Source organism: Lycium barbarum, chromosome 9 (assembly GCF_019175385.1).
Source record: "Lycium barbarum isolate Lr01 chromosome 9, ASM1917538v2, whole genome shotgun sequence".
Classification (NCBI taxonomy): Eukaryota; Viridiplantae; Streptophyta; class Magnoliopsida; order Solanales; family Solanaceae; genus Lycium; species Lycium barbarum.
This window is the reverse complement of record NC_083345.1, coordinates 104,159,891-104,221,767: the sequence shown is the minus strand read 5'-3', so window position 1 is coordinate 104,221,767 and position 61,877 is coordinate 104,159,891. Positions and strand designations below refer to the sequence as shown.

The following is a 61,877-nucleotide window of genomic DNA, read 5'->3' as shown; positions in this document are numbered from 1 at the left end:
TGTCTGGTAGGTTAGCAAAATGGGCAGCCGAGATCAGTGGTTATGACATCGATTATAAACCTAGAACAACTGTAAAGTCTTAAATCTTAACAAACTTAGTGGCTGACTTTACACTCGCGATGGTTCCCGAGGTAGAAAAAGAGCTTTTCTTAACCTCAGAAAAAACGTCGGGATTTTGACCCTACACATGGACGGAGCATCGAACGCGAAAGGGTCAGGACCTGGAATAGTGCTTAAAACCCCTGCGGGCGATATTATCCGACAATCCATAAGAACTTTAAAATTGACTAACAATGAAGCCAAACATGAGGTTATAATTGCGGGTTTAGAGCTGGCTAGGAACTTTGAAGCTACAATCATCGAAGGAAAATGCGACTCACTCTCGTTCGACAATCAAGTGAACGGGGTCTTCGAAGTAAAAAGCGAAAGAATGCAGAGGTACTTGGAAAAAATCCAAATCGTTGTCACCATGCAAATTGTTGCATCCGGTATTGTCACCATGTCCATTCATGAAATGAGGGATGGACATTGTCGGCCCATTACCATGGGCACCAGGTAAGGTTCATTTCATACTGTTTATGACTGACTATTTTCCTAAATGGGTTGAAGCGCACGCCTTCGAAAAGGTCAGAGAAAAGGAAGTCATTAACTTTATATGGGACCATATCATCTGTTGGTTCGGTATTCCAACCGAAATCACATGCGACAGTGGCCGGCAGTTCATCGGCAATAAAGTCAATAGTTTCCTCGAAGGTTTGAAAATAAAAAAGATAATGACAACTCCGTATCATCCAAGCGCGATCGGGCAAGTAGATTCAACAAAAAAAACATTCATTCATAACCTAAGGAATTGGTTAGATGAATCCCAGGACAGGTGGAAAGAACTATTACCGGAAGTACTCTGGGCTTACAGAACGACGTCGAGGTCGCGCGCCGGTGAAACACCGTTCTCATTAGTTTATATTGTCGAGGCTTTAATTTCTGTCGAAGATGGGAAGCAAAGTTTGAGATTCCAATACACCATGGAAGAATCAAACAACGAGGCTATGGTCATGAAGCTCAACTTAATGGATGAACTTCGTGAAACGACATTGGTCCGCTTGGCAGCATACAAGCAAAGGATGGGAAGGTACTACAATCAAAGGGAAAATCTTCGACACTTCCAAGTCGGGGACTTGGTCCTCCGGAAGGTTACTCTGCACACCAAAAACCCTTACGAGGGGAAGGTAGGTCCGAATCGGGAAGGACCGTACAGAGTAACTGAAATTACCGGTAAAGGTTCATACAAGCTCGAATGAGAAGATGGCCAACAGTTGCTAAATAATTGGAATGTGGCACACTTGAAAAGATATTATTGTTGAGGTATGATTGATAACCCTTTGTGAATTTCTTTAAGTTGTTTGCCAACTAACCCTTGCAGGTACAGACCAAAACGGAGCTAAAAAGATTAGAATTAGGCCTGAAAACACGTGTTGTACTCTTTTTCCCTTAGCTCGGTTTTGTCCCAAAGTGGGTTTTCTGGCAAGGTTTTTAATGAGGCAACAATGTACAACGTGTTACCATTCATATCGAAGAACGACTAAATGTCAATGGCTGGGGACTGCCCAGCGTCAATTCACAGTGTTCGACTTCTCATACTTTGAACACAAACATTGAAGGACTACCATGCCCTCAACACGTTCGAGGTCGCTCAAAGAAGCTGGAAATCTTTTGTTGAATTTTTCGCTCTATGCACTATGATTTGTTGTAAGGGCCAAACGATCGAATGAATCGTGCCCGACTAGTTTTACTTGCTACGGCAAAGGCAGAAAAAAGATCAAGCGAATCGTCCCAGTTGTTTGTACGAGGTAAATGTTTTAAATAAGGATACTTCGGGTAAAATTTTTATCAACTATACCTTTGCATGAGTATCCATTTAACATCTCCGAACAATTAATCTTCAAAGCCCACGGGGTACCCTCGGCTAAGAAACTGTCGTCACGGGACGGACGAATAAAACAAAGGCATCAAAGTCTCGAGTTAACAAAAGCCTAAAGTTTCGAAGTGATTCGGAGATGTCCGAACTCACAAAATATGAAAAATGAGGCCCTTGCATAGAAACACAGGCAGGAAAAATGCTTGGTATATTGCAAACTTATTTTAACTCAAAATTGGTTCCGTTAAAATAGAGCTTCTTATCGAGGTAAAAACTTATTAAAAGTTTATTCAAGACCAAGCCCAATTCATACTCGGCCCAAACATCAGTCCAAGTTGATTCACTTCCTTTTGATAAAATATTGACAGTTAAAATATGGATTCAATTACTGAACGCAAGCAAATGCTCGAGAAGGGGAATACCAGCAAAAATAAAGTCGGATCAAAGCCTTCATTTTATAAACACAAGCCCAAAATCCGACCTTTGGTTAATTTACAAAAAAAAAAATAAAAAAAAATACTAAGGCTTCTTAACAAGCCTATCTAGTCCACCGGAGAGGATTCAGAACCTATGGAACCAGAACCCTCGGGATCATCCTCCGAGCTATCCCCAAGAAGCACCCTCAGCGTGCCATCTTAAATAGACTTTCCCTTTTCAATTTTGGCAGCAATACCGTCGAGTCCGGCCTAAGCTTCTTCCAGAGTAAGCCTCCGAGAATTCCATTTAACATGCTCGGCCTTTAACACGGACCGGGTCATTGCTCTGTCGACATCTGCACGGGCTTGATCTTGTTCACCAAAATCTACTGAAGCTGGGCCGATAATCGGGAAGTGTTTCGTCTGAGGGTCTCGAGGGTGTTAGTAGCAGTTTTGACCTTAACCCTCAGCTCCTCGTTGACCTTGGCTCGGTTTTTTGCTTTGTCTTGAGCCACCCTCAGAAGTTCTTATTCGGAGACCCTTTCAGCTTCGACTTGGGCAAGCCTCTGCCCGCGTTAGTAGCTTCGGCCTTAAGAGACTCAATATCTTACCTTAACCCAGTAATTATGGCCCCTTGCTCCTCGATCTACTTGGCCGAGGCGGTGGTTTCATGAATAAGATAAGCATGGTCCGCCTCAAGGACTCGGTTCTTCTTTCGGTAAGAAGCTCGGGGTCTTTCTTTGACTCGGGGTTTTCCTTTTTAGCCTCCTCGAGCTGGGCACCAAGGACTACCGGGTCCTCATTCCGCTGCAATCGCTCTCTTTCTCTTGCAACAGAAGTTTGAACTTCTCCCCTACCCAGCCCTGGGCATCTAGCTGACCTCGCAAATCGTCCACGTCTCTCATTGCTCGGATAAATCCCTCATTCGCGAGCACGATGGACTACAAAGGGAGAGAAATTAAAAGTTAACAGAATATAAAGAAAAACTGCCCAAAACGAACAAAACTTGAGAAGTGGGAACGCATACCTGATTACCAGCATGCATGCTTTCATTAAAAAGGCATTGCCAAGACACTCTTTCCATTTTTCCATTGTCGGACTCCGACACAAGTGGTCGAAGATAGATGGACACCCCGACAGGCAAGGATAAAAAGCTAGTGTTCTCAGGGACGGTGATGGTAGCAGACCTCGTCCTGGATGGATCGGCCCTAGGGGCAGGAAAAACATCCATGAGCTTCGACCTAAAGCCGTCCTGGTTCCTCCGGAGACCGAGAAGGCCTCATCGGCTTTTAGGGAATGGCAAGGTGGCCAAATCCGGAGTCCGCTGCCATAAAAATGGTCGTTGCTGTAGCCCCATCTCGGGGAACATGTCTTCGAAATCCACCTGCTAAAAGAAACGGGCTAGGGAGGTTCGGTCCGTCTGGTCCTTTTGGCCAGGGGATCCCCTTCCGAAGAAGATTCATCCCTAACAACAACAATTTTTGTCTCGAGCATAATGAATCTCAGCAGAGGGGGATATTATGAAGTTTAAGCGACGGGGACTGAAAGACCCTTGGTGGTGGCAGGTGCAGAGGCAGAGGCAGAGGCAGAGGCAGAGGCATCGGTCAGAGCGTCCATACCTCTCTCCTCCAAAATAGCGCCGGTAGACTGATCCACCTTGGCAGCAGCGGCAGTGGTAACACTAGCAATCATGATGTCATCGTCCTGGAAGTCTCTAATACCCCGGACTTGGAAGGAGCCTCCAGCCCTCGAACTTTTCGTTCCTTTTTTTTGCCCATCGTAGATGACTTCGGAGGCTTGGTAGATTTAGAAGCGGACCTTTTATTTTTCGTCTCTTCAGCAATAACTCGCGCCGAGAACTCGGCGCGAGGGGAGGACCCATTGGAGTGGGCCTTGGTGTGGACTTGCCCTTCAGCAAACCAACAAAGAGCACTATCAAAGTCAAAATCGAGCAAAAAGGTGAAAGGAAGTGTGAAGATGGGCGGATAGAAGGCTTACCATGATTTTTAGGTGAAGGCAGAAAATAAAAGCAGAAAACAAGGTGTGGTTTTATTGAAAAGTAAATAGTGAAAATAGAAGGAAATGGGCTTTTATAGGCGATGGGTAATTATGATGAAACGCCTTGATCAGATAACCAAATAGACGACCAATCAGGGGGTTACACGTTGTCAAAGTTAGACGGACGTGATGTGAAAAGACGTTTTGTCTTCCCGCCAATTTTGAAAGCTTACAAAAGAAGATTCTGCTGGGATCGACATTCCACTTCTCGAACATAAAGGAAAAATTCATGCGCAAAAAAGATCTGGTTCTGTTTGGACTAAACTGAAAAAGAATAAAAGCATTCATAACCCAAAAGGGTCCTATACTGTTTGTTATACCCTATTTTAACCGGAGTCAAAATAGTTTACAACATCCCGGTAATTCCGAGGTTAATTAAAGTTAGGGAGTCGCCACCTAATTTTTTATGGTGAATTAGGACACCTAAAGTTCATTAAAGTTATTTTTTAAAGTTAACTCCATTTAAGGTCTACGAAACTTAAGATTCTAGGTAAGGGTTCAACTAATTCTAAAGGGAAGGTATTAGGTACCCTTTAAAATCCATTAACAATGGTTAACCGACCGGATTTATGTTAATTAATTAAGGCTAAAAATATACAAATACAACATTTTAAATGTTTGAAAAAATAGTTTGTAAGTATTATTAGGATTTAAAAATGGAGAATATAAGGCTACTATTTAAATTAGAATGAAGTAGTAATTTATAGAAAAAGACTTTAGCCATATTTTAAAGAAATATGCCGGATTGGTCAACACGTTAATAGGAATTTAATGACCGATTATTAACTTATTTTTAACTGCTTAGCTTATTAAGTAATAAATAAGATCAAGAAGGTAAGAAACAAATTAACTCCCTACTATTATATGGAAAATAGTCTAAAAATATAACTACCTCTTTTATGAAAGTTGGGCCTTGTTTGGTGAAAATATGGAATAGATTTGGAGAAAGACTTATCACTATTAGAAATGGTCATTTATTGCCTTTAAAGAGAATTAACCATAAAACTAAAAGGGGTTTATAAAATAATGTTAAGTTATAATTTAAAATAGGCGGATAATTTGAAATCGAATTTAATTCTCGATCTCATTACTCAATCCATTTTAGATTTGTAAAAGCAATTTAAAAGAAATTTTGAACTGACGAAATAGGCTAAATTATTAAACTATGAAAGAAAATTTAAACTCTAATTATCTATTATCACTAAACTATCCCACTAATTCTATTAGAGTTCATCTAGGCTAAGAAAGACAAAAAAAAAAAAAAAAAAAAAAAAGATAAGTGTTAGGCAAGTAACCAGATACACAAAGATAGAGTAACAGAAAATACATGTGTTAAATGGGTTTGGCCCATTCAACATGCTGCCATATATTCTGCTATATGGGCTTGGCCCAACATCATTTTTTGCACGGTTGATAGAGTGACTCGAGGAATACGACGTTGGGCTTTTAGCCCAACATAGAATGCGGGAGAGATGTTCGTCAGATTCGTGCAGGGATTTCACATACAAAGACAAAGAGAGAAAAGAATTAGTAAATGAGCCCAACTATAATCAATACCACTCAAATCTAAACTCAATGCATCATATCAAAATAACAGATTTGAATGACTTTAATGAACAATGACATAGTGGTATGTTGACTCCTCAACGAATTAGAGCTAAATTTTAGAGCCACTTGCTAAAAATTTGCGGCAGCAAGGTTAATCTAAAGTGGTGTTATAACCTCAAAATACGATAATAATCAGCTCAGAATGAAGCTGAAATTCAGCTCAAAGCACTGTAGAAATTCAGCTCGAAATGCAGTGGTTCATGACCCGAAAGTATAACAACAAAAGTGACTAACGTTAGAGTAGTTCATGACCGTAAGTAAGGTGGAAAATGGCTAAAATGCAACATTTCACGGCCCAAGATAAGGCAGCAAAAGAAACGAACAAAGTAGGCTCAAAATGAATGGGCAGTTTCAGTTTGGTCATGGGCAGAACAGACCATAACTTACATTCTTTATACAATGGGAAAACTTTCTAGTAATTATTCTGAAAAAGATGACTATAGATCTTCCCCTTTTGTTTTGTTTTTTTTTTTTTAAAAAAAAAGTTCAACCAAGCAGAATAACATAATGACCAAACTGAACAAACAATAAGCAAACAGAGTCGAGACAATCTTAATAACAGAAAAGGGAGACTAAAGTATCTGCTCAAACATTACTAAGACTAAACTAATCTATAGGAAATGTAACAGAGAGGAAGATAAAAAAAAAAAAGAATCCCAAACTTGATGTAATTTTTCTAAAGAAGCTCTGAAACAAGCGAGTTCAAACTTCTCATCCCGCTATATTCTGTTGACATATTGTCATTGTTTAATCTTATGCAGCAAAATTTAGTGAACACTAACACAATTTATATATGAAAAACAATAACATTAGCTCGAACCAAGCATGAAACCAGATTCAAAATTAAAGTTAAGCGTCCTGTTTAAACTAAATCATTTATCAAGGGATTGGGATCAACACTGGGCAACACATAACATTGTTAAAGTCGGCTATCCTATGGACCAATCACTTAATCATATTAGTAACTGAGCTAAACAAACTAAGCATGATAATCCCGGCTAAACAGGACATAGATACCACATTAAACACGATTAATTAAATTAAACTGTATTAAACGTTATAATTAATCTAAACAGAAGATAAACCTTACCCTAAAACATGAGAACTAAACTAGACAGGCAACAACATCATTAACATACCACAGGTCATCTAGCCAAATCTAAACTCATGAAACATTATTAATGGAATATGATCTTATCGTATTCTTCAAAAAAAAAAAAAAAACAGGACACATATTAATCACAAGCAGGTTTGATGCCTAATCTAAACCAACTAACAATCAAACGACACGATTAACACACTAAGCAAGCGTGAAATTCACTGAGTAAGATTAAACTGTGATTGTCCAACTACATAAAACTGACTCCTATGAACATCAAATAGGGAATAAAACGTATTACAAGGAAGAGAGGAGATTGCTGACCTGTTTTGGGTACAATGAACTGGGTGTCGATGGCCTCGAATCTACTCTCCGTTATGAATCGATTCGAAACTCAACTCGAAAATGGGTGGACAAGATCTGCCATGGTTGAAAGAAAACTGAACCTTTGCTAAAAAAGAAAGAGATGAGAGAGAGAGGAAAGGGAAAGGAAAGAGAGAGTAGAGGGACGGCGTATGTTTTGGTTGAAGGGATTAGGTTTAAGTTTCAACTGATTAAATAAATGGGCCAGATCGGGTCGGGTAAAATGTTGGGCTGGATCGGGTGAAAGGCTGGTCGGGAGTTGGGCAGGCCGAACGTGTGGGCTGCTTGTTTAAAGGATAAATGGGCTTGATCGTTTGGGCCCTTAATTGGTTGAAAAATATTGATTCTTCCTCCTTTATTTTAATTATTCTTGGGCTTTTAACTTAATAACTAGTACAAAATATATTATGTGAAGACAAGTAGTAATTAGTATGTAGAAAGTAAAGGATTTAATAAAGTAAAGTTAATTTAACGAGTACAAATCCTAAAATGAAACGATGACGAATCATTTAAAATTTGTGATAAAGTAATACTAGTAATATTGATAGTAGATTAGTGAAAACGAAAGTAATGATATTAGTAGTAGTGGCAATAAAAAATAATAGTGAAAATAAAGCATTTAGCTCGTCAATAAATTTGGAAGCTCAAGGAAATAAAATGGAATAAAGGAGGGACAAAATTGAGTGTCAACACTGTTCAAAATCAAACTTCTATACATTGGTAGGAAAGTTACTACTTCGGTTATTAATAACCATACAAAACATGGCTAAGCATTTGGTCCTAAACAAAAACGGGGAAAAATTAATCCGACGACCTTAAGGTTAAGAACTTCGATTCATATCCTCGGATGCTCTAGCAGGTTCGTACTTTGCCTAAGTGGCTTCAGGTCCACACTTCGGCACAGTCCAGTTGTCGTTGGGACTGATCTATACGGCAGCATTGACTTCGGTTGGCGGCTCATCGTCATCAAGAATGACTACGGGAGCTTAGTCCCCTAGGAATAACTTCCTTTCTAGCCTCCGAAAGCAGAAGATGAGATCTGATCCGGGAGCCAATACTTGTAGAGGCAACCGAGAAGGTCAGAACATTCCTTTATTTCGATTTTTCGCTCGAAGTAACAACACATGTAGTGCCGTCATCTTTAGCACTTTTCTTTGAGTAGAGCCTCTTCGTTCGAAGACCTATAAATAAGAGTCCTAGCGTAAGGCACACAATGATACTTCTCCACGAGCGAGTCAGGTCGCGAGAGGCATCTAGCAAAGCAACAACCCAATCAAAAATTTTAATTATAAGCTCTGGTTCGACTGATACCGGAGTAGGATTCCATACTTCAGGAAAAGACTCGGGTAAAGAACGATGGAGTTGTTTAGTCCGAATCATGACAAATCAGTGTAACTAGCCCCTGTTATAATCGTCCTCCAAATCGATAAGACCTCGAACTCCACGAGGATACAGATATACCAGACCACCTCGAATAAATCGTGGACGGTAGATATGGATCAAATGGTCGAAGGTAAAAGAAACTCTAGCTATGTTGGCCAGAAGGTCGATACAAAACACCAACCTCAAAACTTGTGGAGCAACTTGCCCGACACAAATATGATAACGGCGACAAAAGTCCTCTATTAACTGAGGAATGGGGAAGGAGTAGCCGATTGCGAAAGGGTATGTATACACCAGGGAATAACTTGAGACATGGTGGTTGATTCTTGCCCCACGTCCGATCAGAGCGACGTCAATACTGGCACCCAAGTTGCAGTAACTCCTAACCTTAGGGATGGCGTCAGCATCGACGAACGATTCAAAGCTTTCCACGAATTCAAGATGGTCTGACTTTGCAATTACTTTGATACTTGAAACCAGCAGGGAGAATATCAGCATCAAGAAACTCAAGTTCTTCATGGCTAGAGGCTGCCTTTGGCGATGACAAAGAAGAATAGGATGGTGACGAAGGACTAGCAGAAGTTTGAGTTAACAGAGGAATGAAAGACGTTATTGAAGGGGGGGGGGGGGGGGGTTGAAAGAGGAGTTTCAAAATTTCCTGACATTATTTTCTTCTTTATGGTTTTTTATATGCAAAGGGTATAAGTGCATGGCTAAGTATGAAGAAAACACTTGCCTTTTATAGGGATTGGAATTTGAAAAAGTGTGGAAGCCTTGATGGCACACGGCTTCTAAGGTTGATCACTTCACTAATGTAATAATGAACAATCAGCATCGTGCAGAGTGCATCCATATCGTGCAAAGTGCGGAGCTGGAATTGTCCTTTCAGGCGGTGGAACCGGACCTGTAGTGTTTCTGCCGAAGGACTACTTCAGTTTTTATTCAGATCCATTCCCCGGAGCCAATACTTTCCACCGGAAAATGGAGGGAGTATATGTATATGGTGTAAACTGGAACAAAGTGTTTGTATTTGTCGATGGAAGATCATACCAAAATAAGAAGGTTTAAATAGTCGGACAAAATAAGTCCCGAGGGGTGACAAATCGGAGGGGCATCGATCGACACGAACCCGAGGAATCCGACCTGTAGCGAGATTCCTGTCGGCAGTCGCGCCATCAATGTTGAGGCATCCGAGATTGTCGGGATCATTATCTCTTTTTCAAATTTTAGTTACCTTGTATAACTTTAACTCTAGTACTATATATAGAGAGAGGGAGACCCTTCATTACGGCATCTGATTCTGATCTTTTTCTACATTCACACACTGTAAATCTGCAAGTTCTTAAGATTAAACAAGCCTTGGCTCGGGAAACGGATCAAATTGCTCCAAAACTGTGTTCTACAATAACAGTTACAAGCCATCCTTTTTCTTGTTCTTTACTTATCATAGATTGCAAGTTATGCTTTATTATTTCAACGAATTTAGTCACATATCCTTTAACCGCGTACAAATTCAATTGCTACCTTTTGAAGGGGTAAACAAGTGTCATATTGTAATATAATTTAGGAAAAATTTCAGAGACCTCCCCTCACGTTTCGTTTCGTTTCAGTGACCTCCCCTCATGTTTCCAATCCCTCATGTTTGCAATATTACGGCAACCTCCCCTATTTTAATTTTTTTGTAACAATTATTTTATTCTATTTATTACTAATAAAAATAATAATATATCTGGACTGATTTGTCCTCCCTAACATCATGCTCTTTTATTTTCAAAATCAGGTAAAATAGATCAAAAGGCACTAATTTTGTATAGACATAAAGTGCTGGCATCCGAGAGAAAATGTGAATTTTTAGTTGTGATTACTCGATAAGGAGCACAGTTTGCATAATCTACGTCTGAAGCTATTTCTTGGCACAACTGGTAAATAAAGGAATATTATAGTACTTGTTCTTTGAGGGCACAGGATTCATTCAATGAGAGTAAAGAACAGTAAGCTTAGCATATGGATTTTTCAAGTAAAAAGCTACAATCTTGTTTCCCCTTTTAGTGTCAACCAAAAGCACATTAAGATTTGGGTCATCTGCAGCACCACAAATAGGCATAGATGAAGTAGTTGAAACAGCAACAAGCTTTCCATTATCCCTTTTCTTGACTTGGTATGTAGCTGGTGATGGAGGAAAAAATGCATTTTTTGCTGCCAGTTGAGATATACAACAACCCATTATTGATTAGTATGATTTAGCTCCACCACCTTAGTAGTAGCTGAATAATGATCTCTACAGACCCAACTCAGGAATATTGCATATGGTTGTTCTTGTTTGTATGTAACTGTAGAAGCAAAAACGGCAGAAAAGGGTAAGTGGGGGTTTCTTGAATTTTGTTTGATTATTGTAGGGGAGAAGAGAAGGGGAAAAGGAAAGAAGTTGAGATATACAACAACCCATCACAGTATCACATGATGTGTTGTTGGACAATGGATTTCGCCGGAGAAGATGAAGCACTGATGCAGATTTTGGTAAATTAAGCTAGCGGAAAAAAGCATGATCTTAGGAGGGAAAATCAGTCACGATATATTATTTTTTATTAGTAATAAATAGAATAAAATTGTTACAAAAAAAGTTAAAACAAGGGAGGTAGCCGTAATATTGCAAACGTGAGGGGATGTCACTGAAACGAAGCGAAACATGAGGGGAGGTCTCTGAAATTTTCCCTATAATTTATGTGCATATTATTTCTGTGTTCATTGTGTGTTTTTTTTAACACTTGTTCTAAGCGTTCAAGGGGGCGGGTAGAGGATCTTACTGAGTTATATTTACTTATAACTCACTACTTACCTATAAATCTATCCAAATACAGTTGCTGAGAACGAGCCTAGTGGCTGACGAATCCATTCGAGTAGATTTTATTGTTGAGGTGAGCCGTCACAGTGTTCGTGGAGGATGTTGTTTCAACTCTTCTCGACAGTTAAACTCGTGCAACTCTATTAGATGCTTCATTGTCTTAGTGTGGGATTTATGCGAGAGATTTATTGTTTGATTGATCATTGGATTTTCATAAAATGAGTATGGATTTGGTTGGATAATTAGCATTAATGCATCTGGACTTGCATTTATTTCCTCTCAGAGCTTAATAAGTGATTATGTGTATGAAAATTGATTCGCCTGGCCGGTACTGTTAGTTAGGTGTCAGTCCATGTCTAGGAGATAATTTAGAATGACTTTAAGAGTATGTATAAGTTATTTTAGCCCAACGAAAAGTACAACGAATTAATATTTTTTTTATATGTTAATAATAACAAAAAAGTTAAAATAAAATAATGAACTATTTAACTCCCCAAATAATAATTGTATCATATAAATGAAACATTGTAAATACTAACATACACGAAAAGAACATAGCCCAAAATAATTGATTCTTACTAGATGATAACTAATAACAATTCAAATTTTCATTGAAAAAAAAAAAGAACTAGGACATAAAGATGGTTTTCCAACACTTGCAAAACCATACACATACACTTGTATATACCATGTAATAAGGTAGACACTACAACTATTAAATCTAAACAAAAACAAATGAGATGAGCAATCCAAAGACAAACAACAATCCTACCACCCTAATTTTGCTAGACCCTGACAATTCAACCTTCACATCATCAACAACAGGTCCACAAAGAGAGCTCATATCATCAATTCTTGTGTTATAATAGATACTATAGAAAGCGATACGTGTCCTATCGGCTTTGGCTGTGAAGTTCAGATTGGCAACTTGAAATGTAGAGTTGGCATTGGGAGTATAATGGATATTTTGAGCTTGATCACCAGCAAATGCCATTATTGCTAGTGGTTGCTTGCATGAATCCCCTGCATCGCCTAATAAAAATGTCAATTTGTATGGCTTGTTAGGCTTAGTTTCAACCATTTGGGATATAATGCCTTCTTTCCCAGATAGCAATTCTATTGCTCTTTTCCCCTCCGGGACCGTAAAATGGTACGTATCGATGTATCTAACAGCACGGTTGGATTCGACTATCCAACCAGGCAACGACGAGGTTTCCTCGTCGAGATTCGTTGGGAGCAGAACTCCAAGTGATGCATTTCTGAACATCCATGGACCTTCTTCAAAGTCACCATTGACTACTGCATTATCTGCGCCAATTGCCAAAACCAGAATGAATTTGAGCACCGTCAAAGTAATAAGATACTCCCACCGTCCCAATTTAAGTGACACTTTTCCTGTTTCAGTCAATCCCAAAAGGAATGACATCTTTCTATATTTAGTACTTCCTCCGTCCCAAAATAAGTGTCACTTTAGTTCATTTCATGGCCATTAAAAAACAATAAATGTAAGGTATAGTTTACTAAGTTATCCCTATTTATTAGATGTTTTCTTGAGAATTGAGCACTATTAAGAAGAAGTAATTCTTTAATATCAGGATATAGTTGGAAACAATATTATTTTTGTCTTGAATTCCTAGAGTGACATTTATTTAGGACAATTTTTTTTGCTAAAGCGATACTTATTTTGGTACGGAGGGAGTTACAATTTAACTTTAAACAACTTTTCATTTTATCCTTAACGAGAAGATTTATAGCAACACAAATTTTAAAAATCTTTCTTTTTTTCTTAAATTCTATGCCCAATTAAACACCATCTCTGGGACGGGACGAATGAAGTATATCTTTGAAGGACTTTCTATCTGAAGAGAAGTGTACTTCAAACTTAATATACTCTGTTTCTTGTATATTATTTGAAGCTTTTGTTCCTTTATTACCCTAATAAAAGAACATAACTAATGCTTGGTTATAATTCTTTACATACTAATAAACCATAATTACTAATTCAGTAAAATAGACAAATAATTCTATTCAACGATTAATATTCGTAATTTATTGGTCCTTTCTTCCCAGTCTACTTATCTCAGTTCAAATCCAACATCATGCTTGATTTGTATAATGATTCAAGAATAAAACTTAAACTAGTCATAAACAACTTAAGAAAACAATAATTTTAATGTTTTAGCTTCAACAGTATTTGAGCATAAAAAACAAATTGGTAAACTTTGATGGAACTTGTCCTTTAAGGAGTAAACCAAACTGAAATAATTCAATTTTCCCTTTAAGAAGAAACTGGACTAAAATTTTTTAATTAGATATTGTGGAAGACTGGAGGTATTTACTATGGCGCTTATCTTCTATACACATATAGTGTAGAGAATTTTTATGCTATTAGCGTACTTGAATCAATTGTAACAGCTACCGTATCTTATTTTCTTGATCACTAATCTCCTTTATATGGACAACTAATCTATCTTATTTTCAGATTTTCGCAAACGAGCTTCGTTATGAATGGATGATATCTCAAAAGATCAGGAGCATCAAGAAGAGTTCATATCCAAAATTTGGACTGTTTTAGTGAGATTTGAGGTGCTTCTGGACTGAAATTCAGTCCCAGCTCATCGAAGAAGACGACGACTCTGCAGCTCCAGCTTTCGTAATCGCGAACGTATAATAGTGCATATACAATAATATATACCTAACTTACTTGTCCTTCTACCATTCAATGTTTTAAATGTCAAGGTAGAGGACACATTGCAAGTGAATGTCCTAATAGGAGGTCAATTTTGGCTATGCTTGGTTGAAGATCAAGCGTATAGCCTCCTCCCCGTGAGCAAATGGGCAGGCAGAGTCCACCAACAATCCTGGTCCAAAACATCAAAAGGAAGCTCCCCATTTCGGGATTGGACCTCATTTTCCACCAATATTCCCTCATCAAGTTGATGCGGATCATTGCCTTGGCACGGTGTTGTTTCGTTACCTGATTTTGATCTTTGATGGTGTCTGCTAGACACATCGCATCAAGATTAATTTCAGCTCTTATATATATAACGTTATACATCATCTTATATAGATTTGGAAAATGGAGAAGGAAAAAAAAGAATTTTGCCGTGGCTCAGGGAAGTAAGAAAATAATATAGAACAAATTTGGCTTGCTAAAATTCAATGTAAAAATATGTTGGCTACTAAGTGTAAATAATTATAGAGCTATGCAGAATGTAAACTCTTTGCTTGGGCTGTACATTTGCATAAGAACCCCTTGAATATGAAGGAACGTTTACATTGTATAGTTGACTATCAAAATAATAGCCGGTAAATATATATTTTATTTATATCAAATTGTAGAAACATATAATATATATAATTAATTAGTGCATATTTTTTGCATATATGACTAGCGATTGTAATTATTTTTAGCGGGCGGCTAAATATAATTTGGCAATTCGCAGGAATGCCTTATTTTTGGGGTGGTCTTTAATATTTTTTTTCCTTCGCTAGAACCCCTTGGTTTCGGGTTCGAATCCCTGCTCAGTCAAAAAAAATAAAAAATCGCAAGGTTGTAAATCTCTACCTCAAGCATAATTTTGCTACATTCTGACAGAGTTTTGAGGCAAACTCTACCTTAAGGTAGAGTTTTTTCTTCAGGCATGCCAAAACTCTACCTGAATGCAAAACTTTGCCTTGCAAATCCAAACCTCTGTCTTGCAAAATTCCTTCTCTTTTTTTTTTTTTTACTGAGCTGGGGTTCGAACCCAGAACCTTGGGGTATTAGGCCAAGGGCGAAAATTAAAGATCACCAATTTGAGGGGCAAAAATTAAAGACCAGTGCTTTTGAAGGGCAATCCACACACAAAAAAATGAATATAATTTGGGAGAAAAACATAAGGAAAATAGCCGGCCCATTACTATGACTTACTTTCAGTAGCCTCACTTTAATAGCCGACTTAGCCATAAATTTAATAATCATACACAAACCCAACAAATCTTAGTAAATCTTCCTAGAACCAACGAAAATAACTCCCATATCTCCACCAATGTAACATCTCGTGCCTTTGGGCTATGGTTTAACTCATAAGATGAGGATATAATGGAATCAAGATGGGAAGTGCAGAACGTGTTTTGAAGCCTACAAAATGTATAAGAAGAGTCTTTGGGAAAATTAAATTTGGAAGCTACGCAACGGATCATGTTTTCAAGTGAACCTTCCAAGGCCTCACTTCAAGCAGGAATAACCCCCTTATTCGTTGGAAATTTGAGAAAACTTCCTTAATAAAAGTTGTAGCCCCTTGAAGTATTTTTCTATCCATATAAGGATCGGGCCAAACGAATCTCTGTACAAAAAGTTATGCCCATTTTACTAAAGGCAGTGCAGCATGCGCGGCCACCCCTACATCACGTGGGTGGCGTACGTCAACACCCTCTCATAATCTTTTTTGTTCTTGTGCAACACCCATGAGACGCACGGGTGGCACACGCGTCAGTATTTTCCAGGCTTCGTATTTTATAAGTATCCAAGGTTAGGGTTTATTTCCCCAACTTTCCAAGTTCAAAAAAACATTCTAGAGAGAGGCAGAACTCGTTTAAGGCATCAAGAACCCTCCAAGGTGAGTTTTAATGGTGTTTTTGTAGTTGATTCCAACTCTCCAGTACTCTTATTAGCAAGATTAACCTTGAAATTCATAGATTATTGCTTGAGTCTTTATCTTGGACAAGAAACTCTAGAACCTGAAATTCAAGATTTGAATACCAAAAGGTAAGACCCTCCTCCTACACTCGAATATAGTTATGTATTTAGTATTTAAAGGCTATAAGTTCTTGAATTATAGTTGGTGAATATGATAGAGAATCACGAATAGTTATATGGCTAGAATATTTGGTTAAGGGTTGTTTTGGATGTCATAGGTGATGAGGGGTAATGGTATTTATATCTATATAAGGGTGTAGTATCATCTAATGGCAAGAAGATAGGTTGTTGGATGAAGAAACACCATTAATGAAGGTTGTGGAGGTTCATGTCCACTAGGTGTTTGATAAAATGCATAGATGACCAAACCATGAATGTTCTTACTAATATTGGTTCTCATTTGACGTATATTGTTATAGATTAGAGCTAAAAGGGTGACCAAATGTAGTAGTATGCTTAAAGGAAAGAATTGAGGTATGTAAGGCTAACTCTCTACGTGCGGGGATGTTATTGATCTTCCTCACGCCACGTTCTTTCACGATTACTACGAATTGCTTCAGATATAGAGTTATGCTATAGTCTCATGAAAATCTTTAGAACTTCTATTCTTTAAACGATATAGTTTCGTAGTTCATTCATGTAAGTTATTATGAACAACATGAACTCAGTACGTAATCAGTGTATACTCATGTTTGACATCCTATGAGTCTTGAAAATCCAGAATGCTTATGAACATCTAATGCTCTAAAATAGTATGAATCATTTATAATTCCATGTCTCAGAATAGAGATGGTAGCATTTCATGTAATGAATCACAATATGTTTCTCAGATCCATGATATAAGCATTGTTTTAAAAGGCAGTGTCAAGACTCGCCCCGAAGCTCGCCTCGGGGCAGGGCAGTGACAAAATGCCCTGGAGCTAACGTGCGGGGCTTAGTTCCTATGAGGCTTACGCCCTAAGCGCCCAACCGTACGCCCTAAACACTCCTAACGCCCAACGCCCAGGGCTCGCCTAACAGTTCTTACACAAATTATATTTTAAATTCCTTAATTAAAATCATTCACCCTCATAATTGTTTAACAAAATAATGATACTTAATAGTTTTTCATCTATAGAAATAGAAGATTGGGTGTAACTCATATAACAAGTCGTAGTATTGGATATTTATTATTTGAGAACGTCGTGAAGGTGAATATCACTTAATTTTTTTTTTTAAAACACATAGCGGAATTGTACATTTTCACTTGTCATTGGTCATAAGTCCTATGTATCAGAATTATCATATAATTTTATTTTTTGTTCATGAAGAAGTTATGTTTTAATTGTAATATTGATAAATTTTATTGATTATTTGCTTATAGCTAGATAAAATGAATAGTATGATAGTAATAGTGTTTTAAGAAACTGTGTTTTTTTTCGTGTTTGAAAGTTAAAATGTTAGAATTGTTTTGCATTTCATAATAGCTTTTATTTCATTGTATTGTTTATACTTGTAAAATTATGTTATATATAATTACAAGTTATAAGCGATGTACAATGGATTGCTTTGATCATTTTTTTGTGAGGATGCGCGCGCTCACACACACATATACATACATACATACATATATACATACATACATACATATATACATACATACATATATGTATGTATGTATGTATATATATATATATATTCATTTATTTATAGTTTTCTTTTATTTTTTTTATGTAATTTTACCTATTTAAAAATATTTATTGTAATTATATTATTTTTAGAAATACTAAAAATTAAATACCCATGGGGCTTACGCCCCGTGCCTCGAGGCTTACGCCTCGTCGAGGCGTATGTAAAACGCCCCGCCTTATGCCTCCGCCTTTTAAAACACTAGATATAAGTTGTTAAATGATGAACACATGTATTTGGGGTCGAGGTCACAATTTATGTACACGTATACTTGGTCTCGAGGCCACATAATTATGCATTTATAATTGGTCCAGAGGCCACAGTTGATAAATTTAGGCAAACAGGTGTACTCCCTCATATTCTAAAAAGGGAAACTTATGGTTATGTCACTTAAGATTCAGTTCGGGATCCTCATGTCAGTTTCAGTATTCAGCTATGTATTATGTTATTGATTTGGGCTGCTCCTTTCCTCGGTCACCTCACAGCTATTTATTTCTTCCAATTAATTTTAAATACAAGTACAATTCCAATATACTTACGTCGTTTTTGCCCGGGGCTTGCATTTCACGATACGGGTACTAATTTACAGGATTAGGGATCTGTTCGTTAGAACCTCCTATGTATCAGCTGCTTGGTGAGCCCCAGTCTCTTTCGAAGCGTTTCTTTTACTTTCATTATTCAGTTATGTTAGATAGTCAGGTATTTCGGGAGCCTTGTCTCGATAAACCGTCAGTATTTCGGTATTCTTCAAAGGCTTCATAGACTAGAGTATCAGTCAGTCAGTATTCTAAGATATTGTATTAGCCTTGTTGGCTACATCTTTATATTCTTAGACTTATCTTAGTACTTCATAATTATGATATCTCAATCAGAATTTTTCAGTGGCTCAGTATGATTATAAGTTATATTTTGCACAATTATATTCCAGCAGTTTAGTTCAGTCATGAATGGTTCGCTCGGTCCAACAGCTGGGCATCAGGTGTCGTGTTACGCCCAGGTCATGATTCGGGGCGTGACAATAGACACTAATATTTTCCATGATTCATGAATACCACGTAATTCTTTAAACACACGTGCAAATAATCACACAGCATAAAAGAGCTTTTTGCACAAAATAAATTAGTGATTTTGCTGTTGAAATTTTGAAACTAATATATATATAGTAAATAGAATCTTACAAAGTATTATAAATGAAGATACAATATTTGCCAAAAATCGAAAATTGAAAAGATTAAAGGACGATATAGAAAATAGAACATAGAATAAAATTTAAAAGACAAAATAAAGTGTGGGTGCCATTAGGATAGTATATGAATAGACCGGAATATGACAAACAAATCAGAGAAATAAACATATTAATAAGAAGTGTGAAAATGTAACGACCTGTTAAGTGGTTATGTGAAATTTGACCATTTTACCCCTGTTGATCCATTCCCCAGACTTTAAGTGAGTCTAGTGAAAACCGAAGGATTTAGAATCCTTAAGTGAAAATATTTTACCAATAGTTGACTTTTGGGTAAACGGATCCTTTTTGGGAATTCGATCGACTCCATGAGGTACGGAGGGTCGATTATGCCTTGGTGGGATGGATGGTTCGGTTCCCGAGGCCTTTGGTTGCGTTTTGGGTACTTGGTTGGAACTTAAATTATTTCATTTTGGGGCTAACTTAGTAAATTAGGCGTCCGTTGTAAATTTCAAGGCTAGAGGTGAATTCGTACGTGTTTTCATGTATGTGTGCATATATGGTATGTGTATGTGGGGCCTCAGATTGATGTCGGGATTTCGGGAAAGACTTGTGAAAACCAATTTTTTGTTGGTTTTGGTGTGACAGCCATGGTGGGCTTTGTGCCTTAATAGCGGGGTCTCGACCGCCATAGCGAGAAGCTGGCATTTAATGACTATCCGCCGTGGCAGATGATTTGGTCTCCACGACGGGACCGCCATGGTTATCCTTGCGACTGCTGTGGCGGAATGACGGGAACAGAATCCCATTTGTTCTCCTAAGTTCAAATTCATTAGAAAAACACTCCTAAAACCTATCCGAAGAGCTTAGAGAGGCGATTATTGAAGAACTTGGGGGAATCATCCTTGAAGGTAAGTTCTAAAACATTATCTTGTTCATTCTCATTTCCTTTTTAAATTTCCATGATAGTTCAATTTCTAAAAATGGTGGGTTGAAGACCTGTAATGACCTGCTAGGTCGTTATGGGAGGACTTAGTAAACTAGACCTCCGTTGGGAATTCTGAGACCGCGGGTGAGTCCGTAGCGTGTTTTTATGTATATGTGCATGTTTGATTTGTGTCCGTAGGGCCTCGGATTGGTGTTAGAATTTTTAGGTGAAAAACTAGTGGAAAAACCCAAGCTACTGGTCAAAATAGACTGCTGCAGCGGTTGTGGGACCGCTGTAGCGAGTCCGTCATAGCGGGTAAGGGGCAGACACCGCGGGGCAGGGGAAATTAGTGAGGTCCGCCATAGCGGGACCGCTACAGCGAGAAGTTGACCGCAGCAGCAGTCGATGGTTTCTATGGCTAGTCCTAAAATACTCTTGAAAGATAAGTCTCAACCCTTTAATTTGTTCATTCCATCATTATATTAAGTTCCATAATTAGTGTAAGATTCGCTAATGGTGAATGAAAGGACTAAAGCCCTAAAGCTTAAGAAACCCTTGAATAATGAATAGGTTAGTGATTTTATTGTTGTTTATTGAGACTTAGGATTTCATAAAGATGGTAACTTTGGCATAAAAACTGCTTGTAAAAAGATTGAATTGATTAGAAACCCATGAATTGGAATAGTATGATCATTGGGAGAGAGGTAATGATGAGTTCACCATAAATGATAGTTCAACCAATTGGAAAGAGTAGAAATAAGTGGGTTTCCCTTTTCAAATTGTTGTATTGTTTGAGTAGATGATTCGAATACTTATCTAGCGCTATATTTCTAGACTTTGAACGTTCCGAGGTGTTGCGGAAAGGAAAGGCTCGCGTAGAATAGCTTGCATTGTTCCAATTCTGCATTGAGGTAGGTTACGGTCGACTTGAATTAGACTTTGATTAGTCGATTGTATATGTTATGACATTGATAGGAGAAAGCATGATTAGGGCTTCGGACATAAAGTGTGGTTAGAAATTTCTAAGCTTGATCTTGATTGATTGATTTTGTGATGAACTATTATGAAATGATAAAGAAGAAGTTAATGAATACTCTTCTTGTTGACTTAGAGCAATCTCTTATTCGTGCTATTGATGAATTGATTCTTGAGTTTTGATTGACTTACGACATGGTGACTTATGTTCCTTGATATTGATTTATTGATTGTTCACAATTCCTTATTGATTATTGGAACAGAAATACATTGAGATGAGAAAGAACATATAAATATGAAAAGGTACATTTGACAGGGGTGAGGATGTGGCCTAGTTATAGGCTCGTGATCCGAGTTCAGTTCCGAAGCGAGTGGTACATGGACACCATGGGTCCCCTGCAGGTCATGGCTATCTGGGCAAACAATATCATTTAGCATGTGTGTACGGATATGTGATAGAGTGGAGATAATTCGTGAGTTACGATTGCTCTGGTGATGACATGGGTTGAGTTACTTTTATTGATTGTTGTTTGTGTGGGCTTATCTTATTTCAATGTGGGATAATTCTTGTTGATAATTTCATATGATTATGTGTTGTTATGCCTATCTGTCTATTCTATTGATTTTATAATTTTATGCATGATACTAATCTTAGTCGGCCTATGATATCTACCAATACATAGTGTTTGTACTGATACTATCTTGCTGCATTCTTTTAGGTGCAGATTGCGATCCAGCGACATCTACCAGACCTCATATTTAACGTGAGGGCATTTTCGACATATTTGAAGGTGAGCTCCTATCCATGCCAAGCCGCCTGAAGATCTTTTATTGACGTATATTTCCATTCCAGACATTATTTCTGTTATTTCAGACATTTGTTATTTCCTTAGACAGTTTATGATTTAGAGTCCCTGTACGATGTCTTTCGGATTTTGGGATTGTAATAGGTAGACTTCCGCATTCGTTATTTATTTATGACATGGCTAGACGTTTTGGGTGATTATTATTTTGTTATATCCTTGATTTGTCTAAAAGCGGTTAAGCAATTGGTAATCGATTGGATAGTTGGTTAAGTAGATGGTTCGCCCACTGGGGGATTTGTGTGGGTGCCACTCGCGGATACTTGGGTCGTGACAAAATTAGTATTAGAGCCCTAGGTTCGTCAATCTCGTTGTACAAGAACATGTCTAGTAGAGTCTTGCGGATCGGGATGGAGACGTCTGTACTTTTCTTCGAGAGGCTAATGGACACTAGGAAAATTCAAATTCTTTCTTTCTACTTGATTCCAATTGGTATCTGGATGATTCAAATTGGTATCTAACTTTTCTTTCTACTCTCTCACAGATGGTGAGGACTCGTGCGGCAGCAATAGCAAATTAGGTACCCGCGCCGGCCGCTGGCGCCGCAGCTCGCGGTGGAGGATCTTGAGCATCTTGAAAATCTTAGATTAACTTCATCTTCTTTTGAACTATTTACTGGAGATATCTCTAGATTGGGATTTTTTATTACATGTTTGTCTTGATTCATTACTCTCAAATTGATTATAGGGTCACTTATCTCTTTATATTTTTCTTCTCTATTTACTTTTGTTTCGAATTCTTTTTCTATACACATAATACATCCTTCTAAATAACATATTTTACACTTAGCTCTTTTATCTTTACTAGGGTACCATGTACATATAAAACACTGGTTACTATCTAATCCCTTATTTCTTTCAAATTCATGACTACATTCTTTAGAGATATTTACTAATGTGCTTGCTTGTATTTCTTCTAAATTCAATTTTTCTAATCCTGTCTCATTTATTAATTCTTCTTCGTCTGAATGTGATGAGTCTATTTGGGTTTTTTCTTTTGTATCTACACTTAATATAGAGTATATACTTTCATTACCAGACATATATTCATTTACACTTATTAGAGTTTCTTGAAATTCTTCTATTAACTGTGAATTTCTTGTTTTATTATTGATTCTTTTTGGGCAAGTATTTGCTAGGTGTTCTATATTTCCACAAGTAAAACATTCTAATTTATTTTTATAATTTCTTTCTGTTCTATATTTTCTAACATGTCTATTTCTATTCAAGGAAGGCATTCTAGCTGATGATTTTCTAAGATAATATTTCTTTCTGCAATATCCTTTATTATATTGTGGTTTATACTTTCTATTTTTTTTTTTTTATAATTATCTTTATCATAGCTTTGAGTTGTGCATACTCTATTTTTGCAAAAACTCATTTCATTTTGTTTTAACTGTTTCTGTATTTTTATATGTGTACATTTTCTTGTAATATTTCCATTATGTGTTGTATTTTGTGTCCTATAGACCATCTTGTATTCAAATTTTGTATTACTCCTTCTCTTTTGTACCGTTTATCTTCTATTTCTCTGCCTATAGCTCCTGGTAATTTATTAAATAACTTTTTTTCCCAGTTCTTAATCAAAAGTGTTCCCGCTAAGGGGTCGTTTGGTAGGAGGGATAAGATGGGCTAGATTATTAATCCAACGGGATTGGAATTAATCCTATGTTTGGTTGGTAGGATAACTTTTTAATATCCCATCCAATCCCATGTAGATGGGATAAAAGGTGGGATTAGTAATCCCACCTACATGGGATAACTTATCCTCCTACCAAATGACCCCTAATAGTGCAATAGTAAAAATAATCATTCAAGAATTTCTTGATATGAAACCAACTACTTATACTCAATTGTTCTAATTTTATTAATGTATTTTTTTGTAATATGATTAATTCACTATTTAGGTCTTCTTCTGTTATTAAACTATGAATTTATTTGTAAAGTTATAAGGGTTTGGTCCCATAGCTACTAAAGCTTGAAATTCTTGGGGTAGTTCAGACTTATAAGCTTCCCATAATCCTTTTATTGATTCTCCTAAAAAGGTTTCCATATACTTACACGTAGTTTCTGCATATGCATCTTGATATGTTTTTAAATAGTCTGCTACTACCATTCATTTGCAAAGGTCTATCACTGAGTTCCACATTTGTGGATCATGAGCTGCTATATTTAGTATTTTGCTTTTATTACCTCCTTCTTGTAATCTAATGGGTTCTTCAATTGGCATCCTTTTTCCTGCCAGTTTTATACTTTTTGATGCTATTTCTTGACCTATTCTATATACTCTTCTTCTAGGTATATTTCCTGTACTAATATCTACCTTATTTTGTTGGGTCGTTCTCTTAAATGGGCTAGAACTAGTTGACTTCATTACTTTCTGTTGGCTTATTATTGAATCCAATTCTGTTTTTTCCTCACTCTCTTGGATTTCTCCTTGAATTTTATCAAGACTTTCTAACTTCTTTTGTGAAATACTCTCTGCTCTATATTCCCAATTGTCTGTTCTTAGTTCACATTTTTTACAATGTTCTTCTGTCTCTCTTAATGTTGATCTTCGTAATTTACATCCTTTACAGTTGAAGGTCATATTTTATATTTTTAATGGTTTTGTAACAACCTGTTAGATCATTTTTGGGGGCTTTGACCATTTTACCCTTGCTAGTACCTTCCCGAGAATAGAATTGAGCTTAATGAGAACTCAAAGAGTTAGAAGTCTAAAAACTGAAACTTGATTTGTTTGTTGTTGCGCATGGTTTGGAACTTGTTGTATATTCATTAGGGCGGTTGGTAAATTAGACCTTTGCTGGGAATTTCGAAGCCACGGATGAGTATGTCGCATGCTTTTATATATATGTGCATGTTTGGTTTGTGTCTGTAGGGCCTCGGGTTGGTGTTGGGATTTTGGGCTAAAAACAGGTGAAAAACCAAAGCTCACTGGTCGATTTGGACCACTGCCATTACAACGGGTCCGCCGTAGCAGGGCGAGGGTCGCCGCAGCTGAAATGTGGAAATTAAATGAGGTCCATTATAGCGAGACCACTCCCGCTATAGCGGGACAGCCATAGCGAACGTCGACCGCTGCAGGCAGAACTGACTTTTATACTGTGAAATTTTGAGTCATTCCTCACTTTATGTAATAACCCGTTTAGTCGCTATAGCCTTTTCGGTATTTTCACCCTTTTCCGAGCATTGATTAGCTCATTTTGACCTGAGGGGACCGTTAGCACGCTTCTCGAGGTGTCTCGACCGAATTCGGGCACCTTTTGTGAAATATAGGCGTAAAGTGAAAAACGGTTGACCCAAAGTTGACCTTTGGTTAAACAGATCTTTTTCGGAATTCCGTCGATTTCGAGAGGTCCGGATGATCGTTTAGAACTTGTGTGTGTATTTAGTTCGGTTCTCAATACACTCGGATGCATTTTAGGACTTGGGTTGGGAAATGGTAATTAAGGCATTAGGGGCTGACTCGGTCAACGAGACCTCCGTTGGGAATTCCGAGGCCACGGGTGCGTTCGTGGTGTGTTTTTATGTGTGTGTATGTGTATGGTATGTGAGCGTATGGCCTCGAGAATTAGTCAAAAAATCTAATCAAATTGTGATACTTGGGAGAGTTTTTGGTGTCTGGTGCCTGCTTTGGCGGCACCAGCACCGTGGCAGCAGCACCGCTGAAGCGGTCCAAGGCTTTTTGCCTTGATCGCTAAAGCGGTCATGTGACCGCTGAAGCGGCTCCACTGGGACTATCCCAGTGCCGCTAAAGCGGGTGACGGGCAATTTGTAAAATTAACGAAGTGTTAAAAGCCCTTAGACCCTCATTATTTCCTATTTCGAAATTAGAGCTTTGGGGAACGGTTCTTGGAGATATTCTTGGAAGTAAATCTTGTTTGTTCCTTTACTCTTCCTTTAATCATAATCATCTTGGATTCCCCCTTCCCTTTAATAATCCCTTAGTGATGGAAGTTGAAAGAAGGTTTGATGAATTTTTCCTTAGGCTCATTAATGAGGAAATTGATGATGTTTATGTTAGATTTTGATGAAGCTAAGCTTATTAATCATATATCTTCCATTTCTAATGTTGAATTTCGGAATCAAAGAGTTAGGGTTTATACCCAAATTGGAGTTTTTTGCTTGAAATCAGAAATTAGGCTAATCCTTGAGTTAAATTAGCAATTACTAGTTGAGTTATGATCACCTAGTGCTTAATTTGATATTTAGCTTTTGAATTTCGCGTTTTGCCCTTGTGGGCCCGTTTCCCCAATTTCTAGGGTTAGAATTGACCTAATTTGAATAGTAGCAATATTAGTATCATTCTTCATAATTTCTAATTTAGAATTCGATTATGCTTAGACTACTTTGGTTCTGAGGTTCAACAGAAAGGCAAGGCAAAGGAGTGAGTTGTCGGTATTACGGTTCGGCCATCTAGGTAGGTTATGGCTTACCTTTGGTAAGACTTCGTATAGCGAAGTACCTATTTAGATTATATTGTCGGAGACAGTATGTGAACCTTCAGGTATGAAGTTGGGTTGAATATTGCCTTAGGTTAGGCCCTGTTGTGTGTTGGGACTAGCCATCCCGTTATGTTATGTTTGATTGTTCTATTGTGTTGGCTTGCTGCCATGAGTTGTTGATAGATATTGAATTCTGTTTATCGTCTTGATTACGATATTGTTGGCATACCCATTATTGGTACTTGTGATATTGAGCATGATTATTGATGTTGATTCATGCATTGCACGCACTCCCATTGTCATTATACATTGTTGGTAGTCTGATTATAATGGATAAAAATCTTTTACTTGAGTGACGTGGGATGGCTGATGTCCGATGTTCATCCCGGAATCGTTGATCGAGTGAAGTTGATACTTGATAAAACTCTTTTACTTGAGTGACGTGAGATGGCCGATATCCGATGTTAGTCCCGGAATCGTTGATTGCATGGCCGATATCCGATGTTAGTTCCGAAATCGTTGATAGTGCATGGACTCCGTGGGTCCCCCAGGGTGGTGTCAGTGAGAACACCCCATAGGAAAGATTCGGGATCCCGTCTGTCTGTTGGGCAAAGATCCGGGACAGGTGGCACTTAGACTTCGCGAGCCACACTGGGTTGTGCTACCGAGATATCGATATTTCCATCCGGAGTATATGTGTGCACAACATTTGCATGGCATTGCATTCATACACTACTACATTGCATTGCATTATGACTAGATTTGAGACTTTGGTGTTGTATTGTGATGTTGTATTTGGATTGGATATATTCAGCCTTGGCACATTTGGGATTAGAAGCTTTACATAGGGGATGACGGATACTTGGGTTTGATTACATTGACTTATAATTGTTGGTTTATCTGCTTATCTGCTTTATTATCCCAGTTATGTTAGCTATGCTTAATCAGCCGATGATGCCTGCCAGTACCGTTGATTGTACTAACCTGCACTTGCTACATTCTTTTATGAATGCAGAGTATCAGGTTGGATCCACTTCCATAATGCGTGGCTGATAGTCGCTTTAGCTTTCTTTTCGAGTCTCTAGGGTGAGCATGGCCGTCCGCTGCCTTGAAGACTTTTCTATCCTTATGTCCTATTCTATTCAGAGACATAGATACTTTATGTATTAGTATTCAGAGTTGTATTATTTCCCTTTTAGATGCTCTTGTGTTATTCAGACTAGACCCTGGGGGTGTTATTATCATTCCGCACTATTCTACTATATATATCGTGAGACTTACGTATTTATTCTATTCCATTGCTTAATTTCATTCTTTTATGTATTCATTCATTGTTGAGTTGAGGTTTCGCTTACCAAGGCGGGAAAGTAAGTGCCCGCACGGCTTAGGCAAAATAGGTCGTTACACTTTACACCAAAAATAGTTCCCAAAAAATATTAAGGCAATTTTGTTAAGGCTAGGGCACCAGTCGTCATCAAGGTAAGTCTCAATCTTTATCTTCATTCATTCCATAATCATCTTAAGTCCCTACATCATCTAAAGTTCTTTAATGGTGAATTTAAAGGTTAGAACCCTAGAATTTATGAAAACCTTGAATAATGAATGGGTTTTTGATTCTATTGTTGTTTAATCATCTAGGATTATAGATTATCACTTCCTAGGATGAGAATTTGATTATTAATGGTGGAAATTGTTGATTGAAACTTAGGGTTCCAATAAAAATAGAAACTTTAGCCTAAATTTTTTTTGAAAGGGGATGAATTGATTAGAAAACCCATGAATGGGAATAGTAAGGTGGTTGGGGTTGATTTTATAATGAATTCACACTTAGTGATAGTTCACCCATTTGAAAAAGGTAGAAGTAGTTGGGTTCTCTTCCGCAATTGTTGTTTGTTTGAGTAGATGGTCCATTACTCACTTAGCGCTATGATTGCTAGACTTTGAACATTCTGAAGCTTTACTAAAGGAGAAAGCTATTGCAAAGTGATTGCATTGTTCCAGTTCGGCTTTGAGGTAGGTTATGGTCTATTTGAGTTAGACTTTGATTAGTTGAATGTATATGTAATAGAATTGATGGGAAAAAGCATGTATAGGTCTTCGAACATGAAGTCTGGTTGGAAATTCCTAGATTGGTACTGATTGATTTATTATATAGGCTGGTTGCCACTACTTTATGTACTAAACCTAAGGTAGAATTGTTGTGATATGAGAAGGAAGGAGTTAATATATACTCTTCTTGTTATTGAGAAAATTTCATATTCATATTGATTGATGAGCTGATTTGTTGAGTCTTGATTTATTTGTGGCATGGTGCCTTGTGCTCTTGACTTTGATATTGTTGACTGATCCTATTCTTTATTTACTGATGAACTGGAAATAAGTTAAGAAACACATTGTGATGAAAAATAGAGAGAGTGTGTGTGTGTGTGTCTATATATATATATATATATATATATATATCTGTGTGTGTGTGTACACATATATACATATATATATCTATATATGTGTGTGTGTATGTGTGTATGTATGTGTGTGAGGCACATTTGACAGGGGGCGAGGATGTGGCCTACTGATGGGCTCGTGATCCGAGGTCAGTTCCGGAGCGAGTAGTACATGAACACCATGGGTTCCTTGCAGGTCCTGACTATTTGGCGAAACATTATAGCATGTGTGTACACGGTTGAGACACTCTCATTATGCATTGCATTGCATCGCATCGGACTCATATTATTTTTGTTGTTGGCTGATGACAAAATTTATATCAATTCAGTGATAGATTGATAGCTGAATTTATCTTATCCATGTGTTTGTTGGTTTCTGTTGATGACATTACTTGGTTATGTGTTTTTGTGCCTACCTGTCTATCTTATTAATTTTATGAACGCATGCATGATACTAATCTTAGTCGGCCTATGATATCTACCGATACATAGTGTTTGTATTGATACTACCTTGCTGCACTTTTATTTGAGTGCAAATTGTGTGCCAGAAACATCTTACAGACCTCATATCTAGCTTGAGGCCATGTCCCGTTCAGATCAGAGGGTAAACTTCTATCCATGCCACGCCGCATGAAGATCTCTCTTTATTGAAGTCTATTTTTACTCCAGACATTGTTTACGTTTATAACAAGTTATCTATTCTTTATATAGTTTTGTTTTAGAGTCCTTGTACGATGACTTTCGGATCTTTGGGGTTGTAATAGTTAGATTTCTGCACTTTTATTTATTTATGGCATGACTATTCAAGTTTATGATTTAATTCTAGTTATTGATTTATAAATTGTTAAATGGCTTGATTATTGGGTAAGGGGATGGTTCGCCCACAAGGAGATTTAGTATGGCTGCCACTCACGGCTATTTGGGTCATGACAAAGTTGGTATCAGAGCCCTAGATTCGTCGATCTCGTTGTACAAAGACATGTCTAGTAGAGTCTTACGGATCGGTACGGAGATATCTGCACTTATCTTCAAGAGGCTATGGACATTAGAAAAATTTCAAATTCTTTCTTTCTTTCGTGCTACTTGATTCCAATAAGTATCTAGATGATTCAAATTGGTATCTGACTTTTCTTTCTATTCTCTCACAGATAGTGAGGACTCGTGATGTGGCAGCAACAGCAAATGAGGTATATGTACCGGCTGCTAGGGCCACAATTCGTGGTGCAGTCTAGGCCAGGGGTCATGGCCGTGGCAGAGGCAAGGGAGCAGCAGCACCAGCCAAGGGCAGGCTCCTGCAGCTAGTCAGGCTCGTGCTGAGTTCCCTGAGCCTCAAGTAGTTCCGGATGAGGCAACAGAGTTTGCAGCAGCACCAGCTCAGCCAAATATTATAGCTCCTCCAGTGTTGTCAGACGTCATGTTTCGAGTGTTGAACTTGCTGAATGGGTTAACAGAGGCAGGTGTGTTACCAGTCATTCCAGGTGCTCAGAGTGTTAGAGTGGGTGATCCGGCTTCGAGGGAGTTCGTGCTCTTAGGTTACAGCATGTTGCAGCTGTGGCTTCTCGTTTGGACAAGGCTCTAGGAGTGGAGGTATTTCCTAGACCAGTGCGAGGTCCGATGATGACCGAGGATGAGCATGATTTATTTTGGAGGTTCACTAAAATGAAGCCTCCAGAGTTCTATGGCACTGAGGCTGAGGATTCTTATAAGTTCATCATGGACTGTCATAAGAGGCCCCATAAGATGGGGGCAGTGGATAGGTATCTTGTTAAGTTTGTGACCTTCCAGCTCTTGGGTGATGGCAAGTTATGGTGGAGGGCTTTTGTGGAGTACAGGCCAGCGAGATTGCCTCTATTGACATGGACTCAGTTTTATCATGTGTTCTTAGAAAAGTAAGTTCCTCGTACATTGAAGGACCGAAGGCGTGATGAGTTCAATAATATTGAGCAGGGTAATTTGTCGGTGGCCGCTTATGAGACTCGGTTCCATTCATTGTCTCGTTATGCCCTCCGGCTTGTGCCTACTGAGAAGGAGAGAGAGGGGATTTGTGAAAGGGTTGAACACTGCTCTTCAATTATCAGCTCTTCAGCTTGCGGCCTCAGGTGCTTCCTTTCAGGAAGTGGTGGATCATGTTAGAACAGTCGAAGGTGTTAGGCAGGATAGTTATAATAAGTACACGGAGAAGAAGGCCCGAAAGGGTGTTAGTTTCAGTGGCTCTTTCTCTAAGGGCCAGAGTTCCCAGGTCTATTCGAGATGCCCTCTTCAGTCAACCATGCATGCTTCAGTTGGAGGCCCATCAGGGGCCAATCAGTACTATTCCAGTCAGCTAGGTTCACAGGCCAGAGCTCCAGATTATGGTAGTTATTCGACTTCGTTAGTTTCTGTTCAGCGTGCGACACTAGACCGTGAATGCTTTGAGTGTGGTGAGATAGGGAATTTCAAGAGAAATTGTCCCAGATTTAGGCAAGGTGGCCAGGGTGCTCAGTTTTAGGCACCTAGAGCTCTAGCATCAGGTAGAGAGGGAGGATCGTATGGTGGAAACCGTGCTCAAATTGGGCATGGAGGTCACACAGCTGGTAGAGGTGGCACCTAGCCCAGCAGGGCGGATTCCAGTCCGGTAGAGGTTGACATCAGCCAGGCAGGGACGGAGCTCAGGCAGGGCAGGTTGATCGCAATGGCTCGCAGGCTACTGGCGGACGAGTTCAGTGTTATGCTTTTCCTGGCAGGTCGAAGGTGGAGGGCTTTGATGTCATCATCATATGTAATATCTTAGTCTATCATCCGATGGCTTCTGTATTGTTTAACCCGGGTTCTTCATTTTCTTATGTGTCTACATGTTTCTCTATAGGTCATGATATGGTCTGTGATTTGCTTGATGCCCCTATACATGTATCTACTCCAGTTGGAAACTCCATGGTTTTAGATAGAGTTTTTTCGATCTTGTATTATCACACTTATGGGGTATGGCACCTGGGTTGACTTAGTGATTCTAGACATGGTAGATTTTGATGTCAGCATTGACCAACATTTTAAAAATTTAAGAATTTTCTTTAATATCATTAAAGAAAATGACTTAGTCTTATCAAAAAATAACTAGTCTTTTTCAAATTAGCATTCGATTTCTTGGGCACAATTTCTAGCAAGGAACAATTGTCCCTATTCAAAGGTCGTCCAATTTGTTGACTAATTTCCCGATCAAATCTTAGACAAAACCCAGCTCCAGAGATTCTTAGGTTGCGTTAATTATGTGTCGGATTTCATTCCCGGAATTTAGCAATCTATTAAAACTTCTCCATGACAAGTTAAAGAAACCTCCACCTCCATGGACCAATATCCACATCAACGTTGTCAATTAAATAAAATTGAAAAGCAAACACCTTCTTTGTTAGTCTCTCCCTGATCCCTCTGCATTCAAAATAGTTGAAACAAATGCCCTAGATATTAGTTATGGTGGAATTCTAAAACAAACGAAAAAAGATAAAGAACATATCAATGCATTTGCATCCTAGCATTGAAATAAGTCTCAGCAGAATTATCCCACAATTAGAGAAAAAAATTGACAATTGTCTTATGCATCTCAAAATGTCAAGCTAATCTACTAAATAGGAAATGTTTGTTACGAATTGATTGTAAATCCACAAAATCAGTTTAAAGATGTACAAAATCTTGCCCCAATGTTACACCTCAGAAATTTTTCGTTGATGCACAGTGAATAAACTAACGAAGAGCACGAAGTATACGGTATTTCGATAAGTAAGAAATGACATTCGATGACCCTAATGAAGATTTCAAAGATGTTTGAGATAGGGGGAGAAAGTTTTCCAAGAGAAGGCAAGGCTTACGATAGATATCGAAAAGAAATTACGAGTAACAAGTTAACGAGGATTTAGTGATGCTTTGGAGAAGATTTATAGCGTCCCTTAGATTGTAAATGAGGTGATAAACAAGTGCTAAGAAGGTTCCATAAGGATTGGAGATCAAAGGAGTCGACGAAAACGAACATCGGACCGTATGTTGGACCGTATAATCAGCCCAGATTGTCACCATTCTCTGGACCAATTCTACGGCCAGACATACGGTCAGTATAATTTATACGGACCGTATGTTGGTCCGTAGAACTGGTCGGGACAGATTTGGTTCATTAAATAAGGGATCCAAGTTTCACTTCATTTCATTTCCCTATCACGCCCCTTCTCTCTAAAACATCTCTCTACATTTATTCCACAAGAATTCAAGAGGTATTAGTGATCAACAACATAAACTAAGTGAATCAAGTGTAGGAAAACCCATTGAGGATCATCCAAGTCAAGAAATCTCATTAGAGATGAACTAGGGTATTGGCTCAAGTGAATTATTTCCACCCAAAGCTTGTTCCCACAACATCTAAGGTAAGATTTATGGTATTTCTATGTTGTTTAAGGTATTTGAGAGTTGAAATACTTGGATTGTGGAAGGTTATAGAAAAACGGGTCATGAACGTAGAATAATGCCATTTTGAGTAATAGCTTGAATTGAGTCATGATTCTTGATGTGTTGTGATATTGATATGTTATAAATGATGTTAAGAACATGGGATAGGCAACATATATGAATGAACGTAGTCGTGTATTAAGACTATGGGTATGGGTGATTTGAAGCGAATTGAGAAATATAGATAATGTGAATGAATAAAGACTATTGTTATGATATTGTGAATGTATTATTGACGTTTGGGAATCGATATCCGATATGGAGGAATGTCGTACAAATAAAGAAGATGTTGTCCGATTTTCTCTAAGTCTTAATTGTGTATGCTAGTTATCGATTTCTAATGATAGTATGACTTTAATGAAGGTAGAAACGTGAGCGTTGGAGGAGAACGCGCAAATGGTAAAATAGTTGAACGGAAAGGTAAGTAAGGCTAACCCTTCTTTCATAAGGCATGGTTCTTTGGCCGAATATCTAAATCTTCTATAATTCTATGATGTCCTTCAAATGACTCTATCTTCAGAGCTATTAAGCTCATGATTCTCGATATGTTACGATTGTACTAAGTTCCTCATATGACGAGTAAGCCTATAAAGATAGATGTAATGAATGACGATAATAGTGGTAATGATATTGATGGCGACTATAATGGTAATGACGATAACGATAACGACGATAACAGCGATGACGATAACGATGACGATAATGATAGTGATGATAATAGTAAAGATGCTTATGAGCTATTATGTATATGTATCTATGTATGACTATTATGGAACCCCGAGCATATAAGGCCGGGTAGAATATGTATATATTGATGTAAAGCGTGTGCACCTCTGCAGATGGTACGGATAACCCTGAAGCCTTGGTAGGGACAGGTATGTAACCTTGAGCCTTGGTTAGCCAAGTATGTATGATAACCGAGCCTAGTCATGGTCGGGTATGTGAAACACCGAACCTTCCTGGTCGGGCATGCTATGTAAATGTTATGTATATGATATAGATATGAATATGAATAAGACTATGTATATGAATACGATTATGGACGCAATGTAAATGAGTACGGATACGGACATGGATGTATGTACATGAATACACGTTAGAAATGAAAAGTCCCTATGAGAAGCAAGTAAGTGCTCATGACGATGATACGACTATCTCCCATCTTATGCTATTTTTTATGTTGCTTATTATGCTTCTATATTGATATTGATCATGCTTTACATACTCAGTACTGACGTCCTTTTGTTTGTGGACACTGCGTCATGCCCGCAGGTGGCCAGGGAGACAGACTTGATCCATAGCTACATTCTCAGGGACTACATAGCGGAGCTCCACTTCATTCGGAGCTATAGCTTTTTGGTACTTATTCTTTTGTGTACATATTTATGGGCATAGCGGGGTCCTGTCCCACCTATATGATGTGACATACTCTCCTTAGAGGCTTGTAGACATGTATATATGTTTAGATGTGTTTGGCCTTGTCGACCTATATTTTGGATTTCATTTTGTTGGCCTCGTCAGCTTATGTACATTGATATGGGCAAAGATGCCAATGATGATATAAAGGTATTGTTGTCCAATGGGATAGTATGATTGATTAATAGAAATGTATGTTTTAATATGTGGCTCACCTAAATGTAAGTGTAAAGGTACGCTAAGGGGTGCCCGGGTGGGCTAGCACCGGGTGCCTGTCGCGGCCCTCCGGTTGGGTCGTGACACTCAAAATATATATTTGCAAGATGGAAAGCTATTTTATCTATTTTTGAATTTGATATATAATATATTAAAGGAACTCATACTCTATTCCAAAAAAATTCACTCTGAAATTCTTGCAGGGAAGATAAAATGACTAGGAAAAAGAAAAAAAATTCATAATTTCCGACCCTTCCTCTTCAAAATGAAAACAAACCAGAGGCTATCTCCAGACAACCACAAGACATTATTTCCCAATAGCAAGCTGTCACCGCATAGCAAGAAAATTCAGTTTCCTCCAAGCAACTTTCAAAAGATGCAACTGGACCAAGCCAGCCACGATATGAAACTCCAGTAGACTATGTCATGAAGGAGATTTCCCAATCGTATCTTCTGAAAAATACAGAACCAATTTTAGTCTCTAGTATGCACAAGTGGGCAGATCTAGTTAAAGAAGAAGAATCTCAACTAGCTCAAGCTACATCTACTCCTTAGACATATAAACATTCCAAAAAATGGTATCAACTCATGGGATTTAAAATCACCATGACTGGCACTAACAGAAGAAAACTAAGACATAAATATTTCTTTTTAAAAAAATGACTGTTCCAATGTGGCGGCCCAAAGCCACACATCTTCTTCTCATCTTGTGGTTGCTAAAAGCACCACAAAGAAGTCAGTGGATGCCGTAAGCCTCATCTCACACATTTGATGTTCCACCAACATCTCACAACACACAAGTATGGTACATTTGGTACCCAACCAAATAATCTCCTCACCAGTACCACAACCCATTTCTTCAAGCAAAGGATCCTTCTCTGATGACCCAATTTATTATAAAAATGAAAAGTGTCTACCCACTTACATAAATTGAGCCAGAGCTCTGGCACTCGAACCCTAAGAAATGGCTAGACAAATACCTAGCCCTTCAGCAAATTTTATTCAAAGACCCCTCTATTTACCCAAAAATTTTATGAATTCATTCTTACAGATACCAAGTCCTTCTTGTTCAAGCCCAGTAAGGATAAGCAAACTCAGACATACGTTACTCATACTACGGTGTAGATTACTAAATAATATCGACAAAGGAATGGGGCATGCACCCAGCCAAATACAAAAGATTTTTCCAGTTTTATGAGCCTCAATTTTACAATTATTATGACTACCAAGCAGCCTGGATGAATGAATTCACCTTTCAGAATGACCTAGAAAAACATTCTTGGTTTATCCTTTGGGGGAAACAACTAGCATCTGAATTCCCTCAGTGGTTTCTACATCAATGGTGGGCTGTATATGGTCACAAAATTGAGATCATCCCTCCTCCAGTAAGGGAAGAATATGAATATTTTTTTTCACAGGTTTTTCAATGAGAACCAAGTGTCTATGCTCATCAAATTTTCTTATAGCTTTCACATCCCGTAGATCTGTTCCCAGAAGTTTGCCTTCCATAAACCGAAAGGACATAAAGGACTACCATAGCTAACCCTCCAAGACCATTCTAAATGGTACAAGAGTTAGAACCCATCCGAAGCTTACAAGCCGGCGGTGGAGAAATGATTTCTAAATAATCATGATATCTATCTCCAATAGATGCCGCCAGTTTTTATTTTTACAATAGAAATCTATTATAGCTGCACAACTAGCCAGCTCCAGTAACACAAGAGATTTTATCCAATAGATGGAAGAGATACTTCAACAAACTAAAGCTAAGATTTCCAGTAAAAAAAACATAGACATCGAAAAAATCTAGATCAGAAGATGAAAAAGATGACCCTGATTTAAGCATTTTATAGGATGATCAAGCTGATGACATCAACAAAGCTGATATAACGACTCATTTGGTCATTGTAGTGATTTTGACCCATTTACCGCCGTTGACCTTTTCCTCGAGACCTATTAATACGATTTTGACCCGCGGGGATGGGTGGTACGGCTCTCGAGGTGATCGGGTGAGATTTATGATGTCTTTTGTAATATAGAGCCTTAAAGTGGAAAATATTTGACCAATAGTTGACTTCTGGGTGAATAGTTGACTACTGAGTAAACGGACCTTCTTCGAAAATAGGTCGATTTTGAGAGGTCTGGATGGTCAATTATGACTTGGTGGACGTTTCGTTCGATTTCCAAGGCACTTGGGAGCGTTTCAGGTTATTGGTAGGAAAGTTAGTATTTGGCCATTGGGTGTTGACCCGGGGCCATTGGGTGTTGACCAGCCCAAATAAACCTCCGTTGAGAATTTCGAAACCGCCAGTGAGTCCATAGCGTGTTTTTTTGTGAGAATGCATGTCTGGTGTGTATCTATGAGGTCTCGAGTTATTGTCAGATTTTGGGACTGAGATAGTGAAAAACAAAGATTTTTCTGGTGTCTGGTGTCCGTCGTAGCGGCACCAGATGTGTTGTAGCGGACCCGCAGTGGTGAGGCCCTAGTCCACTACGGCGAGGGTGAAGGAATTGTGAAGAGTCGCCACAGCGGCTGGTAGCCTGCCGTGGCGGACTCGTGGCAGCGAACTGTAGGCCGTTGCAGCAGGCCTGCTGTAGGGGATAGTCCATCCGCTGCAGCGAATGACAGGACCAGTTTCTTATTTAATGCTTAGTAGAAACCATTCATTTCCTATCTCTTCATTATTAGTTTCTAAAAATCCTTTTAAGGCGATTTGGAGAATTCTTGGCTGATGAATCTTGTGAGTAAGTTCCTTAACCTTAAATTCATTCATTTACCTTTCCCTAAGCCTGAATACCTGATAGAGTCTCTATAGAACTAAAGCGGGAAGATGGGTTTTGATGTCTATTTCATTATTTGAGTTAAAGTCTTCTAAATGAAAATTGTTGGTAGATTAGACTAAGTTAAGTATAGAATTTGATGATTTAATAACAAATAGGCTTGAATCGTCCATTATTATTGATGAAATTGATGATTGAAAGTTAGCGTTCATACCTAAAATTGGGGCTTTCACTTTAATTCCGAATATGCCTTAATCTTGAGTTAATCTAGCAATTGATTTGTGGGTTTTGGTTATCTAGAGCATGAATCGCCTATTCCTCCTTTGAATATCCCATTATACCCTTGGGGGTCCATTTCCCCGTTTTTAAGAGTTAGAATTGGACCTAAATTAGAAGTATAGCAATATAGGTATTGTTCTACTTGATTTCTATAGTAGAATTCGAATATGGTTAGACTTTGAGTATTTCGAGGCGCAAAGAATGGGCAAGGCTAAGTTGACGGTTCGTGGCTCCTGTTCAGCATTCCAGGTAGGTTACGACTTACCTTATGGTTAGACTTCCGTTAGCAGAGCATATGTAAAGTTAGTGATTGTCGGAGAAAGCATATTACGCCTTCGGGTATGAAGTTGGGATGGATTACTTAGGTTGGTATTGTTGTCGATTATGGCTTGTCGCCTTGTTGTTTTCTATTGAGTTGTTGCCTTGTTGTGACTTATTGGCTTGTAGCCATGTGAGTAATTCTAGACTTGTTGCTTAGTGATTTACTTTATGATTGGAGATCCTCCAGTAGAGGAAGGTTCTCTCTTTATTCTCTTGAGGGACAAGAAAACATCCAGGTACTTGATAGGAAAACAAGCATTTTTTATTCCCCTTCAATGATTTGGAATTTCTAATTTTATCAAGTGTTGTGTTGTGGAGAATGGAAAGTTATAATATTGAGATTGTTATTGTGTCATGTATCCATGTATGGCTCGATTGATTTGATATGTTGTTATCATTCATTGATATTATGCAGTGTACTCATTCTCATCTTTGATGATACTCTGACATGAATACTTAGTGACTTATTCATAGTTGTGAACCCGTATCTCTCAGTTATTGGTTATTGACTTGTGAAAAGGAAGGAACTGATATTGATTTTGATATTGGGATATGTGTCCACGTGTGGTACGATTGTCATTGATATAGTCTTGTTGGCATTTATATCATGCATGCATTCGTACTCATATATTTTGATCAGGTTGCGCGCTGCAACACATATATACACACACTTACTTGGATCGGGTTGCATGTATCGCAACATTGACTGGATCGGGCTTCACGTTCCGTAACACTGACTTGGATCGGGCTGTGTGCCACAGCAGGTACATGGACTTCGCAGATCCCCCATGGGTCATGACTGTTGAGGCGTAGATATCATCCGTCCGGAGTATGTATGTATCATTACATTGCATTCATATTTCATTCACTCATGCATCTGATTTCTGGTAGTGGTTATTTATCGTATTACACGGTGCTCGTGAACTTGACTTCCTGGTTGGTTGCTGATTTGAGAATGTCGTGTGTCTGCTTAATACATACTTGGGAATTAATGGATTCAAGGAGTAGAGACTTTCTCCTAGGTTAAGACTTGAGGTTATAGAGTAACGTTGTTAGTTGTACTAGTGTTTATGGTTATTCTGAGGAATCATGGGAAGCTTGGCAAGATTTGTGTTTATGTGTTTCACCATAGGCTATGATTTGGTTATTGATCCTTATATACTTGAGTTGCCATTCTTGGATCGTGTGGTGTGTATACCTGATTGTGAGCATGTCTATTCTTCAGTCTCTTTCTTTACATATGTTAACTGACTGTTGTCGGCCTATGATGCCTATTCAGTATATGTTGTTTGTACTGATGCTACTTTGTTACATTTCTTTTTAGGGTGTAGAGTTTGAGACAGGTTCCATTTCCACTTCTCGAGACTGATTATCGAGGCCTGGCTTACGAGCATCTAGGGTGAGCATCTGACGAGTCGCTGTCCGGAGATTTCTCTATCCCTGTCTTTATTTTCTTCCATTCAGACAGATGTGTTTAGCATTTGAGAATTGTATTTTCTAGACATTACTTAATTGCTCTTGTAAGAGTCAGACCAGTTCCTTGAGGATTGTATTTATATTCCGCACCTATGATTATTTATGATTCAAGCTTTTACTTATTCTGCTCCATTTACTTTATTTTGGTTTGAATTGATGATTTGAAAAAGGGTTCACCTACTGAAGTGGGAATGGTATATGCCCGCGCAACTTAATGAAATTGGGTCGTGACAAGTTGGTATCAGAGCCCTAGGTTACCCGGTTTATAAGTACAAGAGCATGTCTAGTAGAGTCTTGCGAATCGGCACAATGAGCTCCATACCTATCTGCGAGAGGCTATAAGACATTTAAGAAACTTTCAAATCTTTTGTTCCTTTGTGCTACTTCATTCAAATTGGTATCTGAATTTTCTATCTTAATCATCCATAGAAGGTGGGAACTCGTCCTTAAATTCTTATGCTAGTGCTTCCATTATGACATAGCTTGGAATGGTACGAGATGTGTCATCTTGATTCGGATGCATGACCAAGTTCAGCTTCTATTTATAGCTTAAGGTTTCAGTTGTTTGGGATAGTGCTTAACATTCGTTTATTGTGGGGGTTTCTTGAGAAATGGGAAAGATGGTACAAAGAGTTAAATGATCTTCATGTTTTCAGCGTTAGGTTGCTTGGAAGTGGCAAAAGTGCATGTATGGCTTAACAAGAGTGATTTGTTTGATGATTTGATTGGTTTTGGTAAAGGTTTCAACACCGTCAAGGTATTATGATGGTTTGCGTGACATAGGTGTACAAATGACTTTTGTGGAAAATGTATAACGAAGTAAATTGCTTAATGTATTTTGGTATAAGTACCTTTCGTATTAATGGGACGGACGCATAAGGAAGAGGATTTGGATAGAGTAATCTTAGCTATAAGGAAGGGAAAAATTGGTATCTACCGTGTTTGATAGGATAAAGGTGCAATTAGAATGAGAGTGGATTCTGTATTCGGTCATGAAAAGTTAAGTTGGGCTTCGACGTGACTATATGGTAGAGGTTTGCGGGTTCTTCCAGGAAAGTGGTTATTGGTTCTAAATCGAAAAGCAAGGTTACTTGTGACGAGTGGAGACTTAAGATATCGAATAGCGGTAGTCCTGGACTTTCAGTAAGGGGTATGTCCGCCGGTTCAGCGTGTTTAGAGGAGCGATAAGGAGATCGTGGGATCAAGAGCTAGTCGATTTGAGGATTATGTTACGGTCATGCGTGGTAAAATAGATATAAGGTTCAGTGTTGAGTTGGTGAGTTGGTATGTTGGTTATGTCGTGGCCCAGTAAAAGCCAGTGGTTGATTAATAAAATGACTCTAGTGTTGGGCAAGTGTAAAGTTTTTGTACTCAAGGGCCTCTCGAGTGTTGCATCTAATATTGGATTAGGGTTAAGGGCTTTGCTCCTGCTGTGTTAGTTTCGACTAGTCCCTGCTATTACAGGTGTTGTTACTCGGTTGAGTTGATCGAATGAAAAAGATAATCGCGTGAATAGTTAGGGGTGTTCTGGTTTAACAATTGAGAAGTTCGAAGTGGTAAATCAATATGAAGGTTTGAATTAATTCGAGTTATAGAGAACATTCGAAATTTGAGTTAAGGGAACTCTAGTTTGTAGAGTGTGTGGCCTACTACTAACTCCAGAATTGACCCGACTAGTTTGCAAAACTTATGATTATGCAGTATTCTATTGAGAATTTAGAAAGTATTCAATTTTAGAGTTGAGTGAGTTAAGGGAGCTCTAGTTTGTAGAGTGTGTGGCCTACTACTATCTCCAGGATTGACTTGGCTAGTTTGCAAAACTTATGATTATGCAGTATTCTATTGAGTGGGTTCGAGAAATGGTTAAACGGCGACGATGATTGTGATTTGATTGGAGTTGGGAAATTGAGGAATAAGAAAGGTATATTTGATCGAGAATCGGTAAGAATGAGGTACGTCTTTGAAATTACTTAAGTCTATATAGATTGTGGTGTTGTTGTCTTGCATAATTCAGGTGGGGATGAACGTTGAATAAGCTCAAGAAGGAAGTCTACAGAAAAAGACTAAGTGATATGATGGATTAAGTGATATAACGAAGTTCCATGAGGTTTCGTGATCAGCGACTAGTGAGAAAGGAAATCCAGGTAACCGACATGTTAAGGTTTATAGGAAGTGGCTTGTGTGGTACACCGTTGGGTAATTTTGTAACACTCTACAGTAGATGAGTTAGTATGGTTTTAAGAGAAAGGATTTGTGAGAATTCATATTATGTGAGGGCTAGAGTTATATTCTCGAGATGGCACCGTATTCATAGTAAGTGTTTAATGCTACGAGTAATATTGACTGGATATCTTGGGTGAATACTTTTGGATATTAAGGACTTGAAAATTGTTACGCTGGATTGGCGCAAGAGGTTGCGAGATTTGATGCTTTCAGAAATGTTACGGGCATATCAAGGTATTACAATGGGAGGTTCGAAGGTTAAAGGGTTTTTATATGAGGCTATAGGTTTTTGCGTCAAAAAGTTCGGGGATTTATCAGATTTGTGTATCGGGTAAAGGTCGAGAAAAGTGAAGGTTCCAAACATAAGATATAGTTCTTCGATACCCACTTGACAGCTTGGATATGATTCAGCTTTTGGAGTTAAAAGTAACAGACATGATTTATTATGCGTGAGAAGTATATTAGAATTGGCCGCCACCGAGGTGTGGTAGGACTGTGATTAGTTTTGAAAAGTTAGAGTCAATTTAAGTGGCTATTCGCGGTATCCAGGGGTTATGCATTCATTCCGGGTCAGGATTGTTTGGTTAGAGCTTGATGGACTATGGTTATATTCCCAGAGGGACTTATGGGTTTCCAGTAAATCACCTTTATGGATTCGATGAGTTTCAGTTCAGATTTGAGGTATGACAAGTCTACCGAGCTTTATCAGGGTTTGCGAGTGGACTTGATGGCATTTTACTAGGAGCATATATTCGGACGGATATAATGATTTCGTCGATACTTGGTGATGATTTGAAGAGGTACTATGGTTGCGAGAGGTCTTTAGAGTGATCAGATGGTTTCCTATGGACTTGGCTCGTCAAGGTATTCAGTGGTATGCTTCTTGTATTGCGATTTGAAGGTTTAAAAAGACTCAGAACTAACGGGCTATGAGTAAGATCTATTTGATGGAATTGCTTAGAGTGCTCTGATAAAGAAAGAATTCTTTTCGGGCAAGAGTAAGCCATAGTTTCGGGCTTGTGTTTATGTGTTTTTAAGAAATCATCGTGCAAAGAACAACTTTAAAAAGGGTGAAAGACATGTTAGTGGAATAAGAATATTTTACCGGTTCAGAGTAGGCTATGATTGTGTCTATATCTAAAGGTTTGTCTTGTTTTGAGGAATGTTTGTGGGACCTATCGATTGCATTCAGAGGTATGGTTATAGCGAATCAGAGAATTCCATCAAAGCAGTTCATTTATTCGGGGTTCAATTGTAAGAGCATTTCGAGTATGTTAATATGAAAATGGGATCTTTTAGCTAAGTTAGAGGAAGTTTGACTGATAAGGTAAGAGGGCAATGATTGCGGCGTACTTCGTGCCATGGAGGCTTCCGTGTTGTTATGATAATGATTCCTTGGTTACCGTCAGCTTTCATACTCTCTTTCCTCATTCGAAGACGAACGATTATTTAATTGGTGTCTGATCAAACGATCTGTTTGGTCATTATAGTGATTTTGACCTATTTACCCCCGTTGACCTTTTGCCCAAGCCCTATTAGTATGATTTTGACCTGCGGGGATCAGTGGTATGGCTCTCGAGGTGATCTAGCGAGATTTATGATGTCTTTTGTGAAATAGAGCCTTAAAGTGGAAAATGTTTGACCAATAGTTGACTTCTGGGTAAACGGACTTTTTTCAAAAATTCATCGATTTCGAGAGGTCTGGATGGTCGATTGTGACTTCGTGGGATATTCGGTTCGGTTCCCAAGGCACTTGGGGGCATTTCAGGTTATTGGTAGGAAAGTTGGTACTTGGCCATTGGGTGTTGACCCAGCCAAATAGACCTTCGTTGGGAATTTCGAGACCGCGAGTGAGCCCGTAGCGTATTTTTATGTGTGAATGCATGTCTGGTGTGTATCTGTGAGGTCTAGGGTGATTATCGGATTTCAGGATTGAGATAGTGAAAAATCAAGATTTTTCTGGTGTCTGGTGTCCGCCATAGCGGCACTAGATGCACTGTAGCGGACAGCCTATGATGAGGCCCTGGTCCGCTACTGTGAGGGTGAAGGGATTGTGGCCGCCTCATGGCAGAGAACTGTGGGCCGCTGCGGCGGGCCCGCTGCAGCGGACAGCCCATTCGCTGTAGCAAATGACGGGACCAGTTTCTTATTTAATGCTTAGTAGAAACCATTCATTCCCTACCACTTCATTATTAGTTTCTAACCATCCTTTGAGGCGATTTGGAGAGTTCTTGGCTAATTTCTGTTGTGGGTAAGTTCTTTAATCTTAAATCCATTCCTTTCCTTTCCTTTCCCTAAGCTTGAATCCATGCTAGAGCCTCTATAGAACATAAAGAGGAAAGATGAGTTTTGATGTCTATTTCATTATTTGAGTTAAAGCCTTCCTAACTCCCACCCCACCCCTCTCTCCCCCCTAACGGCATTACCGACCAGGTACCTCTCTCTCCTACCCTCTCTTTGACCGACGAGCACCAGGGGCGTAGGTTTCCGGTCGGTTCAGCCCAGGTACCCAAATTTTTCCGGCAAATTCCGGCGTGAACAGTAACTTCGGCGGTGAACAATGACTTCAGCGATGAACAATATTTTTTTGCTGCGAATAGGTTTCTTTCACCTGGAGTTGGGACCTCCAGTGGCCCATAAAAATTATGTCCTTTGGCCTTGAATTTTTTTGCCTGCTGCTTTTTGCCTCTTGACTTGCATTCTTCCCTTTATTCCTCTCACTTATAGTGTTATCATTCTTGGCGTAGTGGCCCGACTTGCCTATAGTTTCTTGCTAACTTTTGCTTTAGTGTTTATTCCTATTTGTTTTAGATAAATTTTTGAGCAACTTATTTTGCCCTAGTGGCTTTAGTGAGCGATGGTAGACTAGGGTCATGTTCTCGATCGGAGACGGGGGCTAGGGTTAGGGGTGGTAAGTGGGTTCAGGGAACGTCTAGATTGAGAGTAGGGTCCTGGAACATTGGGACTTTGACGGGGAAGTCCATAGAGCTAGTTAAGATTCTTAAGAAGAAGAGGATTAATATAGCTTGCGTCTAAGAGACCAAATGGGCAGGATCTAAAGCTAAGGAGGTGGATGAGTATAAGTTATGGTTTTCGGGTAAGTCAATGTATAGGAATGGGGTAGGCATTTTAGTAGATAGTGAGCTAAAGGACCAGGTGGTAGAAGTTAGGAGAGTCAATGATCGGATGATGGCAATTAAGTTGATCGTGGGAGGGTTTACATTCAACATTATTAGTACCTACGCGCCACAGGCAGGCTTGGACGAGAAAGAGAAGAGGCGTTTTTGGGAGGATTTGGATGAAGTGCTGGGAGGTATACCGATCACCAAGAACTTATTCATTGGAGGAGATTTCAATGGACATATTGGGTCATCTTCGGGGGGCTATAACGATGAGCATGGTGGTTTTGGCTTTGGGGACAGAAACAGAGGAGGGGTCGCACTCTTGGATTTTGCAAAAGCTTTTGGATTGGTGGTAGCCAACTCGAGTTTTCTGAAGAGGAAGCAGCACCTGATAACCTTCCGTAGTTCGACGGCTGCGACGCAGATAGACTTTTTGCTCCTTAGGAAGGATGATAAAGGTATCTGTAAAGACTGCAAGGTCATTCCGAGTGAAAACCTTACGACCTAACATAAGCTCTTAGTGATGGATTTGGAGATTAAGAGGAAGAAGAAAAAGAGGGTGGTGGATGGCCGGCAGAGGATCAGGTGGGGGAGTGACTTTGTCTAGTGCCAGGAGATGAGGGAGAAGTTGATGGATATGGGGGCTTGGGAGAGTAGGGGGGACGCGAGCAACATGTGGGAGAGAACGACCAACTGTATTAGGGAAGCAGCTAGAGATGTACTGGGGGTCTCGAGAGGTCATCGTGGTGGGCACCGAGGGAACTGGTGGTGGAATGGAGAAGTCCAAGGGAAGGTAGAAGCAAAGAAAGCGGCGTATGCGAAGTTGGTAGATAGCAAAGACGAGGAGGAAAAGCGGACGAATAGGGAAAGGTATAAGATTGCGAGAAAGGAAGCGAAGTTGGCAGTTTCGGCGGCAAAAACGGCAGCTTTTGAACGCCTATATGCAGAACTAGAGGACAAAGGCAGGGATAAGAAGTTGTTTAGGCTAGCCAAGGTAAGGGAGAGGAAGGTACGGGATCTGGATCAAGTAAAGTGCGTCAAGGACGAGGATGGCAAAGTATTGGTGGAGGATGCTCTCATTAGACGGAGATGGCAGTCATACTTCCATAAACTCTTGAACGAAGAAGGTGACAGAGACATTGTGTTGGGAGATTTGGAGTACTCTGAGGGGCGGCGCGATTTTGGGTATTGTAGGAGTATAAAAGTAGAGGAGGTTAAGGGAGCTGCCCGTAGGATGCGTAGAGGAAGAGCGACTGGGCCTGACGAGATTCCTGGGGAGTTTTGGAAGAGTGCAGGCAAGGCAGGTTTGGAGTGGCTGACTGGGTTGTTTAATGTCATTTTTAAGACGACGAAGATGCCCGAGGAATGGAGGTGGAGTACGATGGTTCCTTTGTACAAGAACAAGGGCAACATTCAAAGTTGCAACAACTATCGAGGTATCAAGCTGCTAAGTCACACTATAAAAGTGTGGGAAAGGGTGGTGGAGATGAGGGGGAGGAGAGGTGTGTCCATTTCAAAGAACCAGTTCGGATTCATGCCGGGGCGCTCGACTACAGAAGCCATTCATCTTGTGAGAAGAGTAGTAGAGCAGTATATGGTGAGGAAGAGAGACTTACACATGGTTTTCATCGACCTAGAAAAGGCTTACGATAAAGTGTCAAGAGAGGTTTTATGGAGATGCTTGGAGGTTAGAGGTGTACCTGTGGCGTACATTAGGGCGATCAAGGACATGTATGAGGGAGCCAAGACCAGGGTTAGAACAGTGGGAGGAGACTCGGAATACTTCCCAGTGGAGATAGGGTTGCACCAAGGATTAGCTCTTAGCCCTTTTTATTTGCCTTAGTGATGGATGGTTTGACGCGGCAAATTCAAGGTGAGGTGCCATGGTGCATGCTATTCGCGGATGACATAGTTCTGATTGACGAGACCCGCAACAGAGTGAATGTTAAGCTGGAGGTTTGGAGACAAACTCTAGAGTCTAAAGGGTTCAAGTTGAGTAGGACCAAGACGGAGTACATGGAGTGTAAGTTTAGTGACGAGACACATGAGGCTGGGTACCCAGGCCATCCAAAAGAAAGGAAGCTTTAAGTATCTTGGGTCTATTGTACAAGGAGATGGGGATATTGACGATGATGTCACGCATCGTATTGGTGCAGGGTGGACGAAATGGAGGCTCGCTTCAGGAGTGCTGTGTGATAAGAAGGTGCCACCAAAGCTTAAAGACAAGTTCTACAAAGTGGTAGTGAGACCGACTTTGTTGTACAGGGCGGAGTGCTGGGCAGTCAAGAACTCGCACGTCCAGAAGATGAAAGTTGCAGAAATGAGAATGTTGCGATGGATGTGTGGGCACACCAGGCGAGATAGGATTAGGAATGAAGATATCCGAGATAAGGTGGGAGTGGCATCAGTGGAGGACAAGATGAGGGAAGCGCGGCTGAGATGGTTTGGGCATGTGAGGAGGAGAGACACAGATGCCCAGTGCAGAGGTGTGAAAGATTGGCTATGGACGGTTTCAGAAGAGGTAGAGGTAGGCCGAAGAAATATTGGGGAGAGGTGCTTAGACGGGACATGGCGCAGTTCTAGCTTACCGAGGACATGACCTTCGATAGGAGGCTATGGAGGACTCAGATTAGGGTAGAAGGCTAGTATCCCGTCATACTAGTAGTCGTGGTTTTGATCTTCATTTTCTTGTCCTTTGATTCGTGCAACTATATGCTAGTCCGTGTACCACGATTATCGTATTTATCGGTGGTAGCCACTGTTTCTGTTTTCTCATACTGCTTTATCATGGTTTTGTTTGCTTTCGTTAGTTTCATTTTTGTATTGCTTTGAACTGTTCCTGCTTATCTGACCTTTTCTCATCATGTTTTCTCTTGAGCCGAGGGTCTTCTGGAAACAGCCTCTCTATCTTCCGAGATGGAGATAAGGCCTGCGTACATTTTACCCTCCCCAGACCCCACACTGTGGGATTTCACTGGGTATGTTGTTATTGTTGTTGTTGAGTTAAAGCCTTCCTAAATGAAAATTGTTGGTAGATTTGACTAATCTAAGTATGGAATTTGATGATTTAGTAACAAATAGGCTTGGATCTTCCATTATTGTTGATGAAATTGAAGATTAAAAGTTAGGGTTCATACCCAAAATTGAGGGTTTCACTTTAATTCTGAATTTGGCTTAATCTTGAGTTAATCTAGCAATTGATTTGTGGGTTTTGATTATCTAGAGTATGAATTGCCTATTCCGCCTTCGAATTGTCCATTTTACCCTTATGGGCCCATTTCCCCATTTTTCATAGTTATTATTGGACATAAATTAGAAGTATAGCAACATGGGTATTGTTCTTCTTGCTTTCTAATATAGAATTCGAATATGGTTAAACATTGAGTATTTGGAGGCGCAAAGAAGGGGCAAGGCTAAGTTGACGGTTCGTGGCTCTTGTTCGACATTCCAGGTAGGTTACGGCTTACCTTATGGTTGAACTTTGGTTAGCAAAGGATACGTAGAGTTAGTGATTGTCGGAAAAAACATGTTATGCCTTCGGATATGAAGTTGGGATGGATTACTTAGGCTGGTATTGTTGTTGATTATGGCTTGTCGCCTTGTTGTGTTCTATTGAGTTGTTGTCTTATTGTGACTTATTGGCTTGTAGCCACATGAATAATTCCTTTCTTAGTGATCTACTTTATGATTGGAGATCGTATTTTATCAAGTGTTGATGTCGTGGGGAAGGGAAAGCTATGATATTGAGATTGTTATTGTGATATGTGTCCACGTGTGGCACGATTTATTTGATATGTTGTAATCATTCATTGATATTATGCAGTGTACTCATTCTTATCTTTCATTTTTTTTTTTTTTTGAGTCAGACTCATTCTCATCTTTCATTATACTCTGATATGAATACTTAGTGACTTATTCATGGTTGTGAATATGTATGTCTCAGTTATTGGTTATTGACTTGTGAAGAGGAAGGAATTGATATTGATCTTGATATTGGGATATATATCCATGTGTGGCATGGTTGTCATTGATATCATGCATGCATTCATACTTATATATTTGGAACGGGTTGTGCGCTGCAACACACACACACATATATATACACACTTACTTGGATCGGGTTGCACGTACCGCAACACTGACTGGGAATGGGTTGCACGTTCCATAACACTGACTTAGATCGGGCTGTATGCCACAGCAAGTACATGGACTTCGCCGATCCCCCATGGGTCATGACTGTCTAGGCGTAGATATCATCCGCCCAGAACATGTGTGTATCATTGCATTCATATTTCATTCTCTCATACATCTGATTTCTAATAGTGGTTCTTTATCGTATTACACGGTGCTCGTGAACTTGACTTCCTGGTTGGTTGCTGATTTGAGAATGTCGTGTATCTGATTAATACATAATTGGGAATTAATTAATTCGATGAGTAGATACTTTCTTCTAGGTTGAGACTTAAGGTTACAGAGTAACGTTGTTGGTTGTACTAGTGTTTATGATTATTCTGAGGAATCGTGGGAAACTTGGCAAGACTTGTGTTTAGGTGCTTAGTCATAGGCTATGATTAGGTTATTGATCCTTATGTACTTGAGTTATTATTCTTGGATTGTGTAGTGTGTATATCTGATTGTGAGCATATCTATTCTTCAGTCTCTTTCTTTATATATGTTAATTGACTGTTGTCGGCCTATGATGTCTACTCAATACGTGTTGTTTGTACTGATGCTACCTTGCTACACTCTTTTTCGGGGTGTAGAGTTTAAGATAGGCTCCATTTCCACTTCCCGGGACTGATTTTCGAGGCCTGGCTTGCAAGCATCTAGGGTGAGCATCTGACGAGTCGCGGCCCGAAAACTCCTCTAGCCCTGTTTTTATTTTCTTCCATTCAGACAGATGTGTTTAACATTTGAGACTTGTATCTTTTAGACATCACTTAGTTGCTCTTGTACGAGTCAGACCAGTTCCTTAGGGATTGTATTTATATTCCGCACCTATTTATTTATGATTCAGGCTTCTACTTATTCTGCTCTATTTACTTTGTTATGCTTTGAATTGATGATTTAAGAAAGGGTTTGTCTATCGAAGTGGGAATGGTAAGTGCTTGCGCGATGTAGTGAAATTGGGTCGTGACAACTGACATCACCCATGACATCAGCAAACGACTTTCTGAAAATTGTTATTGGACGTTACTGTAGACAATGGTTATTATTGTAGACGTCACTGTAGGACGGTAGATGTCACTATAGCACTGTAGATGTCACTGCAGCAGTTTGAAATTTTGGCTATAAATATAGCCCCCCATTTTATCTGCAACACTTCTTTTTAGAATAAGCTTTCATTCTCTCAGAAGAATTGGTTAGAGCTTGTTCCCTATTATTTGTAATATTTATATTATCAGTTTAAATATCAAGTTTTAAATAATTTTTCATAATTTGCCTCTGTCTTTACTTTTGTATCATACATATGGGGTACCTTGCCACCTAATTTATTTTGTTGTATCTCATACATAAGGTAGGCACTGCCGCCTGATTTTATTTTAGTCTGCAATTTCATTTTCTGCATATTTACATTCTTGTAATATTATATTTGCTTCCTATCCTTAGTTCTCTGTAGTTCTTCCCTTATTATTTTAGGGGGTTCACTTTCGAATACTTGGTATCAGAGCCAAGTGGTACATATATAAAAGCACAGACAGAGGCAGATCCAATCATATGCATGATATGTAATAAATCTAAAAGCAGAGACAGATAAAATAAAAAATTATTTAAAAGTTGATATTAAAGTGATAATATATTAGTATTACAAGTTATAGGGAGTAAGCTCTAACCAGTTCCTCGGAGAGAATGAGCTTATTGTGGAAAGAAGAGTGTGCATCACAAACGAGAAGGAGGAGTATTTATAACCAAAATTTCAGACTGCTATAGTGACATCTACAGTAACACCCATGGTGTACAGTAACCTGCAACAATAATTTTCAGAAAGTAATTTATTGACGCCATGGATGATGTCAGCTTCAGTGAAGTCATGATGTCGTCAGCTTTGGTGATGTTGTGAGCTAGATCATCCTTCTAAAATGTTATAATCAGGGTCGTGTTCTTCATCTTCTAAAGAAGACGTTCCCGATTTTTGAGATTTATAGTTGGGAAACTCATATTTGTTTGAATTTTTATCACCTGTTGGATAAAATCTTCTTTGTTATGGCAGCTGACTTTTTAAACACATAACAATCTGATGAGTTTCTCAACACATAGAAGCAGCTTCTTGCACGGCTATCGATCTAGAAGTGAAATTACCTTTTAAACACATAGAAGCAGCTTCTTCAACAGTTGCTCTAAATGGTCTTGTTTTTATTGTTGAATTTGTTGAGTTTGAGTTTGAGATAACAATCTCAAATCTTATGACTTAGATCTAGCCGGATTTGAGTGTATTCTCCAATTTTTTTAGTGTATTTTGTATTTCGCCTGAGATCCAACTATTCTCCATTTTTAAATATAATGTATTTTGTATTTTCGCCAGAGATTTGAACGAATTTGATTGTATTCTTCACTAAATACAGTGTATTTTTTGTATTCTCTTGTATATTTGTATTTTCAAAGGAGAAAATTATGTATTTGAATACACATAAGTAATGCCTCGACCCAAAGGCAATACATATACACTCAAAAAATGACGAATACAATCAAATACATCTCAGATCTGAGTTTATTTTATTTCTTGTATCTGCAGATCCGAATTTATTTGAGTGTATTCGTCATTTTTTGAGTGTAAATATAAGATATATATATTTGGTTGATTGTATTTTTGGACAAACTAGATATATTCTGACTGTATGTGTTGTTGAATGATCTGTATACATATGTATTTGGCTGACAGTATTTTGAAATTGTGTATTTAAATACACCCTAATATACGCAAAACCATGTATTCAAAGACATGCAAATTGTCCTAAAAACTAGCTACAAAACGTTAATCGGTAAAAGGTAGCTACAGTTCGTTAACAACTCCTAAAATATAGTTATTTTTGTAAGTTTCTCTTAATTATTCATATATTTCCTACTATAACACAGTAAGATAATGGGCTTATAAGCAGGCCCAAATAAATGATCATAGAGTAGAGTTGACTTACCTTTGGGCTTATCTGGAACGAAAAGCTTCTTGATAGCAATATCATCAATAATGGGCCCACAAGTTGGGTCATCTTCCATATCAGGATTCTTAAAAACGACAGCCACGTCATCTTCTTCAGCTTGAAATGCCCACGTGTAAGAATCCCAGCCGTGGACACTATAAAGAGTCTGAAGATCAATGGTCTGTGATACAGGTGGAACAGACACGTTCAGTGACTCTAACTGTGCACATGTGCGAGCTGCACTGAATGTCACTGAATAAATAGAGCCTTTTTCAACTTTGAGATCTTGGCTTAATTCGGCGTCGTTCCCTAAACGTACTGCGTGTTTGCCTGTTGAAAATAATAAATGTTAATGTGTAAATGTCTATGTTCATTTCCATCGTTTTAAATTATTTGTCGTTTTAACTCTCTTTTTGTTTTACACGCCTATTAAGAAATACTCTCTCTGTTTCAATTTATGTGAATCTATATTTTCTTATTAGTCTGCGCAAAAAAGAATGACATATTTCTATATTTGTAAAAATATTTATATGACATATTTCTATATTTGTAAAACAATTTATCTTTAATGATTTATAGCCACACATAATATATATTATGACTCATTTAACACCACAAGTTTAAAAATATTCTCTTCTTTCTTAAACTCTGTGCTCAGTCAAATAGATTTACATAAAATGAAATGGAGGGAATATTAATTAGGAGGTGTATTTGACTAACTTTATCCTTATTTATATCTAAGTTATAATCTCTCTTCATTAAATGTTCACTCTATCTATGTATTATCTCAACTAATGACAACATTCTACTGAGGGTACAATGAGAAAAAATAATTATTGTGCTTTGAACTTCTAAAATGACAGATACTTTGAGACAACTATTTCTAATAACCGTGACAAATAATTTGAGACAAAGAGTGTGTTTGATGTTAGTCATGTAACTATTAGGAAATCTAGATGCATGGATTTGATATTTTCAATGTGCGAAAAGTTTATTAGTATGTGTACTATGAAACAATTTAGTTGCGTTGAGGTTAGAACTATCATTTAGCACCTATAAATACTTCTTTTGTGATCATTTTAAATAAGAGTGGGTTTCACTAATGAATATGAAGTGAGCTAAATGTTTATCTTCCTGTTTCATCTTCTCTGTTGATATTATCAACGACCCGTTTTATATTTCCAACATACCTTGTGGTACTATGAGGATCATTCCACCTTGTTTTTGCCCTGATTCTACAAGCTCTACTGTTCCGTTTGTTTTCCAATTTGGAATTTCGAGTGTTCCCTCGAAAAATCCGTTTCCTGTGGAGAATCCGCCTGATGGAGGTATCTCGAAATTGCCGTTAACTAACGGACCTGCACAGTGAAGAACGTAATTACTCCCTTTGTTTCAGTTTATTTGTCTTATTTTTTATTTAACATGACATGTTGAAGACCATAAGATTAAATGTTTGGTACATGTCTTAGTTTGAGCTCACAAAATTTTACAAAAAAAAAAAAAAAATCTTAAATTTCGTATCCAATCAAACTATCATATGTAAACTGAAATGTAGTAGAAATTAGATATAGACAATGTCAGGCAGCTATGGCGATGGTATAATTTTTCTTTTTTCAATTTGAGTCCCCAAAATGTTTTCATTTAAGTGTGAGAGCGGTAATACTCCAAAAGGTCGAACGCGAAAATAATTACATAATTAATATAAAATGGGTCATAGTTAATCTGTAGTATTAAATGATGTAGTCTCTGTATAACAGAGTAGCATTGTAACTTTTAGTTTCTCGTATAAAACCTAAGGACTAGTACTACCACCTTTGTGTTCGAATATAAAAAATCTATATCATTACTACCAAGCATAGTTTTATTTTAAATTTGGAAAATGATCAAAAATATTCCTAACGTATTAGAAATGGTTCAAAAATGTCCCTCATTTCATCTATGAGGTCAAATATATCCGTAACATATTAGAAATTGATAGATAATGTCCTCCTTCCACCTATTGGATCAAATTTTTGAATCATTTCTAATATGTTAAGAATATTCAATTTAGTAGTAGTAAAACTAATAAGAGTATTAAAGAACAAAATACATTTAACAATATTTGTATAATTAGTTCTTTATTACTCCCTCTGTCCCAATTTATGCGGCACTTTTCGTTTACCGAGATTCAAACTGTAAAAACTTTGACCAATATTTTAAGATGTATTTTTTCCCCCAAATTGATATGAGAAAAGTTGTAAATTATAGTACTTTTCATGTGGTTTTCAAATATATAAATTTTCATCTTAAAATATTAAGTTAATCTAATCCAATTTAGCTTCAAAATTTAGTCAATTTGACTCTCGAAAAACGAAAAGTATCCCATAAATTGGGATAGATGGAGTATTATCATATCATATTACAAATTATACATCATTTTTCATTGCATAATATTCATTCGTTTCAATTTATATGATACACTTTGATTGATCGTAGAAGAATTTAACGAAAATAATAAAAATTTCTTAAATTTATAAGTTACTTCAAGCCATAAAAATTTAGATGTCTATAAATTATCTCATTCAATATAAAAGAAAAAAATATAAGTTAAGTTATTTCTGAATTTCAGTAGCTAATAGGTAGTACCAGCAAGTTTTATGCACTTGCAATGATGATCCTTTCTTTTACTTTTGTATTTTATAACTTTCCCCTATGAGATAAGGGCCCGGCCCAACCAGTGAGGAATTGTCATGAAAGCATGAATAGAAACCAAGATGAACAGTTAAAAGGACCTATTAACTTAGGGGTTATTTGCTAGGCGTACTAAATTATTCCTTTGTTCCTAGATTAATTTATCCCATTTTAGAGGTGGAATAAAATAATTACAAGGTTAATGGGATAAAGTGAATATTTCATCTCTAAGTTTGGGCTTCATTTTATACTTTATTAGGTAGAAGGTATAAATTTATCTCAGATTCTATTAAACAAAGTATAAAATGAAACTCATATTTAAAAATGAGATATCCCTCCTTATATCTTGTACCAAACGACCCCTGATGTGTCCTCTACTTATTCTCTCGAAACCCACAAAAAATAGTGCAATATACTGCACAAAACATCTTCTACCTTTGTATTCCCAATCAAAATTGAGCAGTATGTTTCCACTTAAGCTTTAGCCAAATGAGTAGTCACATCACCATGGAGAGGTAATGGTGCAAAAGTGACATGAAATCTTTTACTCTTTATCAAATGTATCAAATTTGGCAGCATGTTTATTTAGTGGACTTATTCGGCAATAAGCTTATTTATTTACGTCAGTGAATTTCAAGCACGGAGTAATTAAAAAGAAGCAGTCTTAATCTTCCGAAACTTTGTTACGCAAATATAAACTTCTTCCCTTTAAGATTTGATTAAATATTTCCATTTTACTGCAATAACATCCTCTTTATGAAATGAAAGGATTAAACGAGCAAAGGCATTTAAATTCAGTTGGTCGCACCTCTATTCCGTGTTAGTTTAAATGAATAGCATAACACACACACACAATACTTAATGTGAAGAAACAAAACATAATACTGTATGAAAATTCTCAAACAGAGTATAATAAATGACTCAAGAAGTCATGTCTGCATTAGAAGAATGTGGACAATATATATGACAAAATGCTAAATGAAAAACACAACGTTTTAGTCAGCATCAGTCATAAGCTTGCCGACTTTCTGCATGATGGCCCAAATTTACGTAGTTTTGTACTTATAAAAAGGGCTCGTGACACCTACGGTTTTCTTATTTTTTTAAACAAGGGTGGTGAGCACGGATTATGTTGTTACTTTTTACCAACATAGATAAATCGACAACTCTGCCACACATTTCAGAAGATGAGAAAAACTCATATACAATACTACTCCTTCACTCTTTTTTTCTTTTAATTTGTCAAAAAAGAAAAAAAAATTATATTTAGTAACAAGTCAACTTTAAATGTACCTTTTTGCTTTTAATGAAATGATTTCTACCACACAAATTTCTATAATTTGTTTTCATTTATAAGTTTTAAAAGATTTACCTTTATTTCTTAAATTTTTTATCCGATCAAAACCTCATATAAAATGGGAGAGCGAGAGAGAAGTATTTTGTTTCTGCAACAATTTGAACTTGGACGCGGTTTTCACCGACTTAATGGAATTTTACGCCACACGCTTAGGTGTCATTCTGTTGAGTGGCAACCCCAAAGCATATATTCCACATTCCCTCTATTTCAATTTATGTGAATCGATTTTCTTTTTAGTTCATGTTAAATGAATGACCTCTTTCCTAATTTGGAAATAAATTCATTTTATGAAATGATTTACAGCCACACAAATATTCAAGACTTATTTTAAATCACAAATTTCAAAAATTTCATTCTTTTTTAAATGTCGTATTCAAAAATTCACATATTGAATAAGATGGAGTATACATTAAAAATTAGAAAACACAAAACAAATATATTCAACCAGTGGTGGTCCACTGGTCCTCATATTACATCGAGTATAATATTACTGTTTCTTTATGAAAATAAGTTCAAATTCCACTCTACCACCCCGATTACCATACCCTCCTCCTCCATATGGTCGAATTGTATGTTGGATACTAAGCTCATGAAGTACTATCATGATTCATTACAGACAAATTTATCACAATTAACATTAACGAGCTGATTATAATTACAGAACACAAATAAACAGCAAGGATGGAATATTTCAGACACCATTTAGAAATGACTAGCTAGCTAGTACTATTTGTTTACTAATTTAATTGGACATTGAAGTAAAAAAGTAATGCAAGAATATTTTATCAGATCTCATCACAGAGAAAGCATGCAATTTCAAGCTGTTTTAAAAAAAAAAAAAATATATTGGAATAAATGTTGAGAGTGGGATTTGAACCACACCCTTTCGGACCAGAACCTTGATCTGACGCCTTAGACCAACTCGGTCATGTCAACTGTTTGCAATATGCAAGCTACTTGAGCTACAAAGAGGGAATAATGAGAACGTACCGTCTTGAACTTGTCCAGCCGCTGAGCAAGCTAGCAACACCAAGAATGCAGTGACCCATTTGCAATTTGTAGATCTCCGAGCCATGTCTGCTATTCACAGGTCACAAAGTACAGTGGGATATGGTGACATATAGCTGAGTACAGAAGGAACTCTAACTCTGAAGAAGAGTTGGGGCTTTGAGTAAAGAAAAGGGGCAAAGAGCAAATGTCCCTTTATCCAAGATTCCACCTCTTCTCTGTTTTTCTTTTTTTTTTCCTTTTTCTTTTCCATTGTGCTTTACCCTATTTAGGAGCCGTTTGGACATGGTTTAAAATTATGAGATGAAATCATGTTTGGACATGCAATTTGAATTCCTTAAGTATTATTTTTCTTATAGACATAAAAACTCCACAAGTTGTGAAAACTATCAAAATATTCTCAATTCTTATACATCTTACCAAATGAGCAAGTCATAGTTCATAACAAAATTAATACGCTATTGAAGGCCTTCCTAAAAAATACAACATCCATTGATCAAACTTTATTTTAATAAAAAAAAAATTAACATGAATAATAATGTAACTATTCTTTAATATAATTCTCCCACATGATAGACATAAATAAAGGTTGGTAGGAGTAATTGTTAAAAATATCTACCAACTTATGGGTCTTTTTTTACATAATATAAACTTATGGGTTAAGTTTTATATTTAAAAGAATTTAAACCATGATTTGAAACCCCAAATCATGCCTTTTTGGATGATTTGGGATTTCAAACCATAGTTTGAAATCATGAGATGAAATGCATGTCCAAACGCCGATTTCATTTCATGGTTTCAAATCACCTGTCCAAAAGCCTACTTAGTAAGCATTTGGACATGCGATTTGATGTCATGACTTCAAGTCATGAGATGAAATCAGCGTTTAATAACTTTATAACTTTATATTTTGTAAAAAAAGACCCATAAGTTGGTAGATATTTTTAACAATTACTCCCACTAACTATTTACCAACCTCATTAACTTCTATCAATCGTGTTCATACCATGTGAGAGGATTATATTAAAGAGTAGTTACATTACTATTCATGTTAAATATTCCTTTTTATTGAACTAAAGTTTGATCAATTGATGTTGTATTTTTTAGAAAGACCTTCTAGTAGCATATTAATTTTGTTATGAACTATGACTTGCTCATTTGGTAAGATTGCATAACAATTGAGAAAGTTTTGATAGTTTTCACAACTTGTGGGGTTTTTATGTCTATAAAAAAATACAACTTAAGAAATTCAAATTGCATGTCCAAACATGATTTTATCTCATGATTTTAAATCATGTCTAAACGGCTCCTTAATTGAGGGGGTCATATATTTCGCGAACAAAGTTATACACAGACGAATGTAGTGCTAAAATTAGCTTTAGGCTCGATACATGCGTTAAAATTTCTAATACTATAATATAATGTGATTGTGATAGAATTTTAAACTTAAATCTGTGATAGTCAAATCATAAGTCGTTGCATAGGAGATGAACTATACGATTATAATACAATTTATGCTTATTTTAAAGAAAACAAATAGTTGAAAGATATCAAGACTGTTTTCTTCTTTTTTTTCTCATGTCCAAGTATGTGTAGCTAGAGTTATCGATATTTGTATCGGCAGAAAATCTTAGGTATCGTGTAAAAAATAATTAAGTTGCATGCAAGTTAGCTTAAATATCACTGTTATAAAAATAAAAAAAAATATTCTCGTGTTTTAGATGTTTCAATTCCATAAAGCTAAACCTTATCCTATGTTGGATCCGATATGATATTATTTTAGATTGCTTATAAAATTATATCAGTTGTCTCTTTTACCAAAAATGAAATATCAACTAAATATGGTATAAAGTAATATTAAATTTTATACTGAAATAATTTTCTTTTTTCCCATAACAAAACGATCCCATTGTTTGTTTTTATCTTGTGCGTAGGGCCTGATCCAGCTAAAAGAGTTACAATGATTCGCATTTTGATCAAATAATGATTAAGGATGTATGCTTTCTTGGTATAATAATGGAAGGTGCGCTTCTAATCTTAGGTGATTTATAAAATGAAGATTCGTTCAACTTTAACCAAAAACGGGGAAATAATTTATTATTGCCTCTTCATCTTTGTGTTTGATACGAAAAATTTGCCATTTGATCTGACATATTAGAGAAGTCTCCCTGTATTTCAAAAGGGGCATATAAATGATTATAGGGAAAAGGGTCATATTTACCCCCTCTACTATGTGAAAAGGATCACATTTGCCCTTCGTTATAGTATCGGTACAAATATACCCCGACGTTATACAAGTGGTTCAAATGTACTCCTCTTCCGTTAAGTTGTCCAAGGTGGACGTTTACCCCCACGTGGCATTAAAATTTTGATGAGGTGGATGTCGCATGGCATGCCACCTTACAGCCTCAACTTATTTACACCCTCCCATCCCCTTCTTTTCCACCATTAACACCTCTTCCCCAGTGACGGAGCCAGAATTTTTCACTAAGGGGTTCAAAAATACAAAAGAGTAAGAAATGAGGAAGCCAAAGGGGTTCAACATCTACTATTTATACATAAAAAATAATTTTAACCTTGTGTATACATGGTAATTTTTCGCCGAAGGTTGTTCAGGTGAACACCCTGGCCACCACTTGGCTCCGCCCCTGCTCCTCCCCCTCCACCATTACTGTCACCATCAACACCAAGATTCTGCAAAAGATCAATAGCAATCTGCACCAGAACAGAGCCAGTTAGAGTAGATATTCCTTTTTTCAAGTTATCTTGCAGTGCACCTTTCCCAGCTAAATTGGTACTGTCGCAGCAAGATTCTCTGGAAAGAAAACATTGAAAGATTATAAATCATTTATACTTGAAAAGAACGTTTCTTCCTATAGAGAAGAAAAACATTGCCTATCTTACGGCAAAGCTAGGGGAGGCCTATACAACAACAACAACAACAATAACATACCCAGTTGAATCCCACAGTGTGGGGTCTGGGGAGGGTTAAGTGTATGCAGACCTTACCCCCACCTTGGAAAGGTAGGGATGCTGTTTCCGAAAGACCCTCGGCTCAAAAGAAAACAGGGGAAACAAGGGAAAAGAGTCAGATACAGACAAGCAAATCAAAGCAATGCGAAAATGAGAAATAATAAGAGCAAATAAGTCATGATAAAAAACATGAAAAGACAAGACCCAACACATAAAAGCAGGAATCAAAGGGCAATAAAAAGTTGAGCAAACTACGCCTACTAGTGCGAAAGAAAAGCGAGACTACCTACTAGCCTTCTATCCTAATCTGAGTCCTCCACAACCTCCTATCTAAGGTCATGTCCTCGGTAATCTAAAACTGCGTCGTGTCCTGCCTAATCACCTCCCCCTAATATTTCTTTAGCCTTCCTCTACCTCTCCTAAAACCGTCCATAGCCAACCTCTCACACCTCCGCACTGGGGTATCTATGTCTCTCCTCTTCACATGCCCAAACCATCTCAGCCTCGCTTCCCGCATTTTTCCTCCAACAATGCCACTCCCGCCTTGTCCTGGATGTCCTCATTCCTAATCCTATCTCTCCTAGTGTGCCCACACATCCACCGCAACATTCTTATTTCCGCGACTTTCATCTTCTGCACGTGAGAGTTCTTGAGTGGCCAACACTCTGCCCCGTACAACAGAGTCGGTCTAACCACCACTTTGTAGAACTTGCCCTTAAGTTTTGGTGGCACTTTTTTGTCACACAGCACTCCGGAAGCGAGCCTCCATTTCAACCATACTGCACCAATACGATGTGTGACATCATCGTCAATATCCTCATTTCCTTGTAAAATAGACTCAAGATACTTAAAACTTCCGTTCTTTTGGATGACCTGGGTACCAAGCTTCACTTCCACGTCAGCCTCCTGAGGCGCCACTGAACCTGCACTCCAAGTACTCTGTCTTGGTCCTACTCAACTTGAATTTTTTAGACTCTAACGTCTGTCTCCAATCCTCTAGCTTAGAGTTAACTTCGCTACGAGTCTCATCAATCGAGACTATGTCATCTGCGAACAACATACACCATGGCTCCTCACCTTGAATTTGTCGCGTCAATCCATCCATCACCAAGGCAAATAAAAAAGGGCTAAGAGCTGATCCCTGATGCAAACCCTCAGAACTGGGAAGTGCTCCGAGTCTCCTCCTATAGTCCTTAACCTGGTCTTGGCTCCATGATACATGTCCTTGATCGCTCTAATGTACACCACAGGTACACCTTTAGCCTCCAAGGATCTCCACAGAACCTCTCTTGGCACTTTATCATAAGTTTTCTCTAGGTCGATGAATATCATGTGCAAGTCCCTTTTCCGCTCCCTATACTACTCCACCAATCTCCTAACAATATGAATGGATTCAGTAGTAGAATGCCCCGACATGAATCCAAACTAGTTCTCTAAAATAGGCACGCCTCTCCTCACCCCCATCCGTACCACCCTTTCCCACACTTTCATAGTATGGCTTAGCAGCTTGATACCTCTATAGTTGTTGCAGCTTTGAATGTCGCCCTTGTTCTTGTACAAAG

The 61,877-nt window shown here is 38.1% G+C and overlaps 1 protein-coding gene across 1 annotated transcript; it reads right to left on the bottom strand.

The window, feature by feature from the left end:
• Positions 1–12,239: 12,239 nt before the first annotated feature.
• Positions 12,240–57,528, bottom strand: LOC132609228 (protein DUF642 L-GALACTONO-1,4-LACTONE-RESPONSIVE GENE 2-like). The gene is made up of 4 exons (XM_060323105.1): positions 57,325–57,528; positions 53,498–53,665; positions 52,305–52,637; positions 12,240–12,992 (listed from the first exon to the last, which is right to left on the bottom strand). The coding sequence occupies exons 1-4, from the start codon at positions 57,407–57,409 to the stop codon at positions 12,406–12,408; spliced, it is 1,173 nt and encodes a 390-aa protein (XP_060179088.1). The 5' UTR covers positions 57,410–57,528; the 3' UTR covers positions 12,240–12,405.
• Between the last annotated feature and the right edge of the window lie 4,349 nt (positions 57,529–61,877).

Coding starts and splice junctions, on each gene's coding strand:
- LOC132609228 (XM_060323105.1), bottom strand. CDS start 57,409: ATGGCTCGGAGATCTACAAATTGCAAATGGGTCACTGCATTCTTGGTG. Junction 53,666..57,324: donor GGCTGGACAAGTTCAAGACG/GTACGTTCTCAT, acceptor TTCACTGTGCAG/GTCCGTTAGTTAACGGCAAT. Junction 52,638..53,497: donor GATCCTCATAGTACCACAAG/GTATGTTGGAAA, acceptor TATTTTCAACAG/GCAAACACGCAGTACGTTTA.